At 43.2% G+C, this 71731-nt stretch overlaps 2 protein-coding genes across 2 annotated transcripts; one reads left to right on the top strand and one right to left on the bottom strand.

The window, feature by feature from the left end:
• The first annotated feature begins 18867 nt into the window (after positions 1-18867).
• Positions 18868-42167, top strand: TMEM179 (transmembrane protein 179). Its single transcript, XM_006271373.3, has 4 exons — positions 18868-19266; positions 26997-27134; positions 28933-29011; positions 30771-42167. Exons 1-4 carry the CDS (start codon positions 18965-18967, stop codon positions 30948-30950), a joined length of 699 nt encoding a protein of 232 aa, XP_006271435.1. The 5' UTR covers positions 18868-18964; the 3' UTR covers positions 30951-42167.
• Positions 42168-46095: 3928 nt separating this feature from the next.
• On the bottom strand, positions 46096-61214 carry C2H14orf180 (chromosome 2 C14orf180 homolog). The gene is made up of 5 exons (XM_019479917.2): positions 61116-61214; positions 59835-60001; positions 55641-55767; positions 52948-52974; positions 46096-48037 (listed from the first exon to the last, which is right to left on the bottom strand). The coding sequence occupies exons 1-5, from the start codon at positions 61165-61167 to the stop codon at positions 47835-47837; spliced, it is 576 nt and encodes a 191-aa protein (XP_019335462.2). The 5' UTR covers positions 61168-61214; the 3' UTR covers positions 46096-47834.
• Between the last annotated feature and the right edge of the window lie 10517 nt (positions 61215-71731).

Below are 71731 nucleotides of genomic sequence, written 5' to 3'. Positions count from 1 at the left end.
TTATATTAAAGGCCCACTTACATGCTTCGGCTGAAATTGGGACCTTGCTGTACTGCACTGTTATGAATACCTATTAAGAGACAGTGCTTGTCCCCAAAAGCTTGCTGTCTGATTACATAAATCAGAGAGATGTAGACAGCAATGAAGGGATTTGCCCAAGGTTAGGCAGGAAATCAGTGTTAAAATAAGGAATAAAACCCTTGTCTCCAGACATCTAGGTTGGTGGCCTATCTATTGGACCATATTATCCCAGTATAAAAAGTTAATTTGCAGCCCAATTATTGCAGGTCACCATACTTCGGGTAGTGACTCTAAATAGAAATTACAGAACCAAATACACTGTCACATTTTGATAAGCACAAGTGCTGCTAAAATCAGCATATTTCCACTAAGAAGATGACAGTAACTTTAGCCTTCAAATGCAATTAGGTAATTTGCCCTATCTCAGAGAGAGAACCTTTGAGGTCCCAATATTGACTAAAATAGCATTATGTAGAAGCAAAAAGACTAGTTGTATTTTGATCACCTTATAACATCCTTCATACTATAGTTACTTTGTTTTGGCGTTTGAGCTTTGTAAGTGACTGTAGCTTTTGTTGTCTGTTTTTCTGGAAATATAGGAGTAGGTTAGAAGGGCAAAATTCTCAATTGATATAGCAGATCTCAGCCAGTGTTCTGCTCTCCCTATGTAACTGGATTGCTGTGGAGGAAAAAGGAGGAGATTGGACAGTTGAGTTCACTTGCAAAACTCTTACAGGAGAGTTTGGCCCTAAATGGTTTATTTGGTCTATTAAGCTACTGGTTCTTCCTTTTGAGTCTTTTGCATTTTGCCATTTCAGCTGTGAATTATTTCTTTTGATGGAAAAAAAACTTACAGAACATTATGAAGATTCTTTCTATTTTAAGTTTCAGTTGGTAGCTGGAAAAGTCATGCAGGGACACTGGACAAGATTTTCAACAGTCCTGTTGCTTTAGAATGCCTAATATTTTGGGGGTGCCCCACTTGAGATGCCTCAAAAGGAAGTGTTTCTCAGAAAATTGTGCACACTTCCTCCCTGTGTCCTGAAAAGAATGTTTTTAAAGGAGTCATACAAAATCACTAGTTGCTTCTGAAAAAGGCAGGGGTGGAGCTCAGGATAGCGACCAGGATTAAGGACAACAAAAAGTCCTTCTTCAGATACATTGGGAGTAAGAAGAGGGCACCGGGTAATGTGGGGCCCCTGCTAGACTCAAATGGTAATCTTGTGGCTACGCCAGATGAGAAAGCTGAAATTTTTAACAAGTTCTTTGCCTCTGTCTTCTTGGACAGGGACCAGGACAGCTCTCCCACCACAGGTAGGAGCAATCTTGGCGATAGCACTGCCAGGCTTTGGGTCTGCGCAGATGTAGTTAGGGATCTTCTGGAAGGGCTGGATGTTTTTAAATTTGCGGGCCCTGATGCCCTCCACCCATGGGTGTTGAGAGAGCTGGCGGGGGTCATTGCTGTGCCCTTGGCCCAGCCGTATGAGTGATTGTGGTCCATGGGCTAGGTGCCTGGAGATTGGAAACTAGCTAATGTGGCCCCTATTTATAAGAAAGGGAGACCCCAGGAAACTATAGGCCCATAAGCCTCACATTGGTCTTGGGGAAAATCCTTGAAATAATTATCAAGCATCACAGCTGTGAGGGGCCAGCAGGGGAGATTGTGCCCAGGGGAAATCAACATGGGTTCATCAAAGGCAGGTCCTGCCAGACCAACCTGATGGCCTTTTATGACCAGGTAACTAAATCCCTGGATGATGGTGTCACCATGGACGTAGTCTTTCTGGAATTTAAGAAGGCCTTTGACACTATCTTTCACCCCATTCTCATTAATAAATGGAGCGACTGTGGCATTGATGCCTATATAGTTGGATGGGTCAAAAATTGGCTGATGGGGCGCACCCAGAGAGTGGTGGTGGATGGGTTGTACTCGACCTAGTGGGATGTGAATAATGGGGTCCACCAGGGCTCAGTCCTGGAGCTCACACTGTTCAACATCTTCATCAGCGACTTGGACGAGGGGATGGAAAACACGTTGTCCAAGTTTGCTGATGACACCAAGATGTGGAGAGAGGTAGGCATGCTCGAAGGGAGAGAGAGGCTGCAACTAGATTAGACAGACTACAGAAGTGGGCGGATGGTAAGAGGATGGGGTTCAATGTAGATAAATGCAGGGTGCTGCACCTTGGGAGAAGGAATCCACAGCATACGTATAGGCTGGGGAGTTCCCCTCTTGAAAGCACAGAGGCAGAAAGGGATCTTAGAGTCATTATTGACTCCAAGATGAACATGAGCCGCCAATGCCAGACCGCAGCCAGCAAAGACAACCGTGCCTTGTTGTGCATCCAAAGGTGCATCTTAAGCCAGTCCAGAGAGGTGATACTCCCCCTCTACACAACATTGGTCAGGCCACAATTGGAGTACTTTGTCCAGTTCTGGGCACCCCACTTTAAGAAGGATGTGGCCTTCCTTGACAGGGTTCAGAGGAGGGCCACCCACTTGGTTGGAGGGCAACAGAGCAGGCCCTATGAGGAGAGGCTGAGGGACCTGAATCTGTTCAGCCTCAGGAAACAGAGGCTGAGGGGGGATTTGGTGGCTGCCTACAAACTCATTAGGGGAGATCAGCAGCAAATAGGAAGGGCCCTATTCCCCCCAGCAGCACCTGGGATGACAAGGAACAATGGCCAGAAGCTACTAGAGAATATGTTCAGGTTAGGAGGCACTATTTCACTGCTAGAGTGGCTAGAATCTGGAACCAACTTTCTAGGGAAGTGATCCTCGCTCCTACCTTGGGTAAATTCAAAAAGAGTTTGGACGAACACCTGTCTGGGGTCATGTGATCCCAGCGTGTGCTCCTGCCAGTGGCGGGGGGTCAGACTAGATGTTCTGTTCAGGTCCCTTTGACCCCAAACTACTATGAAACTATGAAACTTGCTCATATGTAAAAGATACATGTATATGAAAGATATAATTTGTCCTAAGCAGTGACAGAGAAGGAAAATAAATGACTTGGTTTTGACAAAAAATCCCCTTTCACGTGTTTGCTGCAAGTATGTGCTCCTATTGCTTCCTCCCCCTGCTCCCCTTGTATAAAATATGATTTCAGTATTGTTATCCTCAGTATCATGCTATTCAAATCCATTCAGATGTTTCCTTATTTTTGTAGTTGTTGTCTCTTTAGCTTGCTAATTACAGATCTATAATTCTCCCTTAAGTCAAATAATGTTGAATTTTCCAAGCTTTGTGCTTTGCACAAGGCAAAATGGATGTGCCTGTTTGTCTTAAGATAAATCTCCACATTTGGACCCACAAAGTAGTTCATATTAAGCTCATACACAAATGCCTGGTTTGCTGCAATGTGTTTTGTTCATGTTGATTTCCTTTCAATTTCACATTTTTAAAAAAGCCCACACAACATTTCTGAGCCTCTAGGCAATAATTACTTGCAATAACTGAGTACCAGGTTTTCCCAAGTAGCTTGCACAAATGTTAGGTGTTGCCCAAGCAATAGGGATACATGCATTTTGCATTACACACTCATTGTACAGGGTTTTAAATTTTTAATCCATGGTATAATCTCATAATTAATCCTCTTTACATTGCAAATGAATAAACTTTGAACAAGCTTGAGAATAAATGGTTAAACCTTTCTCAGTGATTCAGTGGGATTGTATTTTGAAAACTCCTCAAAACATAACAAGAGATGCTAACGATAAGGAAACAATAATGACAAGAGACATTTGGGAGTCATCTGTCCTTCAGGAAGCCCATGGCTTTATTGATTACAAAGCCAAATAGGTCTATCCCATTTTCTGTTGATTACCAATAACTGAATTCAGTGACAGCAACTGATGCATAACCAATGCCCAGAACTAATGATCTACGGGATGAGTAGGAGACAGCCAGTGTGCGTTACCTAGCAAACTCAAAGCACAATCCTAGTAGGTATGTTTAGCTAAGGAGGTGGTGGTAAAATCAGACTTTGTAATACCAGTGGGCATGTGTACATGTTCATTAATGTGCTTTTGTTAATGCACATTAAATTTAGTACCTCTATTCTGAGGCACTAGAAAAAGATTTGTTAGCCTATTTTAATGGGTATTAGCAAAAGCACATGGTTTTTTTGTGACGCTTTAATTCACATTAAAATAGGCTAATGTGCATTAAAGTGCACATGTAGATGTGCCCAGTATCTAGTTTTCTGAAGTTGGCCATAGGGATGAAAGTTACACTAGTCATATTGCAGCGGGGTCAGTAAACTTTAGGGTTGTTCTTTTTCTTCCACAATGTTCTAAGAGAAGAAAAACTTGGCTATATTTGTAACTAATTTAAATCATCTTAGCTCCATTGGGTGTGTCCACACATGCAAGTATGTGTGCTTGCAGCAGCTCAAATAGAAGCGGTGCAAATTTGAGCAGGAGCTCTTTGCCCCAGAGCACGTGCTTGGACATGCAGTTTGCTGAGGAGCAAATTGTGCCACTTGGGCGGATATTCAGCACCATTTTTTCATTCCCGCATGTGCCTCGTGCCCTATCTCAGAGGGGTTTGAGACAGGGCAAGACTCACGTGTGCACTCATTTGGATGCAGTCATTGATTGCAACTGAGGATCTGTCCTACCATCTCCTGAATTGGTTTCCAGTATGCATGTCCCATTGTGACTGATCAGACAGCAATATGTTTTGCTGGAAAATAGGCTGCTGTTCCTTCCTGTGGAACATCTTCAGGACCCCAGACCCTGGCAACTTCTCCTGGGGTCATTCCTGATGGCTAGACAATGGTATTTAGAGGTTTGCTTTTGGGAATTGGCTTGTAGGTAAAGTAGATATTATATTAGAATAATGGTCTGGGCGAATGGCAAGGGTTAATTGATTTATAAAAGCCTTTGTTTGTGACAAAGTTTCCTTCCAGATCCACTGTGTCTGAAGCCAGAAGACACACAGGCTGGGAATATTGAAGACATACACTATACTGTTCCATAACCTGGTATAAGGTGGCATTAGGTCACGCTGCCAAACTGCAGAGCCCTTGGAATTTCTGGCTTTGGTGAACAGCCCAAATTAAGAGACTGGTAAAAACCCAAATTAAGATGTGTGCATGTGGTGGGTTTGTTGAAACAAAGGAATATGCTGATAGGTCAGGATGTGGATAGTATGATGACCACAGGGAGACCAGTCAATGATGCCCAGAAACAAAAGGTCATCAGAGGAGAGAAAGGATACAAAAAGAGGGATTTTAGAGCAGTAGAAGGTCTGTGAGAGGGGAAACTGAGGCCCCCATGGACAGAGGGCACATCACCAGCTCATCTCAGCCACCCCACTGGGGGGAGTGGGCCTTGACCTTTGACCTCTAGGCTGCTGACATCTGACATTCAAGAGAGAACCTCAGGGTGAAGCTTGTGTACTGGCCAGATGCATCTTCCCTCTGTGACTGCTCTAGACTGGTAACTATACAATCATTTGCATTATGCTTATATACTATTACTGTGTGTCAATAAAATTAGCTTATTATTGACTGGAGAGGTCGTGGCCAGTCTGAAGGTTTGGGTCCACCTGAACAAAGTATCTGGGCCATAAATCCAGTGCCAGCATTTCTATTCAGAATCCCCTGCCATAGGCTGGGGGTTCTGGTCCACACTGCAGCCTATCTTGTGGACTTCCTCTGGTAAACAGCTCCCTTAGAATCTGACAGTGTAAGTATTTGAGGAAGTGTCTGTAATATTGATCCAAGAATATTGTAATTTGCATGTTTGGCACCAGAATTTCTCCCAGACCTCCTCCTCACTCTTTCCTCTCTCTCTGTGCTCAGAGCAAATTCCTCTGTGTTTCTTTGCAGCTACATTCTCTTCCTTCAGTTAAACGAGAAATCAGCCAGACCCAGCATTGCCACTTTCACTTTCTTCTTGCTCACATCGTCAGAAAGAGCAATTATCATAATGGAGCTACTCCAGTTTACATGAGTGAAGGATCAGCCCCCTCATCCTGATTTATTCACTTTGGAGGTAGAGTTTAATTTTGCAAACTGGCTCTGGTCTTGTTCTTTGTATTTATTTTTGGCAGGAACCATTGCCTATGGCATGAGCAATGAAGACTAGCTCAGTGTTAATAATTGTCAGGGAAAATGAAGAGGCTATTTCTCACATCAGACTTTCACCCTGCATGACAAATGCTAGTTTGAGCAGATTAAAAATCAATGCATGGTACGATATGTCACACATGCTATTAATTGGCACACTCTCCATTAGCTTCTCTTAGTGTACATAGGATGGAAACTATTTAAGACAGGTAGGTCAGATCCTCAGCTGGTATAAATTAGCATAGTTCCACTGGAGTCACTGGGGATAAGCTGATTCACATCCACTGAGGACCTGGTTAAGAATATTGGTACAATTTTTCTCAAAAAAATGATTCAGCCTCTGTTTAATTATAGCAAACAGAGCAGGTATCTTTTGATATTTCCCCCCTCACAACCTCAAATTAGCTTAATAGTGATGATAAATATTTCACTGCTCATTTAAAAACACTGCACAGCTTACTTGAGAAGGATTGTCTTTGTTGTTTCTCAGCTCACTTGGTGATGGGCCTTTGATTACTGACCTTAAGAGTCTCCTGGGGATATGATTTGACCTGAAGATACAAATTAGTTAGTGGCTGTGCATAAAGTGGATTAAAGAAGAAAGCCAAAGGGAGTCAAGGCAGAGATTCTTTTTCAAAGTCATATTAGGACTTAAAAGCATCCTATTAATCTTCTGAAAAATACAGGCCTGGTTTTCAGAGATGCTAAAATCAACCAACACCTCTGAAAATTAGGCTCTGTGGACTTAGGCCACTGCCTCAAAGGGTATAAGTCATTTACCATGAGTTAAGTCAATAAAGCCAGAAGAGTTTCATACCAGCTGAGGATATGGCTCAATATTCCAAAAATTAACCCACTGGGAGATGTGAAAACCACCGTATTTTTACAAAGTGTGAATGGCGAGTTTTCTTTTGGATTATTTTTCTGTATGACTAAACCAGTTATTAGTCGCAGAAAAGCTGCTTTTCTGAAATTCTTGATGGACTTTTGTGCATCACAGGCAACATCCACCATGGAAAAGCAGCCATCTGTTAGAGGTGCAAAAAAGAGGCTGAAATTCGGACTGCACTTATGTCAGTGCAAGTTTGCCATTACTCTTAATGCAGCCAGAATTTCATCCATAGTGTCTGTTCTGTGCCAAGAAAACTGTATAACAGCATCTAGACATTAATGTGATACAGATGATAATGGTAGTTTTCTCAAGGGAAATGAAAAGAATGCAGCTTATTGAAAGTGCAGGGAAAACGTGGGTAGGTAGGGATACTGTAGTTAGCACATACTGGTTTCTATAACCAATGGCACACAGGACAGTGATATAGTCAGCATCCCACCTGGCTGCCTTTGACTTCCCCGCCCAAAAGAGCACGTAGCCATCTATAGCTGGGTTAGCTGGGGAGAGCCTTTGGCAGAACTCCAGATGAGGCCTGCGGAGCTGTAGAAGACATTTTAACTACTCTGCTGAAAGCAACCTCTGATATTTAATGGCTATAAGCAGCTAAGGCTGTTGGTTTAAGTTTCATTTGATGACTGCCATTTTAAGCAGTATTGCACCTCTTATTTGGAGCTCAGAGTGTGGCCTATTGAATAGCAATTTTATGCAGCACCTGTGTTTTCCTTCACTGTTTCCCACATGAGTATGGATCAGGCCCAGTGCTGTTCATGAAACTGAGTTCTCAGTGACTGCCTGACCTCAGCCTCTCACCTGGCGGGATACTTTAGCTGAGCAGAAACAAGTGAAATTGCAGGTATAAGGCATTGATTCAGTAGTGTGCTGTGTCCCTTTAATCAAACTGTGCAGGCCGGGAGCAGTCCGAGGCCCTCGGGGTCGCACGGCGGGCTGTGGCCAGCAGCCCGGGCACGCGTGGGTCGGAGAAAGCAAGCGGCGCTGGAATTAGTTACAGACGCTTAGTGGTTAATTCAAGATTGTTTACTTACACCGAAGATGGTCACGGTGTAGGCTGGACAGTTTCCCAGGCACAGCTCCGCTTAAATCCTTGTTTGAGGACTGCGACAACACTCGGGTCTCTCCCATGGAGTTGTCGAGGCTCCGTGGATCCTTTTGCGCTCAGGGAAAGGGATACGTTGAGGATTGCGCTCGGCGATGGGGAGAGGCTAGAGGCTGATCAGACCCTTGTTGCCTACTTGAAATGCGCTGGGTCCGATAGGCTCCGCAGCGCTTAGAGATCTTCACACAGCATGAAGTCTCCTCCTCCTGGTGTTCGTGGAGTCCTCCAACTTGGGCGGAAACCACTCAAGCTTTTTATACGGCTAGCAAGCCAATCACTAGCTGCCAATTGTGTGAATAATTTAGCACAAGCCAATAACAGGGCTCGAATTATAATACAAATGGCAGGAACTCTTTGCAATGTGCATTTCTGTGCTGCAAAGAAGAAATGCACACTGCAAAGAAAGCTGCGAATTGGTGGGAAAATAATTCAGTGGTGCCAAAGCGCACACACAAAAAAAAAAAAATCACACCTTTGGGTTGTGACATCCCCCCTTGCTGAAGGCACAACTGAATTATGCTGCACGCTTGTCATTCGAGTGATCCAGAGCTTTATCACGAGTCGTCAAACGAACAAACAAACAAACAAACATAAAATTCCCCAACATAAAATTCGCTCTCCTGGGATTGATCAACAAGCAATAATCAACACAAACACACAATCAGATTCACAACAAAACTACATGATCAGGGCTTCAGTGGGCGTCATGGCGAAGTCGTACGTCAGGCCCTCACTTCTTCCAATGATGTTATCCCTCTTGGGGCCTCTCTTCGCCACACACTCTGAATTCTGGACCTATAAACAAAACTCTCAAAAAAAATAGGTTAACGCATCTCAACATATTTACAAAGTTTTCCATGGAACTTTACTATAATACAAGTGTTTGCTACTTTAAACTACCCTTTCTTATACACTCAACTAGATGAAATCATCGAGGAGCCGTCGTCTGGTTCCTCTAGATAACGGAAACCTAACTCATAGGCCAGTTGCCATTGGCCTGCATCCCCTAAAATCCGAAGTTGCCGCTTATTGAGTCCAGAACACTATAGGAGAAATCCAAACATGTATCGCTCTTCTGGTGTTCTCTGTGGCAATGATGGAAGATCGGATCCATGATGTTTAGCTTCTTGAAGTTCGGTCGGGTGTCGACGGTCCTGATCACTGGACAATCTTGGCTCCATCAGGATACGCAGTCGTGACAACTGACGAAGGAGATTACACACGGGTTGGTTCACCATTGGGTTGAGCAGAATCTGGAGGACGATGATGTTCTTTCGCCCATAAATCTCAAGACAATTATCTATGCTGTGAATGGTTACTGGAACGGTTCCTGGATCTTGTAGATGACGATGAGGCCATGGCCTTATTCGCTGGAGTGATGTCAGTCCCAGCGCACTTGCTCTAGGATTCCAGGCACAGTACGAGACTCCGATGATTGCTAGCATGAGATGTTCTGCACCGGTATGTTCTGGCCGTCCATCGTGCCATGAGTGGGCTTTCTGACAGATCAGTCCTGCAACAAGCGCTGGCAGTGGAATAGGCCAGTGAACGTTGACCGCTATCATGTTGATGTCAGTGACATGTCCTCTACTCCACGAAGCTTGTCTGACCAAGAAGCTTGCTTCTTCCTGGTTCAGCAGATCAGATCCAAGTTCCACAACCAAACCTCCTAACCACACAGCTAGAGTTTCTTCAGGTTGGATTTTTGATTCTCTGCACAAAGCCTGTAGTTCAGTTCTGGTTCGAGCATAGTAGGCAGTGGTAACTCAGTTAGCTGTTGTTGTAGGCTGAACTGCCACTGCGGGAGTTACTGCTGCTGTTACTGCTTCAGGCAGGAGGAGCGGATGCACTCCTCCGCTTGACTCTCCCTTTCGTCGGCAAGAAGGCGTGGTTGGCAGAGGCGTTGCTGTGTCGCTAGGCGGGGTTGCCGGAGACGACGCTGCATTGATGGGCGGAGTCGCTGACAGAACTATCGCGGGTTCTTCCGAAGCTCCACCCTTCTCTTCCGGTGCTTCCACATGGTCTCCCTCTTGCTTGGCGCCATCTTGGGCTGGCGTTTCAGGATCCCTTCTCTCAGCCGCTTCTTTGACCGCCTGAACAGCCATACGCAGCTGGGCCTTTAAACTTAAATTCTTATTCATTAAATCAGCAATTGTACGGAATGTTGCACTTAACTCTCCCCCCTTGTCGTACCGCGGGGCCACCCTCTCATCTGTGGCTCATTCATCCGTCTCCAGATCGTCTCGGAGCTTGGATGGAAGCTCGCGACCCCTTAATCTAGACGCCATGAGGGGAGGGAACCGGCCGATCGGCACCGGCTCTTCACTTTCCCAAGCATATCGTAGGCATTGGGCACACTCCCGGGTGAGGGTCGGGTTCACTGCGCCCGCCGGGTTGACTCTGGCGAGGGACACAGTGTCGAGGGGCCTGAACAGGATCCGCTCATTGCTCATTATACACCCGAACGCCGCAGGGAGCAAATACACTTCCCTCTCTCTCTGGGCTCCGTCTTCGGAAGTTCCCTCTTCTCCCTTCAGCGAAAAGCGTCCGCTGATAAATCTCTCACCCGTTCTGCTCGCTTGGTGGTAAGCGATATGCGCCTCCAGCTCCACAAAACTTTTCACTTGGCGTTTTTCATCGCGCCAAGGGCAGTTCTTAACTAATTCCAACTCTAGCGTGTCTTCTCCTGATCCCATCCTCGTCGCCATGTGCGGGCTGGGAGCGGTCCGAGGCCCTCGGGGGTGCACGGCGGGCTGTGGCCAGCAGCCCGGGCACGCGCGGGTCGGAGAAAGCAGGCGGCTCTGGAATTAGTTACGGACGCTTAGTGGTTAATTCAAGATTGTTTACTTACACCGAAGATGGTCGCGGTGTAGGCTGGACAGTTTCCCAGGCACAGCTCCGCTTAAATCCTCGTTTGAGGACTGCAACGACACTCGGGTCTCTCCCACGGAGTTGTTGAGGCTCCGTGGATCCTTTTGCGCGCAGGGAAAGGGATACGTTGAGGATTGCGCTCGGCGACGGGGAGAGGCTAGAGGCTGATCAGACCCCTGTTGCCTGCTCGAAATGTGCTGGGTCCAATAGGCTCCGCAGCGCTTAGAGATCTTCACACAGCGTGAAGTCTCCTCCTCCTGGTGTTCGTGGAGTCCTCCAACTTGGGCGGAAACCACTCAAGCTTTTTATACGGCTAGCAAGCCAATCACTAGCTGCCAATTGTGTGAATAATTTAGCACAAGCCAATAACGGGGCTCGAATTATAATACAAATGGCGGGAACTCTTTGCAACGTGCGTTTCTGTGCTGCAAAGAAGAAATGCACACTGCAAAGAAAGCTGCAAATTGGCGGGAAAATAATTCAGTGGTGCCAAAGCACACACACAAAAAAAAATCACACCTTTGGGTTGTGACACAAACAAAGATGCGGAATTATGATTGCACTTCAGGGCCATACAGGACGTCTATATTAGTGTGATCTGCCTTTGCACTTGGGTAGGGAAGGACTGAATATATGCCATGCAGCCACATGCTGGTGTAACTTACCTGCACCTGGTGTAAAAATGACTCCTGTAAAAGTCAGCAGTCAAAAATACATTGGTGTAAGTTAACACTTATGTAGATGTTGTGTGTTTGCTATTATCCCCAGGCAGTGGGGGGCCAACCTTTTTAGAGGTGTCACAAGGTAAACCCCACACCACCCCCAAGTGACACTTTGATCCCCTTCCTCTGTCCAATCTGCTGCTCTGCTTTCTGACCCCTGACTCCTGTGTTCCTTGCTCCCTCCCCAGACTGCCCTGTGCCACATACACGGGCAGCCAGTGCTATTGTTGATCACTCCTGTCCCATGATACCCATTTGCCCAAAGCCAGCAGGTTAATATCTATTTTCCCACAAATTATTATCTGATGTCAGACCACATAGTGGAAAGGTGCTGTAAAGGCATCTTTACAAGTTCTCTGTGGTAGGGGGGACATTTTAATTAGAGTGGCTCTTGGGAGCCCCTCGAATTAAAGTGCCTGCCATATCATCTGTATTTGGCATCCCATGCTTCAAAATGGGGGGGGGGGGGGGGGGACTTTTTGACTAAAATTTGTTTGACAGCTTTAGTTAAAGTGCCCCCACTGCCATTTTGTAGTGTGGGGATGCTGAATATACGTCACCGAGGCTGTTGGAGTGTGCTAATTAGCACGCTGCAGCAGACTCCATTTAATGTAGTGCCTACTTCATTCAGCTGTCCTGGGAAAGTATGTAATCAGTTCACTCTGGATCCTGGTGTAATGTATGCTAGCGTACAAAATCAATGTAAACTATACTGGCGGAAACACATCCTGTGTCCAGTGTCTAGCTCTGGTTTAGCTGAATTCAGACTCCACGGATTTATAGGCTTCTGCTCTCTCTTCCATTCTTTCCTTCCTCCCCTTTCATCCTTTCTTTTTTGCATCACTTTCATGCTGGATGTGCATGCACTATCATGCTTCAGTTTTAGTCTGGTTATCCATGTTTCACAGTCAATGACATCAATGTAATTTAGCATCAGAGACTTAAATGTGCATTAACTATTGTTCTCACTAGCCCAGTTTCCTTTGGGTGTTCATGATAGGAGAGTTTGCAGAATGTGCTCAAATGGTTAGCAGAATAGTTCCTATTTTATAGTTCTGTCGTTTTCCTTCCTTGTAATCAGAAACAGGAGTTTCCACTTAAATTGTAGAGTTTGGTGCTTGAAATCTGTTCGTCTCTTACAGCTTGGGTTTGTGCTGTTCTAAAAAAAGCTTGTAAAGCTGGACCATTTTAAAAAAAGATGTGTACTTTACCCAAAGCTAAGTCTTAACTCTGGTTTAGCTATGGGTGGAATATAAAATGTTTGTTTTTCTTTGAATATCAAAGTAAGGGGCGGGGGGGGGGGGGGCATGTGACTGACATTCAGCTGTCTCGTGATAACTGCTCCATTAGTGTCTATCACCACTGCACTTTCTTAGCCTGTAATCTCCTAACAGACAAGACAGCTTTCCTTGCAAAATGAAGGTGCTTAAAAATATTCTCCCACAAAAAATGCAAAATGTCAAGATACTCCTAGATGAGATTTGCTGAGAGATTCTTCCTGCTGCTGGCAGTGGTGAAGAAAGGCATATGTGACAAGTTGCTGACAGGTAGGGTATTTTGTTTATATACCCTTTGAACTAGTGGCTGTCACCTTCTAAAATAGAGAGACTGCCATAAGAACCATTTTCCCCAAAATGGTACTTATGGTAACTATGGCAGTGTCAGACAGCCCTGAACGATTGTTTCTGGAATGCTTTCCTTTATTGTCAGGGGACAACCTTCATGGGTCAGTAGAGAATAGTTACTACTTACCCTGTCATTATTACTAAAATAATAATAATGACATCAAGAACAACAACGGCAGCCACTATTACGGTTTTGTTGTTCTTATTGTTATTCTTCTTATTATGATCTACGGGGTTGAATCTTTACTTATTTTGTAGCTGTAGCAGCCACTGGAAAAGTTGGGCCTTTGTAAAATATGTCCAAGCACCCATGTTGTTCATGCTGTGTCAACTCTAAAGCTGGGGCAGCCTCATGGCTGCTGGCATTACGAGGTCAGAGTCTGACAGCAGCCATTCTAACTTGTGCGGTTTGTCTAAAATGTAGACATATCGATCCCATGACATACCCTTTCCAGAGCTATGTCTGCATCCAATTCAAGAAATAAACAAAGCACTTTTGACATTGACAAAGTAATAATTTTCTAATGTCCAGTAATACATTTGTTAGACCACAGTAATCATTTTTCTAAGATAAAAAAAGATGCTCACAAAAATATTTTTTACCTGAATAATTAATTCATCAGCAAATCTCACTGCAATAAAACATGTCCTAATGAGCTATCCAGAGGAGAGGAAATTCATCACCTACCTCACAAATATCAACTTGAGAGCACTGCTTATGTCAGACAGAATAATTAATGACTTGAGAGGGGCCACGGAGCAGCACAGTCAAAAAATGTCCTCGCCCATCAGTCATTCTATGTCAATCCAGTTCATGCGGTGCTTCTTGCCCCATGGGTACTTGGAAAGGAGACTCGACAGATATACGGGGGACAAGGGACTACATCCATATCTGGCATATCGGATCTTGATTTATCCATGTCGTGTTCTGCTTAGCAGAAAGGCTGCAGCAGTAATTGATCTCACAGCAGGTTGTGTGTATGTGGACCAAGTCCTACACCAGGGTGAACCCCTGTCCCACCAAACTGAATAAACTCCTTCAGAATTTATTCTTTTCTGTGACAAAACATTTCTTCAGAGACAATCATTCTTGAGGTGTTTGAATAGGGGAGCTGAATGAGCAGGGGGCTGAAGTGCTGAGGTGCAGTATTTTAGTAGCTAGCATTCAGTGTCTGCTTGGCAATAGGAACCCCAAACTCTTGGTGCTATTTGCAAGCAGTTTGCACCACTGGATAAATGTCTGTGTGTGTTCAGTGGCTCCTTCTCAACGTCTTCCCATTCTGCTGGGATGTTCTGCTGGGATGTTCCCTATAGGAGCATTTTGCATCACTGCTTCCCTAGTAGCCCCATAGTAGTACAGTTCCAGCTCTTTGTTAAAGTGTGACAGGGGCCAGACCAAAGCAGGAAAGGGAAGTGTGACAGGAACATCTCAGGAGGAGTAGATCTCTCAACCTACCAATATGGGGTGTGGAGAACAAGAAAAATAACAGTGTGGAAGCATGGGCGACTGATGCTTCCTGAGTCTGGGGAGGCATCCGCAGAAGCTGGCGGTGGTGTTGGCAGCAGGAACAGGACTGGTGAGCACCGCAGAAGCCACTGGTGGTCGCGGCAGTGGTGGGGATGACTCGCGAGCACCTGCAGAAGCCGCTGCTGGTGTCCATAGTGGGGACGGCCCTGTCTGTGGGGTACATGCTCCCCCCACCCCGTGCCCCCTCTACCAGTTGCCTAAGTGTAGGAGGTTTGCAATAGTGTGGTCAAACTTCACCTAATAAAGCAGCTTCATGTGTCAAAGTTCAGGGAAGCCTGTCTTCCTGTTTAGGTGAAAATAATTTACGCTGATAACACTGAGGTATTGAGTACGTGTGTATGAAAGGGGATTGCCTAAGAAAGGTGGGACATCCTGAGATGCAGGTGTCAATTCAAAATTTTTCTGCACTTTTCTGCATGTCCCATGCTTAAATCAGAGCCTTCCTCTTGGGTGTAGCTATTTTTTATGTGGCTGCATAGAGGAGTACCTAATGTGCTCTCTGTGGCCCTCAGATAGTGCTAGCCCAAATAAGTCTGAATGCAGACTAGAAAAGTGACCCTGGTTTTCTACCCCATTAGTTTTCTGGTGATTTAGGCCCTGAGTTAGTAATTTTTGGTGTGATTGAGACATGATACTTAACTGAGACACAACTCCCTGCAAAAGCTCCTTCTGGGACTTGAAACTTCAACTCAATCTAGGATGGGCTCCACTGTATGCAACAACAGAGTGCAGTGTTGATCGTCTAAATTATCTTGTGAAAATATTTATCTTGTGAAAATATCCAGTGGACGTGCAGCATCATGTTTCAAAGAAAGGAACTTTTCAATTCTGCCTAGGTCTTATTTACTTCCAGACAAATGACAAAGCCCTCTGGGAGCCCAGCTCTTCTCGGTACTCAGGTTAGGAGCAATAAACTCTCCTTCTTCCTGCTAGACTGACACATCAGCAAAATCTCTTCTATTAGGCATGTACTTTTGGTGACTTCTCTGTTCCCAAGTGCCCTGGCCAGAACTCAGTCATTTTGCAAAACTGAAATCAAATCTTTGTGGACCAGAGATTATTAAGGATCAGAAAAATGACTTGACAGCTTTCATCGAACAGAGGCTTATTGACAAAAGTTTCTGTTCCAGAAGTATGTTATTTTTGAACAACTACAAGAAAGAATCATTCCCATGTGTATAGAAGGAGACTTCAAGACTCAATGTGTCTGATTTACAATACAAATGAAACAATTTATTTAATGAAAATTCAATGCACATGCCTTGAGTTAAAGTTGATGATACATGATACATGCATACACGTGACAGTTGTGTTCACTAGTGCATTCACCAGTGGCTGTATCCATGACTGCTTGTATGACAAGGACAATAACTGTACTTTAATAAAATAGCTGATACACAGCTGAACTCAAGGCTCCATGTATGATAGATATAAGGAGTCCTGCATTCCCTCTCCTCCTGCCTCAAGCAGCTAACTCATGAGGTAGCATGATGTTAAACCTGAGGGAAACTGGGTTTGGGATCTGGAAGTCAGCTGAGATTTGGGATGTGTCTGGGTCAGGGATGATCTCCAGTGTGGGAAGGAGTTGGGATGAGAGGTTAAGCTGATGCTGGGTGTTAGTGAGGGAGCAGGATATTGTGTGTAGCAAAATGTGAAGAAGAACCAGAAAGGAATCCCCTCTCTTTTTGCTATCTCTTTGTGCCCCTGCTGTGCAGTGCAGTGCCCTTACTAGCCTGCTGCCGCCTACTGCAGAAATGGGATCACAGAAGTCAATGGGAGACTTTCCAAGGTGGGTTTTGAATGAGGCAGAGGATCCCCATGACTTAAACATGAAATGACTGCCTGCCCAGGCACAGGGGCGACCAGGTAAAAGGAGCCTCCTTCTTCCTGCATGTAATTTGCTACAGTGTTGGGTGCATGGAGTAGTGGAGGAAATCATGGAGAGCAGCAGCTGAGAGGCTGTACAGGTAACAGGGCAGGAGATGGAGCAGCACCACTAGTGCAGTGGAACTGGCACCAAATGGGAAGTGCAGAGTGCAACTGTCTCTTCTGCAGCTGCAGCATGGAAGATATTGAATTTTAGCTGATTTTTTAAATGAAATATTCATAATTTTACAAGGAGGAAGCAAGTTTCACCACCTGAAACCTGCGACCCCACTCTTGCCTTTGTTCAAGGTAATTTGCATCATCAACGAGCCCAGAGACACCTTACCACACAAGAAATTCCTGCCCGGAAGAGCATTCCATCCTTGTCCTCTTCTGTGAAATACGAAACATCGTAACCAGAGGGAAATATGACTACATCCTGCTTGCCACCAAACAACTTTGAGGTAAACAGGCTATTCCAACTTTTCTTTGAGCCTAACTTGCATAACATGAACTGTGAGAGAGATTTTACCACACCTTTAACTCTTCTATGAAATACGAACTTTCAATTTTACCTGGGAGAACTTTTGCAAGCTTTTCTCCTATGCCTGAAGAACCATGCTTGTGCCCGAAAGCTTGCAATTTTTTTGCAAAATTGAAAAGATTTTTGCAAAAATCTGATTGGCCTAATAAAAGATATAATCTCTGTCACGAGTTCTGATTTCTTCTGCAGCTTGCACTCAGACCTGCAGGAAACCTGGGCCTTCTCCAGGCGTGTGCTTGCAGGCAGAAGAGCAGAGCTCTCCGTGGTGCTGATACGAGCTGCCCTGCAGCAGATGCAGTTCTTCACTCTTTCCCCTTGTAGCTGGCTCCTTCTGCACTAAACAGCTTCAGACTTCAGCCCCTTTTGCCATAACAGCACTGCAAACACCTGGATCCCACATCTGGATCCTGTCTGATGCATTGCGGTACCAAAGTTGTGCTAAAAACTCACTGGGGTACCTGAATCCTGCCTGATCCGATCCCTTTTTTTGTATCTCCCCCCATTTAGACAGAAGAAAAATGCTGCTGCTCCAATTACAGTTGCATTGAAAAGTATTCCCCTCTCCCCCGCAAGCAGGTCCTGTATAAGAGGAATGCAAAACCAGAAACAACGCTTAGCCCTGAGAATTTGAGTGCCAGCATGTACCAGGGATTGGGTTGTTAGAGTATACCCCGAGCAGCTCCATTTGGGACTGTGTTGAGGTAGAGATGTAGCTAGCTGTGCTAGTCTGAAGTCACCTAGAAGGCAGGGTAGATTTGTACCTTATAGACTAACCAAAGTGTGTATGTATGTGTATCTAATTTCTGTCTGTTTGTCGACTAAGCAAAGTGTGTAGATATATCTATATCTATCCCTATGTATCTAGTATGCCAGTCTATACCTTATAGACTAACCAAAGTGTGTATATATAGAGATCGATTGATCTATCAGCTGAAGTGTGTATATCTATCTATCTATCTATCTATCTATCTATCTATCTATCTATCTATCTATCTATCTATCTATCAGCCAAAGTGTGTATATATAGAGATAATGTCTCTATAGACTAAGTGAAGTGTGTATATATAGACAAAATCTATATTTATGCCCTCTATATTTACACTTTATAGACTAACTGAAGTGTGGATAGAGATCCAGATCTGTCTATAGACTAAACGAAGTGCGTCTATCTGTCTGTCTGTCTGTCTTTCTGCCAAAGTGTGTCTATATAAAGATATATCTATGTCTCTCTATAGACTAACCGACGTGTGTATCTATAGATGTCATCTATAACTATGTCTATCTATATTTATACTTTGTCGACAAGCCAAAGCGCATATAGACCGAGCTCTGCCTGTCTGTCTAGAGCCTACCCAAAAGGCGTATAGAGACCTACCCATATCCATATCCGTACGCATATCTGTGTCTGCCTGTCTATATTCACAGCCCACAGACGAACCAGGCTCTGTGTCGGTGTCGGTGTGTGCGCAGCGCGCGAGGCGGAGCACGTGCGGGCGGGCGGGCGCAGCTGTAGGCGGTGTGTCCGCGCGCCCGGCGGGGCTCAGCGCTCCCGCGGCGGCTCCCAGCCCGGCCCGGCTCGGCTCGGCTCGGCGCTGCGCGGCGCGGGCGGCTCGCAGTGCGCAGCCTCTGCCCCGCTCCCCTCCCTCCTTCCCCGCCCGCCTGCGGCAGCAGCTGCAGCTCCGCGTCCCGCCGGCCCGGCCCGCGCATCATGGCGCTGAGCAATTTCCTCTTCGCGCAGTGCGTCTGCTACTTCCTGGCCTTCCTCTTCAGCTTCATCGTGGTGGTGCCGCTGGCCGAGAACGGCAACGACTTCCACGGCCGCTGCCTGCTCTTCACCGAGGGCATGTGGCTCAGCGCCAACCTGACGGTGGAGCGGCAGCGCTTCACGGTGCAGGAGTGGGGGCCCGACTCCGCCTGCCGCTTCGGCGTCTTCACCGGGCTGCTCTCGCTGCTGCTGGCGGCCGCGCAGGCCTGGCGCACCCTCTTCTTCCTCTGCAAGGGCCACGAGGAGTGAGTACCCGCCTGGGGCACGGGGAAGGGCAGCGGGGCTCAGGGGTGCCCCAGCGCCTCGCTCGCCAGGGCACGGCGGGCAGCCCCCGGGTGCGAGGCTGAGGGACACCTCTTCTCCAGTGTCCCCCGGCTCCTAGGACTCATTTGGGTGCTCTGCTCCGTGTCCCCGCCCTTGGTGCGCTTGTTTTGAACCTCCACTCCCCTCCCTGGTGTTTCCTGATTTGCCCCTGGCACTTAGTTGCAACCTTGTCTGTAGCCTGCCCGTCTGGAGGAGGCTAAAAGATTACATGGTGAGCCCACACCCCAAAGGATGACAGCTAGGCCTCTTTTCATAGATGTTATAGATGTTAGGGTCAGAAGGGACCTCAATAGATCATCAAGTCCGACCCCCTTCTTCTCCAGTTGACCCTAAGCTAGAAGCTGTCCTCATAGGTTGGGGGTCAGGCTGCTTTATCCACTTCACTCCCTCTAGTAGGGCCATTTGTAGTGATTATTCCCCTCTATTTGGCACTGAAGATCATTTTGGGCCCCCCACTGCAGAAAGGATGGGGACACGTTGCGAAGAGTTCAGCAGCAAAAAGGGTTCGAGGGCCGGGGGCGGGAGAGGCTGAGGGAACTGGCCTTGTTTTGTCTGGAGAAGAGAAGCCTGAGCCGGGATTTAATAGGAGCCTTCAGCTGGTCACCAAGAGGATGGAGCCGGGCTGTCTTGTGTAGAGTTTAGATGATGGTTTGCATGGGATGGTTTGGATAGAGATGATTCTGGCTCGGGCAGGGGGTTGGACTAGATCAGTGTTTCTCAACCAGTGGGCCACGACCTAAAAGTGGGCCACAAGAATATGTGAAAGGGTTGTGAACAAACTTTAAAAATGGTCATCTTTAAAAATGGATTCTTCTTTAAAGGTGAAAAATGTGGGAAACCATGGGTTTTCCCTTGCAGGCTGGCAGAGCTCCAGCCTGCAAAGGGCTGCTTGGGGTCCCCCATGCCCCACCCTGCACCCCACACACTGCGGGGCTGGGGGTGGGGGCAGCAGGGTGGGAGTGAGGAGCACTGGGTCTGCACTGGCCATCGATGTTTACAAGTGGGTTTTGGTACAAAAAAGGTGGAGAACCACCAGACTAGATGACCTCTGGAGGTCCCTTCCAGTCTCACTTCTCTGTGACTCTATCTGTGACTTTTCTAAGGGGTGGTGGGTAACAGGACAAGGAGCAAAGGTCTCAAGCTGAAGCCCGGGATGTTGAGGTTAGAGATGACGAAAAGCTCTCTCATTAAGAGGGCAGGGAAGCACTGGGACAGGCTGCCCAGAGACGTCGTGGAACCTCCATCCTTAGAGGCTTAAGACCTGGGTAGGCGAAGCTGTGGCTGGATTGAGATAGTTGGGGATGGGCCTATTTTAAGCAGGGGGTTAGGCAAGGTGGCCTCCTGAGGTCCCTTCCTACTCGCATTTTCTATGATTCTGTGACTGAAGCAAAGCAAATAGATCATCATTGGAATGAGTTAAAAACCACCTGTGGGGCTGTGGCATAGGAGTTTTGTGCCCACGAGCAGTGAACAGGCAGCAGCGTGGCAGAACAAAGGCTCGTTGCACGGGTGAAACAACAAGACCATTAAAAAGAAGAGAGGGTCATCGACACTGTAGGAATGAAAAGTTCAGAAGGGAGCCAGTAGATGATGATGAGTAGGGCCCTGTTGAATTCATGGTGGAAGCGGGCTGTACTGGGGATCCCTTAATCTTGCAGGATCCCTCGCAACTGCCCCACCACTGATTGGTGGAGGGCCCTGCTTGCGGTTTGCTCCTGATCAGCAGGGAAGTGAAAACCATGGTTTTAAACATGGCACCTTTTTTGCCTCCCCACTGCTGATTGGTCAAGGGGCCCCGGTGGCCCTGCTGCTTGCTGCTAACCAAAGGGGAGGCAGAAACGGTGCCATGTTTAAAACTGTGGTTTTCGCTTCCCTGCTGATCAGGAGTGAGCTACAAATGGGGACCCTCCACCAATCAGTGGTGGAGGGTAGAGGGGGCTCACAGGGGAACCTGCAGGATTAAAGGAGCCGCAGTGCAGTTCACTTCTGCCGTGAATCCAGTTGGGCCCTAAGGATGAGCCAGGAAGTCAGTGGACTCCCTCAGCGCTGCCTGACTAGAAATGCTGCTGCCAGGGCCAGGCAATTGGTTTTAAATGTTGAGTAGAGCAAGAATCAAAGGGGTGCAAGTGTACCAGTATATGCCCCTGGGATCTGCTCTTGCAGGCACTGTACCAGTATCTAGGCAAGAGGCAGCCCCTAACCCAAAGAGCTGACAGGCTAAGCAGACAGAATGATGGGAAGGGAAACAGCTGTACAAAAAGGACTGATTCAAGGTCACACAGCAGGTCACTGGTGAGCCGGGAACAGAAGGTGCATCTCCTGACTCCCAACCCATCTGCTCACATCTCCAGCAGAGTATCACTGGGCTGTGTCCGCTGGCTCCTTGGACAGACTCAAGGGCCAGTGGGTGGTATCTGGTGTGCTCTGCTCACTGCATCCTTGTTACAAACCTTGGACCAGCACTCCAGCTCCTGTTTTTTTAATTTGTCCCCAGTAATCAGTTGTCACCTTTTCTGTAGCCTCCCCACCTGACAAAGGCCAATAGGTGACTTGGTAGGCCTAGGCTCACATCTCTGAAGGTGACAAATAGGCCTGACTACCAACCTGTCTGCTCACATCTCTGGGCAGAGTTTCACTGGGCAGTGTCCTCTGGCTCCTTGGACTTGTTCGAGAGCCGGTGAACGCTGTCTGGTGTGTGCAGCTTGGTGTCCCCCCTCAGTGCACTCATTTTGAACCTTTGACCTTCACTCTCATCCCTGTTTTGTTCTTTAGTTGTCCCCCATATTGACTTGATGTGCATTTAGTAGCCCCCATATAATGGAGGGCTTTTAGTTTTACTTGGTGGGTATTATCCTATGTTCCCAATGCACATCAAATAGGCCTGGCTCCCAACCTGGTGCCCTGCTTACGAGGCCTCCCAGCTGTGCTAAGACATGTTTTACACCTCTGTTATCACCCTACAGCTTGCAGCCAGTAGGGTGAGCACATTCCTGTAGTCAGCTACTGACTTGATCACTCTGAATTCTCACAGACACTTTCAAGCTGTGCACTGAGTTGCTGCTAAGAAGACAGTGCTCACTGCTAAATGCCGCGTGAGCCAACGGAGTAGATCAAAAGATGGGGGTAAATGGTGAACAACCAAAAAACTGTCTGGAATTATTCCATGGCGCTAAACTCAGGGCCTCACTGTTAGGGCACTCACTATACCATTATCTAGGTAAGAGGCAGTCCTGGCCCCAAAGAACTTGCAGGCTAAGCAGACAAAACAGTGGGATAACAAGGGCACAAAAAAGCTGCAAACTGCAGCTGCTGCTTTGCCCTGCCCTGTCCCCAGTTGAGGCCTCCTTGTCTGGGGATGGCTCCAGGGATCCAGCTGTCCCTTGCTGGATCCTGCCATCTGCAGTGGGTGGCAGGATGAGATTCCTGATGGGGGGCAAGGCCTCTGGCCACAAGGTGGGTCCTTCCCCTAGTCTGGCTTTGTCCTCCCCCCCCCCATGTGTGGATCCAGGCAGGCATGGAGGACTTCCAAAGCTAGGTCTGCCACCTACCCTGTGTCACTCTGGAAGGGGCCCTCCAGTTGGCTCATGGATGGGCAGAGGCTTTGCATCACCAGAACAGCACAAAGGGCTGGGGAGGTTCCTGCCTGTGGTCTGGGGGTGGTCTGAGATTCCATATGCTAGACGAGCTGAGTTTCAGGGCACCTGTGTGCTCCCCTTTCTTGCCTCTGTCAGTAAATACCATGCAGCGCATGTGTCTGAGAACCTCTGAATTCAAGACAATTGTTTATTGGGTCTTTAACATTTCCCCCAATTCTGGATCCACTTTCTTGGCTTGTATGGCAGTTAGCAGCAAGCCTGGTCTTCTCAGCAGCCACGTGGTGCATAGCTTAGAAGTGTTGGTAATGATTCAGCGACCGAGTTGGTAGCTGACGACCAGCAGCATTCTGAGTTGACTGGCTGCAAAGTGTAGGGTAACTACAGATGTGCCAGAGATGCCTTATAACTGCTGAGCGACCTAGTGGGCAGGGTTAGGAATCAGGAAACCTGCCTTCTTTTCCAAGCTTGCTAGTAACCTTTTGTGTCATCTCAAATCAATCCTTTTTGTGCAATTGTTTCCCTTCTCATTGTTTTGCCTGCTTAGTTTCTAAGTTCTTTGGGGGCAGGGACTGCCCCTAGATAATGGTACACTGCCCTGTACAGCGGGGCTCTGGGTTTGGTTGGGGCCCCAGAGCACTGTAATAATACTGTGGAAATAATAGCATTGAAGTTCATTTTCTATCTCCCAGGTATTCTCTCTCTAGCCATCCTCAGTCCATCTGATATTAAGCTGGCCCTAGCAGATTTGCAGTAGAACAATGGAAAGTTGGCCTAGGATTGAAACACCCAATAATAAGGGTTGCCAGCCTATGGCATGTGCATCACAAATGCCACAGACAGCCTCTGCATGTGGGGAGGAGACAGGCAGGAAAACAGAGCAGCAGATGAGGCAGGTAACACAGGGTGGGGAGCAGAAAGCAAAGCAGCAGATCTGGCAGGAAGCACAGGGTAAGTAGGAGAAAGCAGAGCAACAGATTGGTCAGGGGAAGGGGATTAGAATGGCATGCCTAGTTTGTGACCTTCCCTGTCCCACTGTCCTATAAGATCAAAGTGTAAGAGGAAAATTTTAATATACTTTAGCAGGGGAAAAGTTTGTTTTTTAAAAAAGAAATAAACTTTAAGTAGTTACAGAAATATGGTTGAGTTTTTCAGTTCATTTTTTAAAATCACTTAAAAAAGTCTCTGAATGCTGGATTTTGGACAAGATATGCATGATGTCTCGCCTGTTTTCAAATACGGGTATTTATTCTGGTTAGCTGGGCAGGTCTTTATAGAAAATTGTTCTTTTTATGTGTAGCTTAAGGCTCTCTCGCATTCCCTCTGAACATTAGTCTTTGACTAGTGCTCTTCATAGTTTATAAAATGTTCTATCAGGTAAAAAAGGAGCTAGAAGACTGCTTTATGTGTGAAAACTGAGCTAAAGCATGTTGCCCTAATTAAATATGCTAGCTTGAAATCTTATGAGATTAAAACAGGACGGTATTTAGCCTGTCTAATAAAACACGGGGAGAGAAAAGTTCCACCTTGCACTCAGATCTAACACTGCAAATCTAAAATGCAAGAGTAGCATCCCAAGTGAAATACTGCTGGTGTAACCATGAGCAAATGCCCCTTCATATTTCAAATATGCATAAATGACTGATCTTGAAAATGGTCCTGTGTTTTTGGAGAGGTTGGGGATCTTGGACTTTTTGGGCATCATAAATGATGACCATGTTTCCTCATTGGAGGTAGTTCAGGAAGGAGTAATTCCCTTGCATCCTCTGAGGTTGATAGATCCTTTGCCATTGACTTCATTGGAACAGGATCATGACTCATTGAAAATGTACAAGGATATTCAGCTTGCTGAATAATTTAGGAGGTGTCCATTGACAGTCAGGGGCCTGGAGCTACAAAAATGACTATAAACAGAGAATTGGGTGAAGACAGAAAGGAGACTATTACCTAGGTCAGTGAAAAGATTGTCTGGATATGGGGGGCTGCGCACACGCCTATCTTTTGTCAAGGGTACATGATTTGTTTGAGGGTGAGTTGGGAAGACCTGAAGCAAGTAGGCTTTCTAGTTGGTCAGAGTTGCTTGGTTATCTGCACAGCACAGCATTGTGCCATGTAGCCATTCCCGGGGATGCACACATGGTAAGAATTACAGCCTTTGCTAGCTAGCTGTCAAACTGTATAGTGATTGGCCTTACAAAACCATTTCTGTTCTGGTGATATTATTATCTCCAGTGGTACTTCACATTTTTATATAGGGGATATCTCTGAAGACTTTACTACTTTTAAAGCCAGAATTCAGTAGTAAAACATGCCCACTCTATCCAGTTTTAGAGGCTATAACAAACACCATGAAAATAGATAGGAGTCAGGGCAGGACATTACACAAAGCTGTCATATGCTCATTCTGGCTGTCTCCACTAAGTGGATGAGCCTTTGCTTTCTACACTAGACCCAAATCAAAGTCCACTGAAGTCAATGGAAAGACTCCTGGTGATGCACCAATATCCTGTGGATTAGCTAGCCTCTTGCTGGGTCTTCTGCTGTGCATTTGAAAAGTCAATCATTTATCTCTCTCTTTTTTATAACTGGCATATTATTTTGGATTTTGGAATTTCCTATATAGAAGCAATAGCACTGTACAACTTGTATGAGTTTAATTTTGATTGTGGGCAAGGTGAAATATGCACAGAATTAAAGGCCTGGGATACCTCACTCCCAAATCTAGGTCTGCCACAGAATCCTTGTGTAGGCTTCAGGCCAGTCACTGCAATTATTTTGCTCTTCCCTGAGTCCTTAGTCTAATATGGAAATAGATATGTTATTTTTTCTGCTTAACAGGATGTTCTCATGATTAATTGGCTTGCATTTTAAAGTTGAAAAGCACCCTGTTCATCTCAAGCATTCATCATTTGTATTTAATTTTCTCATTACCAAACAATAACACATGTAAGTCGACACGTTAGAGCCTGCTTCTATGGAATGAACGGCAAAACTCTCCTGATTTTTGGTAGAAGCAGGATCTGGGCCTAGGCATAAATGCCCCAAGCTACACAGCTCCTTCCTCAACAACATGCCATGCTGAAATACTGCTCCTTGAAGACCCTAAACTGCTAGACAGCATGATGATCTCAGGTTAGACACTGTCCTTGATCCTCGCATGGAAAGCAGGAAGAATATCCTTTGAGTTTTTTGACGAGAAACTGACTTCAGTGGGTGCCACATGGACTCCCACATGGGAGCAAGGGATGCATTTTCTGGGCCAGGCTCTGTGCAGATGCAGTATAGATAAGGCCCAGGGCTCCCTATCTTCTCCACCACCCAGAGGAGCCCCATAAACATTGGTTCCAGGCTTGTTCTTGCTTTTTGCCCATCCTGTTCAAGCATTTTACATTAGCACCCTAGGCAGTCAGATGCAAAGCATATGCTTGATGCCTGCCCTGGGTTCTAAATGGCAGAGCAGAGCAGTGTCACAGGGGGTCAAATCCTCAGATGACATGAACTGAGTTATCTCAGTATTCATCTGATCCAGCTTTCCATGTATACTACACATATGGGCAGAGCCCTGTCCTATGATGCCAGCAATGTTAAGTTTAGTTGATTAAAATAATTATAGTTATCAGTAGTATTTTGCTTTATTTTTAGTTTTCTTATCATAGGCAATTTTTGTCCCAATTATCATTTTAGTCATGAAATAATTTTAGTTCCACTTACTACATAATTTGAGCTAATGACATTTATTTTAACAATGGTGATTTTCATCATTAGAGCTAATGAAAGCTATGCTGTATGAGAGCAATCACACAGCTCCGTATTTACGATTTAGAGTCCTATCTTCCTATGTTAAAAAAATAAGCAGAAGAGCCTAAGAGGTAAGGATAATGAGAAGCAACCTCATAACCTTAGTTTGTCAATTGTATGAGGTGCTCTTAATTAAATCAGATGTATTTCTAATGGGCACTGGTATCTTACATATGTGCCCAGTGCATGCTACTTCAAGAGACTGCTGATGCTGTATTTCAGCTGTTTATGAGTTACATTTTTCTTCCCTTTTATTGCAGCTCTTTCTTTTATGCTTTCCTGAATCTGCTGATCAGCGCCTTTGTGGTTTTTGTCATCTTTATTGCCAGCACTATAGTGAGTGTTGGATTTAACATGTGGTGTGATGCTATTACCGAAAAAGGAAGCATGCCAAATAGGTTAGTATTGAAGATTACAGTTCCTTTTTCATATGTACCCAGATAAACAGAAGTATTACAAAATGTAGTTATTAAACGCATGGAGAGCAAGCAAGAAAAGGTATTCATGATATGAAGGTCATTTATGGTCTGGTTTCTAGACTGGGATCCAAACAGCAAAAAACTTTCCTTTAATCTCCATGGGGAAACAAAATGATCAGTTATTTCTGTGATTGGACTACTAGGGAGTAGTCACGTGCGAAAATTCAAGAATGCCAAATAGAGGTTAGTATGATTTCAAAAGGAAACATTCATGACTGCTATTTAATGAGGGAGGGGGTGTGGTCCAGTGATCAGAGCTGGGGACTGGGAGTCAGGACTCCTGAGTTCCTGTCCTAGGTCTGCAGCTGACCCACTGTATGCCTCCAGACAAGTTATTTATCCTTTCTGTACCTCCATGGACCCATCTGTAAAATGGGCATAAACATATTCTTTTCATAGTGGTGGTGTTAAAATTTCCACCACCTGGAGACCTGTTTGAAGGTACTACATAAAGTGCAAAATACTGCTGATCAGCATTGTCATAAAATGTACAAGCTATTCAGTTAATAAAACAATCTAATGCGTACCATCAATGGTTGGGTTCAGTATAGGAGGCAGAGGATAGTTCGAGATGAATTATAGTAGCAAACAAATAACAATGAGCTGGTAGGAAAAGGTGACATTTTATGTCATATGATATTGAATAACAGTACTACTGAAGCATACATTTATGTTTTGCATTGTCATATGTTGTAAAATGCCATAGTAAATGTTCTGTTTAGGGCGGCAACGATTAATCGAATTATTCGAATATTCGGTTAAAAATTCTATCTCGATTACAAAAAAACGCCTAATCGAATATTCGGATAAGAATCCAAGATGGCCGACACCACTGACCAGGACAGAGAAGAGGCTTCAGAAATCAACCAAGAGATAGAAAGACCACCTCAAAATCCTGGGATTTTTTTCACAGCACCAGTAAAAGTCCGAGTTTATTTGTAAAATCAGTAGGCAGCCTCTCTCTTACCATCACAGTATCTTCTCCTTGCTGGAACATCCGAAACAAACACCCACACAATCCCTTCTTCTGACGTTTTCCCTGATGATGTCAAAAGGTAATGGAGGCTCCTGTGCTTTGTTTTGGCTAGGGGTGAAAGGAACAGCTGGGGTAATGCCAAACGTGTGTTGGGGTGGGGATAGGGGGAGAGAAAGGGGTGGGTGTTGGAAGAGGAGGGTTTCAAACTTATTAATGATGTTATATTATAACAATTACATTTTTCAGAAGACCACTGCTCACTTAGGGTTAAATGTAGATTTTCTCTACTCTCCAAAAAAAAAAAAAAAAACCCCAAAAAACCCCAAAACCCCCCCCCCAAATATTCAATGCTTATTTTACCTTTATTTTAGAGTAAATTGGCAACCAACCCAAGTATTGCAATCATTGATTACTGTATATTGCACTATGAGTTTGAAACTTGCAGCCTTTATTTCTGTTTAGGATAAAGGAAGGTGACTAGAACTGACTTCACAGTTTGCTCTAGGAGTAGTCTTAAGATAAAAAAAAAATCCTGTATTTATTTCAATGATAACAAAGTAATTTCTTTAATGATGGTGTCATATTCGTGTGTTTTTATAGTGATGAGGTTTTGCTCTTAGAAATCCATTGTGGCTAGGATAATGCTTAAATGTTTGGGTTTTTTTTCATCCTATGCTTAGCTGATCGTTTGGAATCTCTGAAATAATTTTCTTTTCTTCCCCTAATGCCTGCCTCTGGTAGCTGTGAAGAATTACAGGATGTTGATCTTGAACTAAATTTAGAAAACTCTGCCTTCTATGACCAGTTTGCTATTGCACAGGTAGGTCAGAATAGGATCCCACAATATGCTAGTTAACTTGTGCTATTTGTGCATTTGTCTAGGGCCATAGGAGCTGATTGAACTGATCCATTGAAACTGACGAGAATTATCCATAGATGTCAGTGAGTGCTGAACCAGGAGCTATGTGTCACATTAGTTTTACATTAAAAATAGTTATGGATGTTGAATTTACATCTACTGCTGTTATTATTTGTTACTTCATGTTTCAGTGCCACCACATGTTCTGGAAGCTGCCAGTTTAGCCAGATTGAAAAAGGGATTGGACAAATTCTTGGAGGAAAGTGGCATCGGTAGTGATTGAACATGGGTGCGAGGGGCACAGCCTCTGAATCAGAACTTCCTAGACCTTAGGGCTAGGAACAGAAATTACACTTAAACTGGTATAAGTGATTGGAAACGGGTTCAAATTTGTAACACAACAGAAGTTCAGGGCACATAAACTGCTTTCAAAATGGCTGAAACCAGTTTAAGATCAACCTGGATGGACGTAGTATCAGACTTACTGTTTTAGGTTAAATTAGTTTATTGAACTTCTGTCCCAGACCCTCTCCAGTTTCAAGTTAACTCGGTTCCCCCAAGATCCCAGGATGCTTTGCACCTCCCCTTAAACCCTCTGTTACAGGGTGGGTGGACTAGCCTTGGCCCAAGCTGTCTGCTCCAGCCCAGCAGGGAGGCTGCTCTAGCATCCCTGGGCTTCTAGCCCAAGTCACTGCAGGCATGTGGCTGTGTTTCCAGAATCAAAAGTGAATGTCTGTTTACTTGCTTAGCATTTCTATCTACACAGCTTAGAGTAGACTCTAACGTGTGAAGACTGAATCAATTCAACTTTAGGTTTTTTGACTGTCTTTATTTAGCCTAGATGTGAGGGGTTGCAAGTGAGAGAGGAACAGTGGGAGGGAGAAAACAACCCTGTTCATACCCAGTTCGCTCTCCCTTGCAGCATCCACTCTCTGCCACTGTGTGACATAGGAGACAGGGCCAGATGGACCAATGGCCTGACCCAGAATATGGCAATTCTTATGTTCTTATAGGATCTATCCTGCATAAAATCAAGTACCCGCCTTATCCAGCAAAACTGGTCTATGAACAGTTTCTGATCACTTAAACCAGGTTATGTGTAATGTCGGTCCCTAACCCTGGAGTGAGTTGCTCTTACTTTCTAGAATGGAAAGGTTTTTAATTCACAAAAACTTTAGTGAGACTGGAAGACAGTTTCCTTTCCAGCTCTACACAGGTTGTTTTACAAATTCCTCCCATCCCCTTAAGCAGATAGTCACTGGAACAAACTTCAAATCACATACTATTGCCACCTCTACAGTAAGATAGAGTTCAACATGCTTTTAATAGCACATGTTACAGTTTTGCTTAGACACACACCTGTCATGTTCATTTAGTTCCTTCATTTATGATTTTTTCCCTGAGAGACGAGGATTCATAGATTCACGGATTCATAGATTGTAAGAGGCTGGAAGGGACCTCATGAGATCATAGGGTCCAGCCCCCTTGCATTAGGGATAGAAAGTTAATGCTGTGATTTCTAGTGTATTCTGTTCTTTTTGATTTTGAATAAGAGGTCACAAGCCTAAAAAGGTTGAGAAACACTGGGCTCATTCTCTTTATTTGGTATGAATTGGCCTAGCTCCATTGGAAGTTGTCCATCTGAGGACCTGGCCCTTTACTGTGTGTTGGCTTTATCCTTATAAAACATATTAATCTCTCCCCCATCTCTTCTGTCTAGTTTGGTTTCTGGGCTGCTTGGCTGACTTGGCTGGGAATTACCATCCTGGCCTTCCTGAAGGTTTATCATAACTACAGACAGGAGGACCTTCTAGATAGCCTGATCCATGAGAAGGAGCTGTTGCTAGGAAGATCCTCTTCACGAACCTCTTTGCAGGATGAGAAAAGCGGCATGATCTAACATGCTAAGTGCAGGTTGTAAATTTTAAAACTCAGCATTGCAAGTTAAAGTCAAGTAAGAGAATTGAGTGTGTGAGATCATTGCCTTTCTGAACAGAAATTTAATCTGGAATTGCACAGTCCTTTACTAAGAAATCGTTAACAGACCTATTTCTGTTAAGATATAGACAATGAACTGTATGCTGTGCCATTGATTGACTTACTTTGTTGCATGTATTGGAATCTGTTGCTATTGGAGATCTTACATGCTTTCCTTGCCCGTTGTGAGAAGGGAATTGTACTAGCAAAATTATGTGGGGCCAACCTTTTTGGCAGGTGTGCCACAAATTAGCCCTGTGCCCTCCCCGAGTGCCATTATAGTCCCCTTCCCTTACCCATTTAAGCTGCTCTGCTTTCTGTTCCCTGCCCCGAGCTTCTTGCCCTGTCTGCTGCTCTGCTTTCTGCTTCCTGCCCTGTATTTCCTGCCCACCCTGCTACTCTGCTTTCTGCCCTACCTGCCATTGTGCTACCTGCCCCATCCCTGATCTGTGTACCACACGCAGAGGTTGCGTGTGCCACACGTGGCCTGCATGGTGCAAGTTGGCCACTCCTGTTCTAGACTGCCTCTTTAGTGTTTTCTGTACCATGGTTTTAACAGAATTTTAGCTAGCATTGCTCTGATCCAAGACCAGACAGGGCCTTTGTTACCTCATTTGCTGAATTTGGACACAAGGCTGATGGTTTTGTATTCCTGCTCATTGGATTTGGTTTAGAGCATGTGGAGTGGGGTTCTTAGGTAGATTCTTCATATTTGCTAGTTATGGTGAACTGCGTAAAACAGTTGCTACAGTGTCTTGAAAATACTATCTTATGGAAAGATTGTAGAAAATAGTTATGCTCATGTTTTATCCTAGACTTTGGCATGGCTAACATTTATCAGTGCTTTGTAAAATGTATTATTGGCAATAGCTAAAGCTTGCATAGTAAGAAGATTTTCTTAATATACAATATTAATGCTTGCTCATTCACATGATCCCTGAGACTATATTTTATTCCACTTGAGTATTAGAGTTTCTTCTGCTATTTATCTCCTGTAAGGTATGCACAATTGTTATAAGCAGCTGCATATTAGAGGTATGTATATATCTATCAGCACAGTGAACAGTAAACACAGCTTGGTAATTATATAGCTGGCCCATCTGTCAGTTGGGCTCTTCTTTCTAGCTTTAGCTGAGAATTGTAGGGCTCCTTATTTCTACCTTGAAAAGGGAAAAAAAACCATTAAAAATAAAACCTACTTAGCGAATGTCATGAAGTTAATTTTACTTGGAAGGTACCCAGATGACAGGGTGATATCATTGGGAGGTGAGATGATAGGGTGATAGGCAAGAAAACCCAAAACTAGATCAAGCAGTTAAGAATAGTGATAAATTGGATGAGTCCAGAATTTTCATGCCAGAGAATTGAGTGCCTTGCTAACATCCACGTAATAATTATCAGGCACAATATGAATCTGTAGCCCAGTTTACTAGAGAGCTTCAGCAAACACTTACCTTTATGCACGGGAATAGTCCCACTGAGTTTTAGCTGGACTGCTCAGTGCTTAAGTGAAGCACTGGTTTAAATGCTCTGCTGGATCAGAGCCTGAAGGCATTGTAGCCATCCAGAGTATATAGTTTTGTTGAATACATCTTGCTGAGTTTCCAAGAATCCAAGAGCCAAATTGTTCCCAGGCAATGGAGAAATCTATTTTGGGTAATGTGGAACTACATTAATTTTGCATTTGGAGGAATTGTCCTTGGGAAATTGCAAATTTCAGAGTTCTAAGTGGTTCCCGGAGTCCAGACCTATCTACACAGAGAAATTGTTCCTTTGCTTTGATTCTTTCCAGAATTGAGCACATTTCCCTTAGAGCTTTAGTATCATGGTGTTCTGTAGCTGCAACTTCACATCAGGGGAAGGTTTCAAGAAGATGGAGTTGGAGACCAAATATATTAATGCCAGATCGAGGCTTAAAGTGAAAGGGTCATCCATCAAGTCCCTTCAGCACATTTCATGAATGTGATAATACTGTTGATTTCTTCAGTACTATTTGTATGCCCAAAGTAAGAGTCATTTTTTAGCAACTTGCTGGATGGAGCTAGAGTTAATATTTTTCCTATGGAGCTTGGGGAACAGTGATGCCATAAGCAGCAAGAGTCTCCCCAACATCTCCCCCTCAAGGCACCAGACTGTCATGCTGGAAGTGTTTCTAAGGGGTCTGAGAGGAGAAAATGCTGCTGTGTTGTTGAGGATCTCCTCTGTGGCTCCACCCTGTCCCCTGTCCTGCAGTTGCAGGGCCCATTCACTCCAGTCTGTTCTCAAAAGAAGAGTGCAATATTTGACTCATAATTTATAGGAAGCTTAATGTTTGATGATAGAGTAAGCATAGGATTTCAAAAGAGCATGAGAGAGGCAGGATCCCAAATCTGACTGAAATTCAGTAAGGCCCCCACTTCAGGTTCTCTGAAAATCTCAGCCTTAATCTCTGTAATACAAACAGGTGAGTCAACTCCCCTGTTTATCTAAGCCAACTTGCTTTCAAAACTTTGTGATGGCTACTTAGGTTATGTATGCTGCTGTGGTGAACTGGCTGTGCCCCCAGAAACATGCTTACACACACTGTGCTGCTCTCTGTGGGCTGCCTCCTAAACTGTGAGCCTCAGCGCTGCATCCAGGCTAATGAGCAATGCTGAATGAGCCAGTTAGCGCACCTGCCAGCTAATTAGTGGGCCTGCTGTGCTAGGTATTCTGGGTTACACTGCTTCTGATATTGGAGGCATCCCACCCACAGTGTTGTGTGTGTCATGGTATCCCTGCAGCTCACAGGCATTTTACTGTGCAGAGAAAGCCTTTATGAGCCTTGTCAGACCCTATGCTGTAAGCAGAACAAACATTAATCAGCTTAGTGCTGTTCAGCTTAGTGAAGCAGTCATGTGGTAAGGCAAAAAACCTGCTTTAAACTGCCCCTCACATGCACAGCTGTGACTTGCCCCTAGAGGCTAGGTGAGCAGAGGCAGGACCTAGGAGCTGGGGGAGGACAGTTTTGCTGCTTCTGCTCGGCAGAGCAAGTGCTGCAGCTCCAGAGTGCCTGGCAGTTGTGGTGCCTCACTGTCCCTCAGATTGGCTCTGCTCCCAGCTCTAGTGAGCCAGTCTGCGGGGGAGAGAGGGGAGAAGAGCACTGGCTCCCCACTGCTGCTCGTACCAGCTCTCTTTCTGGTGTGGGTAGACCAAATCAGCTCAAGAAGGGGGTGGGGGGGAGGCACTGCTTCCCTACTGCTACTCACACTGGTGGAGAGCAGAGCCAGTGTTAATAACAGTGGGGAGGCGGTGCACCGCCCCATGCTTGGACTGGCTCGGAGCTGGGTGCTTGGAGCTGGTCCAAGTGGTGGTGGGAGCCATCATGACTACCAGGTGCTCTGGGACTGTGGTGCTCGCTCCACCAGAGGTGCCCACTGCCTCCTGGGATGCTGGAGGACTTCAACTTGGGCAGAAAAGCTGTGGATAGTGGCCACAAGTCAATGAAACAAGAGTAAAATTAGATGGATTAAAGAGAATCCTGCCATGGAGTGATGTAACATCAAGCCAAATAATGAGTGCTTTAAGCCACTTAAAAGGTGTTAATGTGCAGCCAGTCCAGCCAGAAGCTGCCTCAAGTTACCATGGAACAAGGCCCTATTGCTTGAGGGTATTATCCTCCCTTTCTATTGCCCTTGAGTTTCAACATGTGGCTCATTGAGCCAAATATTGAATTTTAAGCTAGCTTGTCAGGAAAAAAAGATGCTGAAGCTCTGCTCTGGACCCAGCAACAAATTCACTTCTACATTGTTCATTTCCCTTCCTTTGACCACCTTTACATAATGCTTCATACCAAGAAGACAGAGGACAGAGTTTAGAAGCCATCAAATTAACCAAGCTAGTCTAAAGGAAGGGGAAGTTTTCATCCAGATTGTCACAAAGAGTTTAGTTGTAACCTCTCTAGGACCCAGGGGGTGGGGGGCAAATAGTTTTTTCTTTGCACTTGTGACTAATTGCAGATGGTGAAAAAACTCTGTGCCAGCTCATAATCTAAATCTGAAGTATCCAAGCCAAAATAGGTCTGCTGAGGTAAGGGCCAGGACTGTAAACATGTCCCTGTGTCAGAATGGCAACTTGATTTTATGGTATTGGTATCACAGCATTCTACACTCTATTTTTATTATATAAACTGCCAATCAGTGTTGAGTGGACTTTGATAATAATGCCATATTATACATCAGATGTCTTTGATATTTCAGAGGCATATCTAATTTGCATTCTCCAAAATTATGCTGGAGACGCCAGCTGTTAGCCAGGTTATACAGTAAATGTAACAAGAAATGAAGATCTTCTCTTTTCCCTTTTGGAGTGTGGTAAGAGGTTTTTGCCATTGCTTCTTCCCTAGATTTCTACTGTTACTGCCCATAACAGATACCAGAAGTGTGTATATACTAGAATAGACTAGTTAAGAATGCGGATTGCTTTTATACTGCTGATATAGTCATTATAGTTAAAATCAGACTCAAGGGCCATAAGTAGGCCTGTGTAAAATGGTTGATAATAGCATGATAGAGTTTATATGAAACTTTATTTATGAAAATGCAAATTGTCACTATTCTGTTGCATCCCTCCACAATAGCAACAGTGTATTGATGCACAAGAAACCTACCAAATCAGATACATTCCAGATGCTGTAGCTTTCACCCTTGCTCTTTTCCTGTTCACTCTTTGGCACTATTGATTTTCTGTGTTGAGAAATCCTGTCTAGAAAAATCTGACCTAGCTCAAAAATAGCAAAAATATTGTAGTTTCCTTAAAAGAGAACAAAGGGAAAATAATTTAGAACAGTGCACTTTTAAAAGAGCTTCAAGGCTTGTGGATTCTTATTCCTTAAATATCCAAAGAACCAGCAGTGTTTTGCTTGTGAAGTTCCCGTGGCATCATAGACATGCTTTGGACATTGAGGGGTGCATCATGATTTTGAGGATGCTACATATTAATTCCTTAGAGAAATATGTAAGTAACAAATGGGGAAGGCTTATCTAAGCATGTCTTTATGAAACTGTTTAGTATCAGAGATGTTGTTTATATATGTATATAACCTATACAGACACGTATATACATATAAATGTGTGCCATGCAAAATGGGTTGTTAGGTTAATGCCTGTGGTTATACTATGAGATGGGTGTAAAATATCATTAGATTGCATGTCATATTAGTTGTTGGGTAGCCTTAATTTTCTGTGCTGTCTTTTTTCTCACTTGATATCTCTATGAGTTATCACACAGCTTCAGTGATAGGAACAGTTGTCTGTCTTCACTTGTACAGGGATTTTATGATTTATAAAAGATAGTAATATATAGTTAAAGGGAATTACAAGAAGAACACACTTTACTTTGTTTGGTTGTGTTACATCTGTTTTAGGTCAAAACGTGAGAATCCTATATTCCTTTGGAACAAAGTTCCTAATGTAATGTAAAGTTGGTTGGTCTAGGGACATAGGCAGACAAGGTTCTTTGGGTAAATCTGATATCTTTTATTAGATGAACTAAAATAGTTTGGTCTAATAAAAGATATCAGATTTACCCAAAGACCCTTATCTATCTAATGTAATGTATTTTGACTCCTAGCTGTCTATTGACTTTTTGATGTAGCTGAGTAACTAATGCTAATACAAAATGGAGACACATTGGAGTCAGCTAGTTCAAATATTTTCTTAAAAGCCTAACCCTTCAGTTGCCAAAAATCACTAAAACTGTCTAGCGCAAATCATAAGATTTCAGCTCAAAACAAGTTGCAGGTTTTTGTAAATAATAGTAAATCATTTATAGAGAAAAAATAATGTAATTTATTGAAGAAAGATTTATTTTTAATAAGATTGCAGATTGGTAGCAATTGAGAGGAGAGAACCCATTGTAACACTTATTCGTGTTAGCTGATCTGACGACAGAATCTCAAACCAGATTTTTTCTGATGTAAACTGTTGTAGATTCATTCAGGTCTGCAGACTTATGCTGATTTACATCACCTGAGAATCTGGCCCTTTCTGTTTAAAGTTATACTGAATCCATTTGAATACATGGTCATTTTGTTTGTCACATGCCCTTCACAGTTATATGTTCAGATGTTTGGTTACAAGGTCAGGGGCTCTTGTGCTAATTAACTGCAATTGATGACTAATCTGGACAGTCTCTAAAGACTAATTATGTGCAGCTTTGGCCATCAAGACCTTTTTGAACATACTTGTTTTCTTCCTGTGGAGACGGCTCATTTATAGTATACTCCAAAACCTGCTGAAGTCAAGCAAAGGTTTTCCGCCACCTTCAGTGGGTTTCGGGTCAGGGCCTGATCCTGTATTTTTGTGCACTTGAAGTCCCGTTGATGTAAGTAGGGAAAATAGGGCTCGCAAAGAATCCAGGTCTAGACTTTCAGTTATATGGAGCCTGTACTGTATTTCAACTCTCAGAAATTCTGGCAGCTTCACACTCCCTTAGTGTGGCTGCTAGCAGTTAGCCTCTGCTGATTTTTGGGATGCAAGAAATTAATGACCAACTGCCACCATGCTAAAAATTGATTTTCTGCATCATCTTTAAACCCATATGTCCACATAGCTGTTTTCTAAAAAGTACAATATAAAAGGAGAGACCTCAAAACCAGAGTGATCTGCCATCTATGCAGTGCAAACCAGGGAATGCAGATCCTGTACTCTGTGGTGATCTGGTGTGTAAGCAGATGCCTTGTTTATAATTTACCTCCTCCCATGCCAACATCCCAAACTTCCTATATAAATGTTACTGCTGCCTGACTGGGGTCTCCCGTGTCTTAATAGCAGCAAGAGTTTGGCTGATCATAGAGAGTGGTCAAAACTGTGGTCTTTTATGAAGGTTTGTCTTGGGATTGTGGTGAACTTTTGTTTCTTCTTGCCCTGCGTGCAAATACAGTTGCATTCCTGGGAAAGTTCATAGCTGGATCTTGAGAGTAAATCTGCATCTAGGACCAATCCATAACGTTTGCTGATGCAAATGCTCTGTTTGCTCTAATTAGCATGATTGCTTTTCAAGGAAAGGCTCTGGAGACTGCTGTGCCCTTTTCATACATGTGCTCTGGCCAAGAAGACCAGCTTATAGACATCCGGTTTTTACTCTTGCAGGCAGTGAGAAAATGTTCCTGTAACTAACCAGGTTGGGAATCTGGTATTAAAATTATTTCTGTCCATGATTTTCTACATTTCTTTCCTATTCTTTCTTTGCTAGAAAGAAAGAGCCTTTCTTACATTGTCTTTTAGTCTTGACAGACATGGGTTTGGGTATATCTCAAACATTTGCATTTTTCTTAAAGTGACCAGATCATAATCAATTGTTGTTCTTCCTAACACTGTGTTTCTAGCTGAGAAGGATCAGGCAGCTTTTTAACTCTTTCAAAAACCTTTGTCATGGTGTCTGAGATGTTAAATAACATATCCACATAATTTATTACACAAAGTATTTCATCCAGCTCAACCATGGAGCTGTTTGGCAGACAATACCTAAGGATTTTATTTACTTGGAGAAGTATTTATAGCAGTGCTTCTTCGCAGAATTCTGTTAAGTGAAGCTTTAGTTGTATTTGTTAAGGACAAGAATGTAAATGTATAGAAGGATTCATGTGAATGTATGTACACTGATTTCTGTACTTTTCTACCTCTCATAGTTGTCTAAAGCAACTTGGGTTTTCCATGATTGAAAGCACCTAAGTGACTTAGAAGCCTAGGTCCCATTTTCAAAGGTAACTTGAGTTTCAAAGATGGCAAATTGAGTTTGTTGGTTTAGTATTTGAACAGGAAGGGTACAAACGCACCTTTGTTTTGGCCCAAGCCAAATTTAAAAGTGTTCAGTGTTTCTTTGAAAATGAAAGAACATAATGTTTTATTCACCTGACCCATGGGTAGAACAATGACGTTGGAGACTTAGTTCCAGTGCCTTCCCCGGTATGGGGGGATTCAGACCATATCCATGACCGACCAGAAAATTGCCCTAACCACCTGGCTATAGAGGATCCTGAAGCTGGATCCTCTTCTGTCCCTTTTGTTGAAGCTGTTAGACAGTGTAAAGCACTATTTTTTCTCACCTACCACATGCCCCCAAATAAAGCATGCACTTTGGTTTTGAAAGGCAGAATGTAGAAAAAAAGACTTTTCTAGAGTCCTGGCTTAGAACGATCTTTTTCATGAAAGTGCTACAGGATGGCTACCAGGTTCATCCTGGGACAGCAAGCAAGAGGGATGGAGTGAAGTCTTAACCCTTTCATAGCTGTGTTCAAATTGGCGGTCATTTTTGACTGCTTATTTGGCTGCTCAGCCAACAAACTGTTGCTGATTTTGAGAGTGGCTGTGAAGGAGTTAACACTGGACTCCACCCCTCCTGCTTTGTGCCCAGTAGAGAAGCTGGAAGCCATCTTTCAGCACAGTGTCACCATACTTCTCTTCCTCCATGGTTCTACTTTAGTGAAGAAAAATTAACCTTCCCTCTTAAGACATGTGCCCCAATTTTGGAGGGCTGTTTTCTGGGGAGAGGCATGCCCAGAATGCCCTCTATTAGGAAGATAAGGGCAGTCTTCTGTGCTGTGCTAAATATGGGTTCACAAGCAGCGGAGGTATATTGAACTTAGGTCTCCTATGTCCTACACGAGTGCTCTAATCACTGGGATGTTGGGGTGCTCCCACAACTGGCAGTTTTGTGAATCTAGCTCCCATTTTTCCCCTTTTTTTGGTCAGTTGAGGAAAGGATGTGGCAATTTGACTCACATTTATGAATAGCTTTTGGATGGCCAGAACTGTATTTTCTGAGCAAGGTTTATTATTCATTAAATATTTTTGCCTACCTCTGCTTCTCTGACCCTTAGGGTCTTTTGAAAATGTTATCTCTGTCCTTGTTTCACTTTCGTATAAGTCCACTGAAGTCATGGGTAGAAAAATCTCATGCACAGAAGCTACCACTGGCATTTCTTCAGTGATACCAATTAAGTTAGGTTAGTGGACTATTAGACCCACAGATTTTTAAGGCAAAAGGAATCTCTCTCAATTGTCTGTCATGATCTTTTCTGTAATACCGTCTCTAGAACTTCACCCAGTAATTCCTGCCATGGAAGAAATTATTTTTCCCTATCATGTATGTGAACATGAACAAGTCCAATAATTTGTGGTTGAAATGGGGTATATCTTTTACTAGACATCAGGTCTTGATTTAAAGAGTCCAAGTGATGGCATATTAACCATTTCCCTTGTTAAGTTTTTACAGTGGTTTTAACCCTTACTGTTAAAAAGTGTTAAATGTTGACTTCAATGATACATGATCATATCCCCAAAGCCAAGAATCACTCTTCTTGTTATATCAAGATCATAATTTAACAAAATCCTTTTGCAAATGACTTCAAACAGCTCCTGCTGTGCAGTATCTGTGTAAAAATGACTTCAGTAGAGTTCACAACCACTGCAGAAGCATGGCATTGCACAATCAACCCATTGAAGGAGGGTAGGAAATCCAGAAGGTTTGGGGTATTGATTCTGAAGGTACCTTGAGGATGTTAAGAAGCAGTGAAGATTTGCCCCCAGCATGCTTTTACTCGTCTTATTCAAATAATATATGAACCAAGCGAATGCTTTGTTTCCCAGCCCAAACTGTGCGATATAGAAATCAATAGATTGTGATCTACTGCACTGTGATAAAAGGTTTCTGCAGGCTTATTTAAAAAAATGATAGCACTGACATCTCCTTCCCCTGGCTCATTTCATCTTTAAAAACATTCCCGCAAACCTTACAGCGGGTTTTATTGACATTGAGCTGATTAAGCCTTATTTCTTGTATCTCTTTCTATTTGAGACAGGACCTGGTAAGGGGCACTAGAGAGTGCAGCATCCACTAAGTCAGAAGAAAAACTAATAGCAAAGAAAATTGTTAGCCTGTTTCACATGAGGAATCTGAACATTCAGATGAAGTTTCCAATTCTCTGTAGATAAACTGGCATTCACTTCAGGCTTAGCTTTGTCCTTGTGGTCACTGCAGATCCAAATCCAATAGCTTTACATATCGAAGGGTGAATGAACCTTTTGGAAGAGTGCACTCATCTGCACATAGCTTTGATAATTCATTAGCAGGTACGCTGAGCATGGACATAGTAAAACTCATGGAAATAGCACTTTTTTGAGTGAACAAACTGAAATCTTTCTCACTGATAGTCTCTGAAAGCTCTGCCTTTAACTTTGGCAATTCAGTATACTAAGAAATAATGCCTGGCTGGCCCCTCAACATCATATAGCTGTTGATTTATGGAGTAAAACAGCAAGTTGTGCCAAATCACTGTAAATTTGCCATTATGAACAAATAAAACATTAACAAACTGATTGTAGACTTAAAGGATCAGTCTTTAGTGTGATACTGCCTGCAAAGATTTAAACTGTATTTTTATTGCTTATGTCCAATGCAGAGCCTGAATGAATTTGAGCCTCTTCTAAATATATTGTCTTGTGATTTATACAGTTGTGAGCTATGGCCTTTTTCTTGTATCAATTTAGAAAGAAAACCCCTTTGAAAATGTACATTAACGTTATTTAATCGTGCTAAAGCTGTCCTGCTAAATTGATGATTTGGGACAAAATATTACCATTTTTATCTCTAAAAGCAAAAGAGGGTCAGATCCTTTGCTGGTGTTTATGGATTAGCTCCTCTTTCCTTGGAGCTATACCATTTTATACCAGTTGATGATATATCCCCCAAATTTCTAAATATTAGCATTCATGCTTTGTATTATCTGTTGTGATATTTAATACCTGCTGATCTGGGAGAGAGATTGCATGCACTTCACAGAACCACCAAGTCTGAATAAGCTTTATTGTTGTTGATTTATACAGTCTTGAAAGGAAGTCATTTTCTTACATGTGGAAGATCATGGTTACTCTTGTTTAAATATAATGCTTTGTAAACAATTGGTAAAATGATTATAATAGGCCTGATTCTTCTCCTAGTAAAACCAGTAGCAAAACTGGCACTGGTTGTGAGGGGAGCAGAATTGGGCTCAGTATAAGTAAAATATTCTAGTATAATTGATATTGAATTAATGTGTTTTCTATTGAATGCTTTATGCTGGAAAGTGCATTGGGCTTTTATGATTTAGTTCTATATACAAATAAATTCTTTGAAAAATCAACGTTGTTCATGCCTGCCTTTTGGAATTTAATGTTTATATAAAGATCGCATTTTTAACTCCTGAAGTCCTTGAAATCAGTGGAGATATCCTAATATTTGTGTTTTTTCACTGTTTGAATTCCCTGTCTCCTTCAGAAGTGCTCCACTTTGTGTTTATTAGGAGCCTGCAGTGTTGAAAACACATTGGTCACTCACACTAGCCAACCTGGTCTATACAGATATTGTTGCTACTGCTGCATACTTCTTTGAGGCCTTTGCAAAACTCACGATTTGGTCTTCTACCTATACTCACTTCAGCTGAGAAGAACATTCACCTTAGGATCATTGCTGAGACAGATGCACCTTCCAAGCAGTTGAGGGTGAGACTGTGGTTAAAAAGAGCAACATCACATATATCCTGACACTACTGCTCCAGGATTCATCCATTGTCCCCAGCCAACCTGCGATCCTTGTGTGCCAACTATTACTTGTGGGTCCTATAAATCTACAACCAAAGGAAAAATGGGCATTGCAATTTCAGCACACTGTGAAGCACTAAATAAGTGCTCAATTCAGTAGGCCCAGGGTGTGAAGGAGGTCCAGGGTCTGAACCATAGGGAGCCAATTTTGTGGTAGTCCTTGGAGAATCATCTAGTCACCTGATACTAGCATCCCTCTTTCCAAATGCTAAGTTGCATCGGATGACAGCTAATGCCACTGTAATAGTGACACCTCCTCCATTAGCTAATCCAGTGGAACATGAGAGAGAACCTGGGGAACTAGGATTAAAACCAAGTATTCTTTTGAGATGTTTGCCAGTGAAGAGCTAGGGCTCTGGTTGCATTAAGTTCACTGGAGCCGTTGAGAATGTGCTGTCACCTAATTCCTTTGGACATCCCACAATGTCATAATATTTATATATTTTCCTAGCATTTTTTCCTTGTAATCAGTTGCTGTAATTGTGTTGTGTTTAATATTCATGAAGAAGCGAGCTGAAGTCCATGCAATTACAAACAGTAAGCCAGCTAACCATTTTCTCCATAGTGCGAAAATATTAGGAACCGTGAGGTTGTCTCCAGACCCATATTGGTCCGTGTTAGTCATATTGGTGATATGCATGACTTGGAGGCCCCATCTACACATTCCACTGAAGATGTGATTAACCAGTCACCTGGCCACATGGTATTCAATTATTAGCACAATAAAAAGAGGAATAAGCAACAAAGTTATTCCTCAAAATATTTGTAATAACTTTATAGCTATTTTCTATCACACCATTAATTGAATGTGTGGCCAGGGGCCCCTGTGGCTGGGAGCCCCATCAGGTGATTGGAGCTCCCAGCTGCAGGGCCCCACATGCACCACCCAAGCCTGGGAGCTCCCAGTTGATGCTGGCTCACAGGCCCAATAACACATGCCCTCATGGCTGGAAGTCCCACCAGCTGATAGGGCTCTCAGCCACGAGGATGCTCCATGCAGCCCCAGGGCTGTGAGACCACAACCGATGCAGTGTCCCAGCTCTGGGGATGCCCCATGGCTGGAACACTGCTTCAACTGTGGTCTGCCAGGTGTGGAGAACCTGAGGGTGCCCCAACAGCTGGGAGCCTGGGTCAGTTCATGGGGCTCCCAGGCATGGGAACACATGGTGAGACCCTGCAGCTGGGAGTCCTGTCAGCTGAGGGGGCTCCCAGGAATGGGAGTTTGCTACTTGATAGCAATAAGGTATGATACACTCATTGGCAGTAAGGCTTGAAGGGATCTGGTTCACAATCCCACAATCATGCTTCTTGCATGCTTCCCACAGCAATGATTCCATATGTGGCATGGCAGGAGGTGCAATTGTATGGATCATGCATCAAATCCTATCACGCCTTTACCTGCATGTGGAGGAAGGTCCTAAAACTCAAGGCAGAATGACTTGCAAACCTCCGCAGATTTTCACAAAAGTCAGTAAGCTAAAGAGATCCCCAGAAGAATTCATAGCCTTACTCACGTCTCTGAAAGAGGTTGTTTTTTTTTTTCACAAGACCTTAGCCAAAATGTAGAACAAAAAGCACAGACAGCAGTGACAACTTTCACCTGATCTGGCTACAGAAAGCAGCTTATAGCCGGGACCCAACACAAGTACATGGCTGCAGACAGCTTCAAAAATGGCTGATCAGGTGAATATCTGACCCATGAAGACATTTGAAAACAGAGTATCTTCTGTATCTTGTCTGTGCTGCCTCCCAGCCTCAAGCTGTTTTTCAGAATGGGAGGGGGGGAAAGGGAGCAGAGGGAATGCAGTCTGGGGGGGTTTCAATCCCCACTGGAGGGTGGACCTGGTGCACTGGAGCCCCCTGAGGTAATGGGGGGGGTGGGGTTTCCAATTCACCCACCCCAGAGCCAGTTGGGGAACCCGTAGAATGGAGCTCCCATTGCTCTCTTCCCCCCTCCCATTGTGAAACAGGGACCGGCTGGGAGAGAGGAGGGGCTGTGGCTGCAGCCCGCAGCTAGATTCCCCTGCCCCTGGGACCAACAAAGAACTTCTGTTTGGTCTGGGGGATCGCTCTAATTCTGACACTTCCTGCAAAGTGGTCTCAGTTACAGCGGGGAGCTGCACTTCTTTCTGCACCCAAAATTGGCATCCCGGGCTACTGATCTCCAAAAAGCCTTTTCATCAACCCCTCTGCTCCAAGATACTCTGCTAGAATCCTGCTCTCATCTAGCTAATCTCTGAGTCTTGTATAGGGAACACCTGACTACTAGCCAGAATAACTGATTGGCCTCAGGATTTCTGACTTTAAAGGAGCAGGTCACCCTGAATTAAATTAGTATGACAGATGAGAGTCTTGGCAATTTGTAGCAAATCACGTTTTTCTTTTACAATCCTGACACAATTTTACTGGAGAGGAATACAACCCAACATGGCCTTTTTCATGTAACTGCACAGCACCTTCTTAACTTTCCCAAATTGTGCCTACTAAGGTGTTACTCTTCTTTCAAAATAAATTATTTAACATCAGCAAGAAAAATGCTAATGAGGAAGAGAGAAGAGCAAGTGAACAAGTAAGTGAGTGTATGTGACATGTTTTCAAAAGGAAATGAGCTGGAATGGGGTATATGGGTGTTCGGAGGAAGGAAGAGAAAGATTGAGAGAGCAGGAGAGGATGGTGAGACATAAACTTCTGTATGAGGAGAAAGGAGACTGGGTAAGAACAGAAAGCAAGTACGGCCTAGGTGGAGATAAAACAGGTTTGGAAATCGGGATTTTTGGTTTCAATTCCTGGCTCTGTCATTGCCTTGTTTGGTGAATTCAGGAAGATCCATATATTCTCTGAGTCTCAATTTTCTCATCAGGAAAACAGGAAAATTTCAATTTTTCACAAGGTCAGGATTAGGCTGGTATCATTTCCAATACCTGAAATGCCTTTTGAATTCTGTTTGCCTGAGATTGCTCTGGCCTGTTGCATATCACTGATCGAGAACTTTAGACCAGTTTAGGCATGCTATTAAATGTAGATTTGATATCTGTTTCCTATCTTTCCTTCCCAATACATGTATGGGAGCTGCCATTTTTACTTAATCTTCTGATTTGTTTTCTGAATAGCCTAAATTATGACACTAATGCATTGGGATGACATAAGGTAGCATGTCACATTTCCAAGACTGTTGATGTTACTGAATGTATTTTTTTATTTGCCTGCAGTAGGCTGCCTTGGCACTTGGCATACCAACTGTCTGTTTGGAAAGAGCTCCCTATTTTTAATGTGCTGTTTACATATATTATGGCCTAGATCCAAAAAAAAAAAAAAAAAAAAAGCAGGGGAAAGGACACAGGAGGTCAGAGGGATTATGGGTTATGGGTATTTACCCACTTATCTTATTAAAATACAACTCCATAATTTTTTTTCAGAAAATACCTAAATGTATTAATGAGTCACTGACACAAAAGTTATAAATCTCTTCTCTTTATTGCTTAAAAAAGGAAACACGGGGGAGAGACATTGGTACAGCATATCCTATTAGGCTGTGACACATGAGCAGTTTGTATAAAAAGTCACAGGGCTGAATCCTTCTCCCTGACTCCTGTGCTGGTGGCTTTTCAGAGGCTTTTGCCTCTAGGCCTATGACAAGCTAAGATGAGCAACAGATTAGCTATTATGTCACTTCTTCCTATACTTAAATCTTTGTGCAATAATTTGTTTGACCTCATTTTAATTAAGATGCTGTATGCTTTCCTTATGAGGAAAGGTATCTCTCCTTGTTCACATTTAATTCATGGGAAGTCAGTGGGCTGCTCAGAAAATGATTTGCTGTGGCACTGCAGTGCCACACTGACATTTTTGTCAATCCAAAATTAAAAGTAGGCCAATTGCAATAGCAGAACACTGGTCTGTGATCTTGTAAATATTGCTGACCATCTTCTTGGGAGGGTGGATGGGTATTTTTTCCTCCTGCTCCTACAGATTCTCAGATCATCTTTATCTTTCTAAATATAAGCATGTACTTTGTCAGACTTGCTCCTTTAACTTTACTTGACACAAAATTAAGGGAAGAAAAAGCTGGCAATGTGGCTATTTATGTTTATAGAAAATTGAAAGCTGTTGTTCATGGACACAACTTTTTTGTTTTTCCTCTCTTGGCTGTAACCCTCCAAACGCTGGAGTCTGCTTGGACACGCACAAAAGAGGAGTGCCATATTTATTGCAGCAGCAGCCTTGAAATAATTCCCTTCAGAGATATATTACATATGATATAGTAATAGAGGCCACAAAGATACCATCTACCTCCCTAAACTGTCAATAATTGCATGAGGTAAGGCCTTAAACTGCAATTAAACAGGTCTGGACTAAATGCATGATCTCTGACTAGATACAAGCTGGAAATAAATTGAAGATGTTTGGTGATGTCAGAAACCTTGTAAGCTCGGCTCATGAGGTTTATGGACTGAATCAAACTCACAGGATGAAACTACTGACTTGATAATTAACCTGGGATTCAATTCTATTATGTATGATATTAGGCAAATCACTATTTACTGTTTAAATGAGTTTCCATGCTCTCTTTCACACCCATGAGTCAAGTGTAACATTTCCGAGAGATGTCTTTTGTCCATGTAGCAGGCAGCATGAAGGGGAATGAGTCATCTGCCAAGGTTTTACTTGCACTGATTCTACATGTGTTTAAATAGATGGGTTTGTTGAGCCTTCAGCCAGAAGAGCGGCATTGGCTCAGTCATTCAGCTTTGCTTCAGCTTCTCCAAAAACCGCATAAAGGTGAGTTGATGGGGGGAAAAAAAGAGGTGGGTCTTTTGATTAAGGCCCTGACATGCGATTTAGCATAATGTAGGTACCACTTCTGCCCCTGCTGGGCAGTAAGACCCTCGACATATCAATTAAACCCTTTGTGTTTCTGTTTCTTCTCTCTTTAGTTTATATACCAAGTAAGCCAACAGAGACCTGTTTTTGGTTTGGACCCCTGGGTGCTAACATAACTCACACAATAAGAATAATAAAAGGAAAGGAAATCAAGTGTCTGTGGGAATAGGAAAGTGCACAACAAGGGCAGGTTTATTATTCTTCCAGGGGAAGACTAATGCATTCTCTGATGTCTGGCTGGAGTGGGCTTTGAACCTTTTCACAGCAATATGTGTTTAGATGCTATCCAAAAGGATCTTTGTCTTGGGCCGCACCGACAATGGACACAGTTATTGCCTCATAAACCATGTCCAGCATTTCAGAGCAGCGTGTCTTATCTGAAGAAAGATGATAACAAGCTGAGATTGAAATTCTTCCACGACTTTGAAATTTTGCTTCACGCTGCTGTAGTACAGACTCACAGCCAGGATGAGTGTGATACAGAGCAAAAGCCACAGGAACGTAGGCAAACCAGTGGATGAACTGTCATGGGCTGAAAAGGATTGGGAAGAGAGAAGAGACTAGGATTATTTTAGTGCCATTTTAACCCCCTCCCAAATTTGACCCCCACTGCTGGCTTTGCTCTGGTTTTCTGGGAGCACCAGGTTGATCAGTGCTTTGGTTCTGAGAACTTCTTTCTGCAACGGCTCTGTGGCAGTGAGTCGCACCTCCCTGTAGAAGATACTGAATGACTATAAAAGATGTGCCCTAATGGCACATTAAAAGGATTTAATTATATACAGTAAGAACAGGATTACCAGAGCTAATGCGTGTTCTCAAATTTCCTTGCGGCAATTATTTTTTTTGTAGTTTTAAGCAAAACACTCAGTTAAATACTAGAGAATATTAAGCAATCACTGCTAATTATTTAATGCTTGCAGACATTCCATAGAGACAGAGGCGGGCACCAGATGACTTGCTATTTCCTTGTAACACTAGCTCATTGTGGGCCCTGCTAATGAGAAGAAGGGCCCTAGCATCTGAGAGGCAAATTTACAGAGCTTTGGTGATTCTCACCTGTTTCTTGTAGTTAAATAAATTAACCCCCTTGGAATGTCCTCTGTTTGCTCTTAAAGGGCATATACTGTAAATATTTTCCCTTGCTTTTATAATCCAGGGAATGACGTCCTGCTTTCTGTTTGCTCTGAGCAACTCCACTGCAGTGTTCTCAGAGGGCTGGGTAGAAATAACTGGGCCAAATGGAAAGTTAGATTTGACATTGAATCATCCCCCCCTTTTAACCCAAGCGACTGATCCGTTTTCAGGGTCTTGCAGGTTGCTTCCATTAGAAGATTGTTAATGGAGCCAGGTATTACTTTGCAGCATTGCAGTTTGCGTACCAAAGTCCCCTTTCCCTGAATGCAGCAGGAATCAAACAGGGATACTACATCTCTCTTAGAAATACTTGGCTTGTTGGCGTAGTTTTTCTGTCAGGACCCCACACAATCAGAGTCAACTTTTCCTGAAGCCTTTCTTTGAGTCTCTGCTTTGAATGGTGCTTGCTGTTTCAGCTATTAGTGTTCTCAGAGGAGCCTGGTTCTTTAATTCTAACGTAAGTGTGAAGAAAGCAATCATGCAGCTCTTGTTCCAATCAGTGATAAAGTCATTTAGTCAAACCCATGGCATTTCTGTGGTATATCTTAGCACCACATTGATGGCACCACAAATAAGAGAGGCATGGCATTAGAATCATTACAACATCCCTGCTTCACAGGGAGATAGCTCCTTCTTTTCCGCCACTGGCTGGTTAAACTGGCACTATAAGAGGTTGGTAGCATTGGACCATTGGCTAGGATATGGCCTCGGGTGTCTCAGATACTCTAACTTCCGAAGATACCAAGAAGATGGGGACTTTAGGATGTTTCTCATTCTGCAGAAGTTTTTATGGGCTCATATACCTTGTTGCAAGTAGAGAACAGCATAACAGTCTGCAAAGGAAGTGTACATTCTGCCCGCTGCTGCAGAGTGCAAGGTGAGTGCAGGGACCGGCAGATGTGGGGAAAGGGTTTTGGTGGTAAAAGCTAGAAATGAAGGCACGTGCAGTTGTTTGAATGAATTAAAACCAGAGCGGTATTACTGCTCAGTTTTGTCAGGTGGGATCACAGGGGTTAATATGATGGGCCAGATCCTGCATGCAAAAGTAGGTTGGTGCAGCTATCCTGAATTTAAGGATTATGACTGCTTCATCCCTGCGGTGTTCGCCAGTGTAGAGCTGTACAGACGGAGACACTCTGCACCCCAGTAAGGCAGAGAAGAGTTAATCTTATTACACAGGCAAGGGAAGAGAGACTCAGTAAGAGATAGGGCTAGACTCTTATTTGACGGTCTCTTCTGAGTCAGAAGTGAAGCACAGTTGTGCTGCCTCAGGGCTCTCCCCCTTGCTCTGGGAAGGGAGGAAGTTATTTTAACCTTTTTCCTGGAGTCTCTTTGCCCAGCCATATGTTCTGGTTTTGAAAGTGGTTCTCTATTGCCAACCCTGTCCCCTCTTGTCCCCATTACTAGGGAAAAGCAGGGAAGAAGCCTCTACTCTCCTTACTGCAGCTGGAGTCACAAGCTAAGTATCACAGAGCACGAGAGTAAGGGAGCAGGGCTTTAATGTCATTATTTTTGCCTTAAAGCTTGTATTTAGCAATGACATTCTGTCACTCTTGCAGCAGAAGCCAGGGTTTACTACTTACTGGGCATGTCTTCACAAGGAGCTACATCGCTGTAGCAATGAGCTACGGGGATGTAGCATTGGCAGCACTAACTGTGATCCCTGTACAGCAGAGAAGGGGCTGGGGCTATCTACCCTCAGCAACTTGTCTGGAGCTCACACAGGAAGCCTGTGAAACAATTCAACTCTCCCACCCCTTTGTCTTGTGCTCTAGTCACAAACTCATTCTTCCTTTTCCCTTAATGGGTAAATATGGACTATGTCTCCAAGCATAAGGTCCTTGAGCACATGGTCACTGCGCCGTCTGTATTATTTCATAAAGCACTATGAGCATGAAATGTGCTGTATAAAAACCCAATTCATGCCTGCATAAAAACACCCCACTACAGAGTGCAACTACTTGCTTGCCATACACACATAATCAATAAGAAGATAAAAATGTGGTGTGTATTGTTATGGGTAAAGGACCAACATTAGCTGTAACATATTTAAATTAGCTTCTATTACCAGCCCTGGAATATGGAACAGTCGATTAAGCTGTCATACAGCTATACACAGAGGAAGGTAAAAGCCATAAAGCCAAGCAACAAACACATAATAATGTATCAAAAAGTGTGCTGGGAGAAGGTGGAGTGCTAATAGCCAGTCATTTTAAAGCTAACCAGAAGCCAAATCAATGTTCTGTAATAGAGCTGGGTGAGTTATTTGTGGCAAATAATTTATTCATTTGAATTTAGCCCTTCTTTCTGCTTGCAAATTATCTGTGAACAGACTTTTTATAAATTTGTTAGTTATTTGGAATCCTTCTACAAATGGTTTATGCGGACACATTTTAGCCTGTGGATCGCTCACCAGTTCTTCCCTCCACAGCTATCTGCTGTTCAGACTCCAATATTTCAACCATACCATTGGTTTCTTGAATCAGATGGCATTGTCTCTGGCTCTTGATTGGGTAACACACTTCAGTAAAAAGGCAGTGCCATTTTTATCATACCAAAACATTTGGGGGAGCATATTTCTTTGCTGAATTCATCCCTTTTCATTCACTCTTTTTTGAAATCCCTAACAGCCCTCCCCTTTCCCCTGACCGCCAATTTATACAGTCTTATGCCTGAAGAAGACTCCATAAGAACACTGTGCTTGGTGTAGGGAGGCGGGGGGTTACATTTCAGACAAAAATGTGGATATCTGTTATCCCCTGTTCATGTTGAAAGTCCCCACTCCACGATTATAAAGTTTTAATTAACAAGCAGGAAAAATAGCCTGAAACACAGATGAACCACAGTGCCCAGGTATACTGTATTTTCTGGTATATATGTGCACTCCTGAAAAAGGATAAAATAGTAGGAAAATCTGTTTTGCACAAATGCCATTGAATTTTGATCAACTTTTATTACAAAGATTTCAGAGGCGGGGTTGGGGTTTTTTGTTATATAACATCTGTGTTTAAGACATGTTACTTTTAGACTTTCTTCTTAGGAAAATATGCAGCTTATCTATTGGAAAAGACAGACAGATCAAAATAATTGAGATTTATTTAAACTATTTTAAGGCTCAGGTATGTTCACATTCCTAAAACTCAGCATACCCTTTTATCATCTGGAAACAGAAAAAAAAAGGGAATAAATCACTGGCTAAATGACGTGTTAGAAACATGTTGGAATGATGTTGTAGCTGTGATGGTCCAAGAAATATGCAAGAAGCAAAGTTTTTTTTTTTAGTGATATCTTGTATTGTACCAACTGACTAGCTGAGAGATCTTTGACAAGGACCTGAGGCAGGGTACCTGGGCCTTAAAAGCTTGTCTAAGATGTCTTCCAACTATACAGTTGGTCCAATAAAAGATATCACTCTTAAAACTCCCCGCCTCTTTTTAGAAATTTTACATTCTGCTTCTAGCCTGGTAGCTTATATTAATATATTTTCGGGCAACGAAGTAGATGCAGGTTTTTCATTAAGATATGAAAGCCAAGTAGCTAAAGCAAATTGGTGGTTCGCTCTGCTGTTGCTTACACATGTTGAATCTGGTGACTGGCAGAAGGCTGCTCTGTGACCTGGACTCAGGAAATCTAGTCCTGACACGGCTTTCCCGTGTGGGCTATGGGCACACAAGAACAATTGAGAAGATGAAGCTTAACAGCTGTCTGTGGCTCCATACCCTATCTGTAAAACGGTCTGTCTTGTCCACATTGACAGGAAGTTCTTTAGTGCGGGGGTCTCTCTTACTGTGTGTGTAAATGGTGGTTGGTAAAAGAAGACCCTGAGGCTGGTTGGGACCTTAAGGAGCTATCATCATGTATTCTTATTAATTGCAGTTAGACACAGGGTTGCTTTACAGACAAAATGGAAAAAACAAATGATTTCCACTATTCCCATTTATCAAAAAATTGCAGATTCAACATGTGTGAGCAACAGCAGACTGAACTCCCATTTTGCTTCAGCTACTTGGCTTTCACATCTTAATGAAATCCTGTGCCTACTTTGTTGCCCTAAAATATATTAATAAAAGCTCGTGGGATTTAATTCTTGTTTCCACTGGTTGTCTAACTTGATGTGTTGTTTAAGAACTGAAGCAGGATCCCTCATGCCTCATGCTTCATACACAGGGGGGGAAAACAGCCCTGCTGATGGTGTGTAATAATGCCGATTCATACAGTGTATCTGCGCAATTAGTCCCAGCAGCAGTAAAGCAATCTCAGGTTAGTGCCATGGATGACTCACAGTTAAAATGCAGAGCTTCAACTTACCAACCATGTACTCACAGCAGGAAATACCTAGAAAATAGAATGAAAATGTTCTTACATGCTAAGAAAGGCCTCCTCAGGGTAGCAGAATGAAATGGCAAACAAGTTAGGAAGCCTGGCTGTATTTTGAAATTGTCCATTTGCACAGCTGTGTTGCAGAGATTGGACCATATCCTCAGATAGCCCTTCTAACTTTGGAGCTATGCCAGATGAGGGTCTGACCCACTGAGTGAAATGGGCTGCTTAAAAATTGCGTGTGTGGAAACGTAGAAGCATTTCAGGATGAAATAGAAAACACACAATGATTGCATAGAATTTAAGGTCCTACGGCTGTCCGGTTTGCAATGGAAAAAGGATTTTTGGATTCTGACAGAAAAGAAACTCCTTATTTGAATAATTTCTAGAATGAAAATGAGATAGACCAGCAGGCTGGGGAAAGAATTTAAGTTTAAAAACAAGTATTGTTGTTATATAGATACATCATCTAGCAACGTCCTGGAACAAAGTATGTTTGGCAAACGTACTGCTAGCACAATCCAGGAGGAAAAGTACAGAGAATGGAAAAATGTCAGTGGTGCCAACAAGCTTTCTCTTACCAGCCTCTAACTGAATTATTTTAACAGTGCTGTATGGACAAACAGTGAGGTAACCTTAATCACAGGCTGTTTGTAAAAAAGAATATTAATTATAGGCTTGTAAGTGAAAAGCTGGGAATTTTTCACGTGAGCTAAACAAAGTGGGCCCAATTTTCTTCTCACTTGCTCATCACTGAAAATTACTTGTAAACGAGAGGAAAAATTGGGCCCCAGTTGGGCCCCTTCTGAGTTTTGCTAGATGCAATCTGCCTTGTGACAGAACTATATCAGATTTAGGCATCTCTACGGACCTGTGAGAGAGACGGGGGAAGAATAAGTTCTCCACAGACATGTGCTTCTGAGCATTTATGGAGCTTTAGGTCATCTTACTGGGCCTTTTCATGTGATGAGTTCTGGGAAGAGAAACCCCCCAAAGACACCAAACACCAGATCCAAAATCCACCTGCAGTCAACAAGAGCCTTTAGTTAAATTCAGTGGATACTGGATCAGGCCTTAACAATGCATTATTAGGCTGCAGCCATGATGTATTGTGAAACCAGTGAAGCCTTGTAGGCTGAATTAGAAATAGATCTTAAATGCCTATATTGCAACTAGAGTTGTTGGGTGTAGCCATGTTGGTCTAAGGACATAGGTACACAAGGTTTTTTGGGTAGATGTGATATCTTTTATTAGACCAACTAAACAGTTGGAAAAGTTGTTCTTTGCAAGCTTTCGGACACAAACACCCTTCTTCAGGCATAAGACTCTCCTTATTCCTGAAGAAGGGTGTTTGTGCCTGAAAGCATGCAAAGAACAATTTTTTCCAACTGTTTAGTTGGTCTAATAAAAGATATCACATCTACCCAAAGAACCTTGTCTGCCTGTATTGCAACTATACCTTCTCCATATTTCCAGTTTCTGTACAGACAGGACAGGAATTGATGATTTATACAAATGTTAGTTATTTGTTATACCTTCATCTCACTGAATGCTCAAGTGTCCTGTAGCATACGTTAGTAGGGTAGTACATCAAGGTCAGAGACATCTATTGAGGTGTGAGGTACACAGGATAACCAGTGTGCATGCTAGTCTGTAGGGATAAGGAGACAAAGCGACAGCTTGCCAGCTCAGGTTAAGTCTCCTTTGTGCAGAAAGACAAAAAACGCACTTACACCGAGCCTAAAGGAGTTCTCTTCCCTCTCTCCTCCATGCAGTGGGTAAGCTGGAAGACGCTGGGCTAGAAAGAGGCATCCAGGTTGCACTGTGCTCTGTCAAACCCAGGTCATTCAAATATTCTCTAGGACAGTGGTTCTCAAACTTTTTTGTACCAGGACCCATTTATAAACATTGATGGCTAATAATGCCCCTCACTCCTGACCCGTTGCCCCCTCACCCTCAGGCCCCAGGCCCCCAGTGTCCTAAGCAGCCCCTTCCAGGCTGAAGCTTGGCCAGTCTACAGGGGAAAAGCCATAGTTTCCCACATTTTCTTCTTTAAAGGAGAATCCATTTTTAAAGTGTGTTGATCCATTTATAAAGTTTATTTGTGACCCTTTCGTATATTCTCGCGACTCACTTTTGGGTCACTTTTGCGTTGAGAAGCGCTGTTCTAGGATACTTCAGGGAGTCAGAGTTAGCTGCTCCAATTTGTGCTTGGGTCTGATTTGCACCTCAGGAAAAATGGATTAGCACTACTTCTGCTGAGGACTGAGTGGAGATCTCTGTTCCAAAATATTGTTCCGCTTGACACTGAGAGCCCAAAGCATACTGCTAACAGATCCTGCTGAAGACTGATATGGAAAGATGAGAGGAATAGTAAGGTCACACCTGCACAGCAGCTGCCTTCTAAATTGGAAGGAGTATAGCTACATCCACTTGGTGCTGTAGTCAAGCTAATTAATAGCACTGACAGTGGTGCTAATTAGCTTGCCCGAAGCACCATGTGGATGCATCTACATTGCTTCTAGTTTCAGAAGGAGCTTGCAAAGAATAGCACAGCATGCCTGAGAGGATCACTGCCAGAAACTGTATATTTTCTGGGTGGGCATGGTTTAAGAATTAGAAAGATAATAGATAATACTGCTCTTGGGAGAGTCTGTGCTGTTTTAGTATCTTAAACATACCATGTTCGTGGATCTCTTCTGGCTCCTGAAACCGAACTCTTCTCTCGGATTTTCGCTTTTCACCCACAGCTTGGTTCACAGGTGGCCTTTTTCTCAGTATTGAAGGAGGACAGTTACTACAATTTGTCTAAGGAATTGATCCAAACAAAAATGCTGTTATTCAAATTGGAGTGATGCATTCTGAATTAAGCCTTGTATTTTTGCTGGCTTTATTCACAGTGCCCTTCAAAGGACATGACTTGAAACACACCTGTTGTGACACTGTTTACAGTCGAATCATTGTAATATTTACAGAAAAGCAATCCTGCACTTCCTTCTAGAAGTTTGATCTTTAGCTTTTCTGTAACTGTCATCTCCAGCAGAAACAACCAAATGGAACAACTTGGTTAAAAATAAAAATCCAGGAACTGCAAGTCTTGTAACAATTGTCTGTTTTGTGACAGAGAACAGTTCAAATGGGATAATTCTACATTTTAAAGTGTTATGTAAAAGGTGCTAGTCTTATGAGGCTAGAAAAACCTAAACATGGCATGAAATACATGCATTGCATGCCCGGGATTTTTTCAAAATATTCTTCCAAGTTAAGGAGATCCATTATAGCTGATCATATAGCATTTTAACAACTGATCCAGTATAGTAGTCCAATGTTTGTGTATCATCCAGATGTATATGATATAGTAACTCATTTACACCTTGATATCACATTTATATTGTCTTTTTGACTTGCTTGAAAGCAGTATTCAAGTATAAATTATAGGATCAGACTGTTATAGGTTCCTCCAAATACCAGTGATATGAAAATGTCCTCTTAATAGATTTTAACCATATCCTGATACAGTGTATCAGTGAACTGTTGAGAAGTATATATGACACGCAGACCCTGAGAGAGCTTGAAAACAGATATAATGTTCTATCATTTGAGAAAGTGTAAATATGGTTACATAGGTTTTTCCTGGTACATTTTTGTGTAAAGTCTATGGTGGTGGCAATGACTTTTTCTTACAAGGATCTAATCACCTCTTCAATCCTTCTGGGAATATTAAATTTTACTCTTGGATAATGTTTGGTGTTCTTTCCTCTTTTTCATCTTGTTTCACTCAACTGTACCCCATGCCCTCTTCTCTTCCAGATTTAACTCTTCTACCCTTTGCTGCTTGTTTCTTCTGCCTAAAGGGATTTAAACCCACCTCTCACATACATGATCTAGTCAATTAAAGTATGGTGGGACTGGAATAGGACTGTCTCATTCTGTCAGACAGAAGTTTTCTCACTTTCCATGGAATAATTAAATATTTTCTACAGTCTACAGGCTTGGCCATTCATCTGGGAGGAGAGAGACTTCCACTTCAGTCCTGATCACAGATCCACAGAAGTTTAGGGCTGGAAGGGACCTCATGAAATCATCAGGTCCAGTGAATACTTAATATAAAATGCTTACACATCCACTGGAGTAGGGGCTGGACACTCCCAAAGGAGTGGCCTAACCATGATACTATCGAATCAGTCTTTCACTTTTCCTCTAGCCAAATAAATAGTTAGTTATTCCATGCAGAGTGCAACAGCTTCAACAAGAAAGCATAACAAAGCACCATCCCTAAATGCCCCATGGCTTTTAGAGCACTCGCACAGAACATGGGAGTGCAAATCCCCCAAGGTAGAAGATGGAAATGAACCCAGGTCTCCCACATCCTGGGTGAGTGATCTAAGTACTGAGCTCAGATAAAAGAGAAGGTATCGCCACCACCTCCCATTCCTCCTCCTCCTCCAACTGTTTGTGTGGGGCCCAAGCTAGCAGGTATGTTTGAGAGCACCAGCTAGTTTAGGCTCTGCCGGTGAGAGGCAGAGAAATGCCTGGAGTCTGGATTCCAGTGGGGCTTCTCCGCACTGTCACGATTTAGGCAGTTTTGAGCATGCCCAGATGCAGACCTTTAGGCACCTGGGGAAGTTTTCTGCTGAAAATTAGGCCCTGAGAGAATTGGGTGCCTCAGCAACTGAGTGAGGTTCTGAGTATGTAAATGTTGGAAGTAGGTGCTTAAAGAGTCAGTTAGGCTGGGCCTAAGTTCCTACGACCATTTGTAGATCCAGTTCTAAGTATTTGGGTATAAACGCGGAACATCAGCTTCCCTATCTCAACTGCACAGATGCGTGGGGTCTGTGTTGAACTGGGGTACTTCTGGGGTGGAGTACAAAGGAAGCAAGTCTAGGAAGCTGTTAAGTCAGCAGAGACCCCCATGTGAAGCTGTCCAGTGAAAACCAAGTGGTTGGGAAGAGATGAGGATGGCCCAGGAAAAACCTTCGCCATAGCCTTTAGCAGGGAGGGCAGTGCGCTGTAACACTCAACACTGTAAAGCAGATGACTGAGAAGAAGAGAGGAGAGTTTATGCCCTGTGCGCTGGCCTTGGAGCAAGAAGGATGATACAACATAAGCAGGTACTTAGTGATATTACTGGATATGCATTTGAAAAGCAGGGGTTTCCTGTCAACTGGAAAGGGGCAGGATGGTGTAGACTGTAGATAAATATCTACATATATAAATGTAAATGTCTGTATACTCATGAGGCTGTTCTTTTCCTGTCATGCTTGTTGCTTTTCCAGGATCATTTGGGTGTCCATTGTAGAAACCATTTGCAATCTCAAACTCTTCTAAATGGCAATGTTCTTAATCCTTCTTCAGTTGATATGTGGGCAGAAGCCATCAGGAAATGATATAGCTGTAGTGGGATCCCATATATCTCTCTCTAATACAGTTATGGCCTCACTTTATATGTTTTACAAATTAGATCCATTATTCTAGTAATAAAGTGAGATTTTAACATTAGACTTTTCTGCAGATATTATAATAAGATTATTGATAGATTTTTTAGTTGGGAAGGGAGGTGATTTATTGTCCAAGAAGCTTTAAAAGCCCCTTGTCAAATGCTGAAGGCCGGTCATCATTAAATATACATTTCCCAGTCCAAAACCCCAGCAGTGATTGCTGAAATGGGGTGTTTTATTGTCTCTACTGCATAAATAGCACAAAAGGAGCTTGTACTTTTGTTTTCCTGGGGCTATTTATACACTGTGACATGGGTAACTGTTCTGTTTTTGCATTCTTCTGTGTGGCTTGATGAAGTCCCCAGGAAGCAGTATCTTGTACCTGCCCCTTACATATGGGGACATTTGAGTACAGGCTTCCCTTGCTTTATGCGGGTTCTGCATGTGCAAATTCCTTCTAATATGATGACCCTTTTTATACCAAAAACTCGTTATATGCGAGGTAAATCCACTCTTACGTGATCGCTGTGGTGGAAGCTCACTGCTGCTTTGTGCAGTGCATTGTGGGAGTGACAGGCACCCAAATACAGTCTCCTGTGTGGATCTGTGCTCCTCACTCGTCTGCAGCACACATTTCTGCAGTTGTCAACCTCATTATGATAGTGCCCTGTGCTTGTGTGTACAGTGGCTGTTGGCGAGTGCCAAAATTGTCTTGTAAAAGTGGTAGAAATGGGTCTGGGGGTTAGTACAGTCGAGGTCTTGGAAAGTATCCTTATTTGTTACATTGTAAAGTGGGTTTCCTTTATGCAAATTCGAGTTATGCGCCATTTTCCAGGAATGCAGGTACAGCATAAGGCGAGGGAAACCTGTACTGAGTGGGATGAACAGACTTGATATTAATCTTGCTGACACCACTGCAATATCATTAGTGTCCAGGTGGAGCCACTGGTTTTTAATGCATGGAGGGGATTGAGGCATGTAAGTTGTTCCTTGCTACTTGCATCTCTACTGAAGGCATAGGGAGGGAAAAGTAGCCTCAGCAGGTGGTCTATGTCTATTCTATTCATGGAGTTGGGGAATGGGCAGGCTGGAGCAGAGCATGGGCAGGGTCTTGGCTCACTCCACCCACTGTGCTGGACCCCGCAACTGAACTGAGATATATGGGGAAGTGCCAGAAAGAGGCCTGGTGTTCTCATTTTCCCTTGGAGAAAAAGTTCTCCTGACTTGTACCAGCTGGAGAACTAGCCCGGTGGTTGCTAAATGCTTGTTTCTTTTCTTCTTTTAAAAGTTATAGCTTTAAACCTTTTGCTTTTTCATTCACAGACAAGAAAGCTGTATTGATACAAGGAAAGAAACTTGGTTTTGATGAGCTGGGATTTTTCACTGACAGCAGTATGTGAATAAAGCTGTATGAAGTGCCTTGAGTATTGGCCTTACCATCTCTCTCCTGTGCATTGGGGTGCCTGCAGGTTCTTCCTCATGCTGCAACACGTCAGCAGCTTCAGGGCTTCTAAAATGATCTGACGATCCGCTCCCTGCTGCCTTCTGCAAGGTTTTCACAGAAGTTGTATCTGGACGTCCTGCCTTGCCCGGTCTCAACACATCTTTTTGGAAGGAAAAAAAGAAAGGGTTTTTCTTCAAACTCGGCTCATATTACTATAGCCAGAGAGGTGCCAGAGGTTTTTGCTACCAGGGCTTGCCCAGGAAGTTACCTAGAAGCTCCCAGAGGGCCCTGAGCACCCCTAAGGCACAAGTTTGCAAATAACCTTTCATTTAAAAATGTTTTCATGCTAATTTTGGGGAGTGATAGCAACAGGGGATAGATTCAGACTCTTGAAGCAGCCCTAAAGAACAGCTGATGCAAAGACTGCGTTGCTCCCAGAATCAGTTTGTGCCGGCAGCAATTACTAACCGCACCTCGCCGCGACCTAAGCTGTTCTGACCAGCAAATGGAGGTTGCTGGAGCCAAAGGTTCACCATTCTCCATCTGCTCCAGACAAATTGCCATGCTTGCTACTTATACCTCTGTCCTCAGAGGCACAACTGGGCAGTTGTGCACCCTGGGCAGCAGCAGTGCATAGGATAGCAGCTGTTATCAGGTTGCTGCCAATGGCAGCTGCTATTTTGGTGCCCGCTGAAGTCAGCAACTAGGGCTGGTGCCCTGGTTTCCCCTACTTAGTTACATTACTGCCCATAGTAGCATAGGCAATATATGTGTGTAAGGGTGTCCTTTATTCCCTCTTTAGTTTAGCATGGTGCATCATCCAAGTCACAGTCCAGCTTTAAGTGGGAGAGCTAGCAGGAAAATGGGTGCTTTTCCTGTGAAATGTATCAACAAAAACAACTGTTTTCATGTTTGGTCACTTTTTTCTGGGAACGTTTTTGGGAGGTTTTTTGGGGGAGGGAGGTGGGGAAGGGGAGGCAATACCTAAATTAAATATCTTCTGTTTTTCAGGGAAGGAAAACTGACTTTTTTGGTTTAAAAATATGCTTTTCAATGCCACCACCCTCCAAATTGAACAGAAACGATTTATTTCACAAAGACATCACATGAATTGAACATTAGTTTCCTATCCTAACAAGTTTTGAAGAACTGTCAAGCAGTTTCCATAGGCAAAGGTTTCATGTTGTCGTTCCCATGCTTTTATTGACAGGTGTTTGTTTCATTGATAGCAGTAGCTATCAGTAGCTGCAAAGGTTTGAGGAAGTAGAGGTTACCTGGGTACTTGCATTCCAGCATGAAAAGATCCTCTGAATTTAAAAATCTCATAACAGCGTTGGATCCATTCCTTCTAAATGCTCTTGACTTTAGTTTAACCACCTAAAAGTGAATATACATTAGGTATCAAATACAGTCTAATATATGAGATGAATGATTTCATTAACGTAATGGTGGTGAGCTATATTGGGAATCAGACACAGCTTAATATATGAGATGAACAATTTAATTAAAATACCTGTAGTGAACTTTTAAAGGGATCTTGAGGGAAAGAGGGAATGTTAAAATATTGGGACAATACTTCTGTAAAGTCTGGAGTATCTTGGATAACCAGGCCATCCTATTTTAAGTAGTTTTTCTCTCTAAGCTTTGATCTCATCTCATGCAACATGCATTAGTAATAAAGCTGAACAAATATTTCATAAATGAATAATTTATTTGATGACTGCTTTTTGCTAATTGTCTGCAAATAGTTTTTGATGGTTGAATACTAGCAACAAATTGGTTGCAAGCAGTACAGAGACAAAGAATGATTCACAGCGATTACCCTCTGTATAACTCTGAATAAGCTTACAAAAATCACAAAATGCTCTATCAAAACAAAATGAAAACATTCAGCTAGTGATGGTGGATTTGCGCAGCACTGATTTCTATAGGAATGCCAACATGTACTTCACCATCATTTCCTGTGTTAAGAAGAAAAGAGAACTTTGGCATCTCAGATCCCACTGTAGCTGACTTCATATGGCCTGCACTGTATATGCAAATAGGTCTTTACTAGAAAACTGGGTCTAAGTGTTTGCTCAGCAGAAAAACAACACAAAACAGAAGCAAAATGTGATTGACTTTGCAGTGAATAACCATGAACAGTCTACACAAAGGAACTGACTGCACATACAATACTTTCCTGCAATACTCCAATGGAAGACGTCTAGGAAATAAACATAACCCAATAAAACAATTTTACGCTCAGAGGATAGCAGTGTAACCATATGAACTCTTTTTCCATTTCCTCCTACAGGAATAAATATTTTAGACAAGCAAAGTACTTTGTAAATGATGCCTTTGTGGGGATTCGTCTGGCCTGGTTCAATTATTTCGAAACCTAGCAATTTTCTCATATCATTGAATCTGGTTTTATTGCAAATAGGGTCATAGAAATAGTCAGTCATTGTGATAATGGACTTAGTTTATCTTAACTATTAACACTTCCAGTAGGTTTACACACACGTATGTATGCAATATTTATGTATATGCACAGTACATATATATTAATAATGAAGTAACTTTATCTTGAACAATCTGAAGACAAAATCACGTAATAGCATACAGTTAAGAGTGCAGTTGTAACTGGAAGCAGCATATCAGTATAACAGAAAAGAAAGGGACTAAATAAATTAGTAGAGAGTCTTCCATATCTCCTTCAACTTCCAGAGTGTCAAATGATCCTTTGTTCAAAATTCCACCTTTCATGGTTCTGTGTACACTTGGTTAATAATTTAGTCACACATCTGTTTGCTGCCAGGTGAGTTTTGTGTTTGTTAATGTGATTTCTCGCCCCCCACCAACCTCCCAGAGCTACACATGCATCAAGAAAAAAGTGCCCCAGAGTAAAAAAATTACACTGAAAGTGCCCGAACCCTCTTTAGCCTCTGGAGAAACAAATCCAGTGCTGAAAGATGTGGGACACCTTATAAATGTATAATAGGGGGTAGGTCCTTCCAGTGACACCTGTCAGAAGGGACACCCTGCCCAGACATCCTAAAGATGAATTTTTGTGGGTCTGTTATGACCAGAAGAGCGAAGTAAAGCTTTCATGTGGATAGTACAGCTATTTTCATGGAGGTATTCTTTTGTTTTTAAAGCAAAAACAAAGCATAGTAGAGGCTGATGAAATGCAGAGATAGTCCACTAAAATTTAAAACTAGGTTACAGTGGTTGCATCTACACGGACACGGACTGTACAGTAGCTCTGACTACTGCGCTGTAGCGTTGCATGGCAGGAAGCACGATGCAACGCTACTATGCAGTAGTCTCGGGCTACTGTGCAGTCAGAGTCACAAAAAAGCCATTCCTTGGCATGACTGCACAGTAACTTTGGTTACTGCGCAGTTATTTAGTACTTGTTTATACGAGTACTAAACGACCGCGCAGTAACGACTGTGCAGTCGGCGTCTCATGTAGATGTGGTCTGTGAGTCCAGCTAGGAGATCAGCTTTCCATCATTTCAAAGTACATATGCCTTAATTCTATAGGTACTTAGAGACTTGTTGTATCAGGAGGCCAGCTGTCCTCCACAAAGGAAAGGAAAATGAAGGAATATGCTTTCCATGAAGAACCTGCCAGGCCATACTTATCCCTGGGAACCTAGATGCCTTTCACCCTATGCACTGCTAATCTGTTGTGAATGTTTTAATTATCGTATAGGTCTATATATTATCCTTTGGTCCATGTGTTAAACTCCCTTCAGTGTCCATGGTAGGGACTGAGGATCCACCTGTGGATTGAGGGTGACATGTAAACTGCTCTTTGCAGATGTCAGATGAAACATTTTAACAGCAAATATAGTAGTTCCACATGAATCATTGTCATAAAAGTTTCTAACTGAAGACAGGATGTTGCCTTGAACCTATGCCAAAGCAGTCAAGAAGCAACATTTTCTTTCTTGGTTTATAGTCTTGACTTTTACTCTACAGGGCAAATCTGTACTTCAGGCTCACAGAAACGTCACTAGCTTGTAGAAGGGATCCACCAGACTCCGATTTTTAATGTATGTGGTCTCTTTCACTCATGTTCCTTTCTGTGTAGTTAGTAAAAATGTTCTTGGAATATTCAAGAGGATAGGCAATGACATATATATATGAATTTTTGTTAATTCATATATATACGAATATATATTAAGCTTATTTCAGTAGCCCAGATAGATTACATGTATAATATTATATATATAATCTGAAATAGTGTGCAAACATTTTGTAACTAAGAAAGCTCATTTCAGTAGCCCAGATACATTATATATGTAATGTATTTGGGCCACTGAAATGAGCTTTCTTAGTTACAAAATGTTTTGCACATCTATTTCATAACTGAAGTATTGGGAACACCATCATGCTGTTATTTATGATCCAGAGTGCATTTTTAGATTGAAATGTCCCACAAATGACTAGATATATTTCAGCTGATGTTTTCCCTGCCATTCTGTTTATCTTATCCCTGGGTTCTAAAATGTAAAATATGTATTGATCGAATAAGAGTTACCAGGTAACTGAATGCTAATATCTGCTGTTTGCCCATTGTTTCCATATCAGTCAGTCCTACCGATCCAAACGTAGAAGATGAACAGAGCCAGATCTAGTGAGGTCATTCAGAGTGACCTTTTATCTCTCAGTTGGCGTACTTTAGGAATTACGTTAGCCGTAATGGGACCTCTTGCTATAGCATCCTGGAGTGCGGTTAACTGAAATATTACTACCAGCAATAGTGCTAAACAGAACAATCTTAGTGCTAAGGGTGGGGGGAGGAAACAAGAGTGTGAAAAGAGAAATTCTGGAAACAGCAAAATATATTTCTTTTAATGGAGTTCAATTTGGGCAGAAATTGCTTTTTTTTCTTTATTTTTTATACCTAGCTTTCTAAAATGAGATTCAGCTTGATGAAGAAGCACGCTAATACCAGCTTAGGAAATATTCTGAACCATCAGGGGATAAAGGCCTGATCTAACTCCCAGTGAAATCAAAACCCCTCTTATTGAACTCAGCAGATAGTGGATCTGAACCTAAGTGGGTTTGAGAAGATTGGAACTCCTTAGTGCCTAAATTGATCCTGCAGATACTAGAGGGCAGCAAATTAGATTAGTTTTGTGGTTTTAATGTGGAAGGAAAAAGGTCACCGGAATTTGAAGCTTGTACAGAAAGGCATCTCGCTCTGAGATGAGTTAATAGCATTACTGCAACTGGATTTGAACAGTGGAATTCAGTTTTGCATACCACACTGGAGAGAAATTAGATGAGAGGAGCTAGAACATGATTACATGGCTGGATGGGTTGATGACAGAACAGGCTGAGTAAATAAAGTACATATAACTTGGTAAGGGTGGGGGGTTGTGGTAACAGTTTACAGGATGCAAAGGATGTTAAGAACAGGAACCAAATTCTCTTTTCTCTAATGGGGTTATATTAGTGTAAATCTGCAGTGCAAGTCAAGACTTTCTTCTGGATTTGCACTCTGATAACTCACCCCAAACTGTGGAGGAGGATTATCAGCATGACACAGATGGGTATGACTAGGAGTAATGGGCAAAATGGTCAAAAGTGCCCAAGTATGTTGGGAACCTAATTTCTATTGACTTTCAATGTTACTCAGTGAAACATTGACGATTTAGGAGGCACATTAGGAAGTATTAGGCATCCATGGAAAATTAATCTGTTTGTACAAAGGTTTTTTGGAGCTTAAAAATTTGCTTTCATTCCTGAACAGAACATAGCTTGGATTTATCAATATATTTTTTGCATATGAATGGAAGGGAGTTTAACTTCCTATGAAACAGTCAAAGCTTTGGTAGTTGGGGTTCTTATTTGTGATATGTCCAATTCTTTGCACTGCTTGATTTGGGGCAGACACCTGGGTATGCCATAGTCCAGGCAATTGACTTCACAATTAGACTATTGGCTCCTGACTTCTTACCAGAAATCTCACCCTGGCCTGAGAAACATTTTAGTCAACATTGATACATTTTCTATAAAACATTTCACTTTCAAGGAAATGACTTTTTGAGGTGGAAAAAGGTCAGAAAATATTCAGTTCTCAGTAATGTGTAAGGTTCTCAAGCAGTCTCCTAAAGCAGCGATTCTCAACCTTTTGCACCTTATGTCCCACCAACCATTGGTCCCCAAACCCCTGGTCCCACCATGATAAATGATGAGCCGGCGGGGGGAGGGCATCCCCCACCCCCCGGCACGCAGTGTCAGAAGCACTGACAGTGAACCCAGAGGTGCCCGCCGCTTCTCCGCGTCCCACCTAGATGACCTTTGTGTCCTACCGCTGGGATGCATCCCACTAGTTGAGAAACACTGTCCTAAAGGACATAGTAGAAAACACCCAACTGGTGGCCTGTAAAATTAGACTTGGCTAAACAATAATAATGAATGAATGAATGAGGTCAGAAAGGCAATGTTTTGAGGAACAAAGGGTAGGGCTACACTGGAAGCCCTGCTATTCTGGCCAATAGTCAGCCAACAGAAGAAACCAGGAAAGCTGGTGCACTATAGAGCAGCCCCTTGGTTCCTTTAAGTTTGATCTCTGCTAGCTGAATATGATCTGTTTGAGTGATGGCCAACCTTTTGGGCAGGTGAGCCACAAGTTAAGCTGTGCACCCTCTATGCGTGCCATTCTAATCCCCACCCCCTCAGAGGTGCACCTGATAGGATTTGCACCTTGGTGCACTGGCATGAAGGGAGGGGGCTCAAGACTTCAGCTGCAGCTGCACAAAGTAGAGCAGGAGTAGGCCACTGCTGCAAAAGAAAGTGTCATCCCAGAGTCACAGGTTGATATTTTATGCTGGCCCTGCAACTGGTGGAGTTTTACATGGCAAGTAAGGCTCCAGAGCCCTGAATTCAGGAGTGGCTATAGGGCCAGGGAAGGGTTATCCTGGCTCTTGGTGGTGACCTCACACCTTTCATAGTAGTGTCCTGCTCCTGCTGTGGTCCATGAAACATTCGGCCTCCATTCCAGTGCCTCCCTTTACTGTGCCTGGGTCTTGCATGCTTCATACAGCAGCTGATGCCCCACGTGTGGCATGCATGCCATGGATTGACCACCTCCTGGTCTATCTGAGGGAGGAGATGAGCTAATAGGGCTTGGGGTTTTTTTGGGTCAGAATCTCAGATGTACCACTGTGGCTACATGGGAATTTTTAGACAAGGCAGCAGCCTGCAAGTGTGCAGAGCTGCTACGACGGGGGATGTCGTCATCATAAGATAGTCTCTCTCCCATGTAAGGAGCATTTCTGAAAGAAAGAGCATGAAACTGCATTGGTCTTGTAGCTGCTAGCATGGTTTCTTGGGGCAGAGTGGCAAAAATTAGAATTTCTTTTGGGGTGTTCTAACTTATACCAGGAGCCAGGAGACCCCAGGCTGTCTCCCACATTAGGCAGTTATGGAGGGGGTATAAGTCTTTTTATCAAACCTTGCCTTCTGCCAGAACTGTCTCTAGCTTCACATTCTGTGATTCTGCCTAAATGATCACCAACACAGTGAAGCTGAAATGTGTATTCCTTTATGCTGTTATTTTCTTGTTCTGCTTTATCATCTACCGCCTGGATAATGTCAAAGCCAGGAAATAAGACATCACTTTGCGGTGATAAGAAGTTGTGTTAACTTTCCTGATGGACACCCCTGCTGTTCCAATGCAAAGAGCTATTACTGAGGGATGCTGCATGACTGATTTCCAGGAAAGCTGCCTTGTGTTTGAATGAGATAAATTTTTACCCACAAGTCCTTCTGGGCTACATTTTCAAGAGGCTGAATTAACTGTATACACTGAGCGCCCCATTCCACAGCACTCCCATAGCAGGGCTGTTGTCGATTATAGTGGGAGTTCTATGTGTGGGACACTGGTAAGACTGAGCCCTATAATTGTAATCAATGTGACTAATTAGATCTGCATCATTAGGCAAAACTTTGTATGCACATTTTTTGGACCAAACTCTATTCCCACTTACACCCATGTAACACTAGTATAGTCACGGGACATTTGCAAGTGTGTGGGAGCAGAATTTAGCATGCTCTGTGCCAGAGAACTCATTTATACGGATAAAAAATGGATTATTTCCAGAAGTCGAGGGTAACATTTCTTTTTGGACAAGGGACTGCCACCCTACTCTTGCACTGGCCCTACATTCTTGGGCCAAATACCAGTTGATTCACCACATTATAAGGCCTCTCCAAATTAGATGTCCTTGTTATGCTCCGATTATATGGTTATCATCACTGATGAACTGCCAGCAGTTTAACAATGTGCTATCTCAAAAGTTTCTTGCCTTGTCTCCATTCCCTGGATAGAAACTTCTCTCTGATAACGCATGTGCAAAGTCTCCCTTGGCTCCACGTTCTCCTCTGTTTTCCCTGATGTGAATTCCTCCCCAACCCACTGTGCTCTCTGCAAAGAAATACAGCTTCTACCTTCATGTCCAATCTCTTGACTCATCCTGTTGTCTTCTCAGTTTTACTGAGGGTTTTCTCTACCTGGCAGGTGATTCTTACAGGTGCAGGAGTGGAGGCAGGTTCATTTTCTGCAGGTCTAGTTTACATCAGTTATGACTGGCAAATTGTCTGGCTGAGGGTGGCTAGTTGGGTGAAGTGCACTCTGGTAATGTTCAAGTGCTTGGGTGGGGAATATTCACTTCAATTCTTGAGATGGTCAGATCTCTCCTGACTGCTAGAAGTTTTCCCTAGCTAGGGTGGGGAAACTGGTGTCCCCAAGCTGATAGGAGACTGAGTTCCTTGAAAGGGGGACAGTGCTTTTAGATCAAATACTATGCCATCTCTTCAGATTCTGGGCAAGGTCTGTACAGGTGGTGGGTCTGTACAGGTGGCACAGGTGGCGGGTCTGTACAGGTGGTACAGGTGGAGGGTGTCATGGAAAACGTAGTAAGCACTGGGCCAGGGGATCGGATACAGGATGTTTTTCTGCAGTCCTTACTGCAGAACGAACATTTCGTCCCTCCGGCACCTGTCTTTCACTGGAAACCGTGCTGAGCCCTACCCTCAAACTGTGTAGTCATACCCTTGAATGCTCACCAAAGGTTAACTAGCCACTTCTAGGTCTCAAGAGAGCAGTAGGGACCAGCTTCTGATCTTGATAATCTTCTTTTATGTCACTGAACCAGTGCAAAGGGATCTTAAATGAACCCCCTGGAGGCTGAGGGTTCTTCAAGTGTAGGAGGCACACTGCTGGCTCTACATCACCTTTTCCCAGGAACTGGGTCAGGGCTAGACTGGAAAGGGTGGAGACAGCATGTCTGATATTTTGAGCAATCCTCAGGCGACAGAAGGAACCACAGACGCTGGTGTAGATAGAGCAGCCTTTGGTTCCTCTAAGTTACATGAAGAAGCATCTTGAGCTCTGCTTGCTGCAACACTGGAAGCACATTTGCCGACTAAGTTTGTCCATCCCTCCAGTTGTGTCCAGCATATGATCTATTTAGCTGAGCTCTGGTCCTACAAGTCTATCCTACAGCATGACTATTTTGGAAATGGCTACTCATGTATTAAAGGTAAGTTGTTAGCCATGTTAGCCTGAAGTGAAGCAGGAGGCAGGGCAGGGTGGCACCTTAGTGGCAAACTGATGAATAGAGGCATAAGCTTTCATAGGTAAAATTATGGATGTGTTACGCATACATTTAGAAACAAACAAACAACAAAACCTGAGCGTGCAAACAAGAACAAATGGCATTGAGAGGTAAGCTGCTCTGCATTTATCATGGGGTAAGAAGGTGCGGATGCGCAGTTACCTCAGCGCTGATGACATGCTATATGTTCACCGCCTAGCTCTTCTTACAAGTAATACTAAACAAACCTTCCAAGTCGCATGTTTTATTAACACCTCGGTAGTTTTGAAGTCCTCATTGCCACCTTTTACTCCAAAAAAAGAATATTTGAGTCAGAAGTGTGATTGGACAGCTCAATGCTTTGTAAGAAGCAACTGGAAGATATCTAGAGCACCTGGAAATGGCCCTATGATTATGACATGGAACTTTCCAGCTTTTCCAGCTAAGTTGCTAAGGCTTTTTTCTGTACAAAACGTGACACTCGATATGAAATGTTATTAACCCCATTGGTTGCATCAACTTTGCAGCAAAGTGACATTCAGAGAATGAGGTTATCACATTATTTTCATCCGAGATTTGGTTTTAACACTCCTATCACAGCTTACTACAGCAACAACAATCTCATAATGTTAGTGCCTGCACACCTTGAGCAAGAACGTGGCACTAGAGGCTTTATAGCAGTGAGTCTCAGCCAGGGTGCTATGGCACCCTGGGATGTCTTGAAGATCATTTTAAGGTGCTGTGAAGTTCTGTCCAGTAGCACTATTAACTATTAAGTGTTTGCATACTTAAGAGTGCTACACATGAAACACAAGATAAACCCAGAGATTTCAGCTGGGAATCTATAGTATCCACAACATAATGACCTGTTGTGGGCTTTCCCAGTTCTTTGCAATAAAAAAGAAATTGCTGTTATTTTTTCTATTGTCTAAAAATGACTGAAAACGAAGAGCTGGCACTTTCTGAGGGGCTCCTTGAGTCTAAAGGAGGGGAGGAGGAGGAGGAGGTGCCTTGTGTCTAAAAAAGGTTGAGAACCACTGCTTTATAAACATAGCTAGAGAGACAGTCCCTGCCTGGGAAAATTTATAAACAAAGGTGCTATGTAGCTATACATCTGGCTGACAGCGAACATACAACACACTGAAGAATCAACTAAAGAGCTGCAATATTTTAGAAATCTGGGTTAAGCCGTTTTATGCCTTAGCTATTCATTGCAGTGGCCTGTTCAGGACAAAAGCTCACAATCTCTTTAGACATACCTGTTGCTCATGATGAAAAGTGTAAGCAGCATCTCAGACTGACATGTCTAGCGTGGAAGGCCTGGTTAGAAAAATCCTTCATCAGAGCAGCAGCTGTCTCCTTCTCCTTGGACAAAGTTCTTTAAAGCTTGTCAGAGATGCTGTAATCAGACTAGGTCATCAAACCCAGTCCTCCTGAGGACTGGAAATAGGATCCAGAGATGAGCATTCAACGGCATGGGCAAGGTCTAAAACACTAAAGTTTCCATTGAAATTAAATGAAGGGACTTTAATTGCTGTGAGAGAAAAGCGAGGCAATAATGGAAGAGCCCGAAAGCTTTCAAACTCCCTCTGAAATGACGTTAGCTGCAAGAAAGGAATCTATGTGGCACATAACCCAATCTGATAGCAGCCCAAAACACTTACTGCGACTCCAACTTAGTTAACTACTGGAGCATTTATCTGTGTGATTCCTGGAACTAAAGGCAAATTTTAATCTAGATTTTGCCATACAGTTGAGTAGTTTTATTACTGGGTTAAATAAAAAAGGTAATAAAGTAATAAAAATTGATTCTTTGTCTACTCAGTCTAAAAACATAAAGCTGCAGTCAATATGTTTAACAATTTGTAAATAGATTGGAAATAAAGCACCATAACCTGCTTATTTACCAGTGGGAAGTGACAGATACGGTTTTAGTGCCACATTTGTGTATATGCATGCGTTAGCAATTTTGCCATTTGAATGAATCATTTGATAAAGGAAGAGAAAATGGGCCAAGTTTATCCCCGTTGCAATGTGTTTTGAGCTTAGTAGAGTTACACCTGGGGATGGATTTAGCATGGAGTGAATAAATTCATTTTTAAATAAAATTAAAGAACCAGCATCTGCTCCTATCACCTGAGGATTTCCGACAGGGCTGAATAACCCCTTAGTAACATTAGTACGCTGAATTGGCCAAAACACATTCTGGTTGCAATCCCATTGATACAGCATGTTACACCACTGTCAGCCTTTGATTTCCATCTCTTTCTGCTGTATAGAATTTAAAAA

The sequence above is a fragment of the Alligator mississippiensis genome, chromosome 2, assembly GCF_030867095.1.
Source record: "Alligator mississippiensis isolate rAllMis1 chromosome 2, rAllMis1, whole genome shotgun sequence".
NCBI lineage: Eukaryota > Metazoa > Chordata > Crocodylia > Alligatoridae > Alligator > Alligator mississippiensis.
Note: the sequence above shows the minus strand (reverse complement) of the source record. Positions and strands in the feature narration are given on the sequence as shown.

What these genes read in the sequence shown, in the direction of transcription:
- TMEM179 (XM_006271373.3), top strand. Translation starts at nt 18,965, where the DNA reads ATGGCGCTGAGCAATTTCCTCTTCGCGCAGTGCGTCTGCTACTTCCTG. An exon ending in CTCTGCAAGGGCCACGAGGA is followed by an intron (nt 19,267 to 26,996) that starts GTGAGTACCCGC and finishes CTTTTATTGCAG; the next exon opens with CTCTTTCTTTTATGCTTTCC. An exon ending in ACCAGTTTGCTATTGCACAG is followed by an intron (nt 29,012 to 30,770) that starts GTAGGTCAGAAT and finishes TCTTCTGTCTAG; the next exon opens with TTTGGTTTCTGGGCTGCTTG.
- C2H14orf180 (XM_019479917.2), bottom strand. Translation starts at nt 61,167, where the DNA reads ATGAGATTTTTAAATTCAGAGGATCTTTTCATGCTGGAATGCAAGTAC. An exon ending in CAATGCACAGGAGAGAGATG is followed by an intron (nt 55,768 to 59,834) that starts GTAAGGCCAATA and finishes TCAATTCCTTAG; the next exon opens with ACAAATTGTAGTAACTGTCC. An exon ending in AGAAGAGATCCACGAACATG is followed by an intron (nt 52,975 to 55,640) that starts GTATGTTTAAGA and finishes TCTATTTTCTAG; the next exon opens with GTATTTCCTGCTGTGAGTAC.